Raw genomic sequence first — 72,089 nt, 5'->3', positions numbered from 1 at the left:
AAAAGGACTATGCGTGGCTTATTGCCAACCAGGCTAACCTAACCTAACCTACCTGCACACTACGCCGGGTCAATTTGTGGGGAGGCACGAGTCGCCCTACTGCACACCCAAGAGATTTGATCGCCTCCTTACAGAAGTTGACTAATTTAGATTTGCGCCATAGCATCGTTAGGAGCCTGATCCATAAAAATGTTAATATCTCCCTCTCTCCTACATTTCCTGAGCATTTTGCATACCTGCAGGATCACCAAGACTTCTGTCTGAAAAACACTATCAGTATGCGGCAGTTTTAAGGAAATAAATAAATTGGCTGCTTTAAAGAAAACCATGTTTTTTTCTGTAATTTGACCTGTTTTCTGAACTTTCGAAAATCCAGTTATTTTTCCGACTGCAAAATTCCAAGTTCATGTAAAGTAGGAAAATTAAGCAGCGGTTATCATCCATGCGTTCAAATTGGCTTCATAAAAAAATGGCTAAACACGTCTGCTCTTTAAAGAAAGCAAAGTCTTACGCATACATACAAACATAAAACGACATTTTCATAGAAGCATTCATTTTGTACGCAGCGGGCTATTAAATGGAAGTCGCTAAAGTAAATGTTTTCGCAAATTAAAAGCTTAGCATTGAAGTAAATTGGTTGAGAATACACACAGACACAGTGAGGCACTTGCACTTAGGTGCGGGTGTGTGTGTGTAAAAAGGAACAGCACCCCACAAATTTTGAACGTATATGTAACTCTGTGCATACAGCTAATTCTACATGCCATACATTTCTAAACCGCTTCTGAGTGCTTGAGTGTTTTTCGCTGTTTTGGAAATGTTTGGAAATGTTTCGGCATATTTACCACGAGGCTGGCGCATAATTCATTTTTAAATGATTCGCTAACAGTTTTCAGTTAATACGCAAATTAAAATCTATGTTTTTTCTATTTATCCTAATAAAAACGAGCAAAGTTACGCCCATTCAGTGGCGGCGGCAGTTTTTCCATTTAATGAATAAATTCAGTTCAACCCCAGCGACATCGCGCGATAATGGAGACATTTGAGGACTGAATGTATGGCTATAGATGTATGAATGTGTGTATGGGTATATGTGTATGTGTATATATGAATGGATGTATGTAAGTATGTACGCGCTGTTAATTGGTAGGAAAAGCATGGTTATATACAGTTACACACAGGTATAAGCGAAGCTTTGGAAATTGGCCCAAGGTCAACATAATTAGCGTCTTATTGAAGTGTCTCCATTATGAGAGTTTTCCACAAAAATTCGCATTTAATCCTTAAATTGAGCATAAAAGTTAAGGTATCTAAAATTTGCATGCGAGTTCTTCAGACTAGAAAGGAGCAACAATTATGATAATGCAACAACAAAACTACTTGAACAAAATATGTATTTAACCCTTTCGGCCCGACATTCGCACAGCAATCCTGGCATAAAATTGTTTATCGAAGTTGGTTAATTGGGTGATGTATAATTTAAAAATTATTAAAAATCTGAGATGCAATAATAGGGTGGCGCGGTGGGTGGTGGTAAGCCGTTGTACCAGTTGGGATGTTATGTGGTACAAATAAGTACCAGCCGTCCTGTTAAACACACTTAAGAAATAAGACACAATATACACAAAAATTTATATTTTATTTATTTGTTTTTTTTTTTTATTTATTTTTTTTAGTTGTTATATAATATTATTCAAGAAAATTTTAGTGAAAAATATCTTTATACATAAAATTCACGTATGGACGTTTTGCAATGCGGTACTTCGCACTCTTTACATATCGTCTCAGTGCGAGTCTGAATTTTTTGAGAACTGCTATTGGTACAACGACGCTGTGTAGTCCCTTCAACAGGAAGGTGTATTGCCTTGCGTTTGGCAATTTGTGTTGTACTTTGTAAGCCGTGCTGTATCAATGCCTCAGCTAAACCAACTAAAAACGATTTGAATGGTACCTTTTTCCAGTTGAGGTCGTTATAAATAACCAAGCCTTCACTGCTGTCATCATTATAAGACGGTGAAACACTTTCTTCCGCCACTTATCCGATTTCCTATCGTATTCATAAAGCCCAGACATCTGATCAGCCAAGTCGACTGCTCCCATGATCTCCCTATAAAATTTAGTTTGACTTGGACATTGCACTAGAATTTTTTCCTGGGTTCGAAGCGACATCTTCAATGTCGCTTTCAGTATCATCGTTAACTCTGTTAGAGCTCAAGACACCACTAGATAAGAATCTCTCGTCAACATCCTCATTCCCCTCGTCTATTGAATCTTCGCTATCACTGGAAGTAGTGTAATCACTTCTTCACGTCTTCTGAGTCGCTGGTTGTATCAGCTTCGTCTTCCAGGAGATTTCGGATATCTTCAGGGTCCATTTTCTAAGGATAATACAAATTTTGATCAAAACGAAGAGTCACATTATGTAGTATTTATAAGACTAGTGGTGCACATATCTACCCCTATACCGGACGAAGGGTACACATAACTACCATATGCCAAAATAAATGCAAAACTATATTTTTTTTATAAATACTTATCTTCTGCTCAAATATGAACGAGACGGTATCAATAAAACGGTCCGCGGATGACATATGGCAAAAATAAATTTTTTGTGTTTTGGTAGGACTGTTATAAGCTTACATGGCAAATTTCAGCGTGATATGTCGCATAGTTTGTTTTCTGTGCTACTGCAAACAAGTCAAGCTCGAGTGTGCTCTTCGAATTCTCTTTTATTTCAATTGTCTCAAAATGTTTTCCACGGAGCAGCAACTTGAGCTTGGGAAACAGGAAAAAGTCACATGAAGCCATATCAGGCGAATACGGTGCTTGCGGAACGATATTAACATTATTTTTGTTCAAATAATCGCGAACAAGACGTGATGTGTGAGCTGGTGCATTATCGTGATGCAAGAACAATGACTTGTTGTCCCACAATTCCTTCCTTTTAAGGCGAATGTTCTCGCGCAAACGCTTTAAAACGTCTAAATAATATTCAGCGTAAACCCATCGGCCTTGCGGAAGGAACTCCGAGTGCACCACACCTTCGTAATCGAAAAAAAACAGTCAGCATAACTTTAATTTTTGAGCTACTTTGGCGTGGTTTTTTGGGTTGATGTACGGCCCTCTTTGAACGATTTGTACCACTGGAAAACACGTGCACGCGATAGAGCAGAGTCCCCATAGGTTGTCTGCAACATTTTTAAGGCGTCTGAAGCCGAAATTTTGTTGGAATAACAAAATTTCAAACAAATTCTTTTTCCATCGTTAAATTCGAAGAACACACTCGAGCTTGACTTGTTTACAGTAGCACAGAAAACAAACTATGTGACATATCACGCTGAAATTTGCCATGTAAGCTTATAACAGTCCTACCAAAAAACAAAAAATGTATTTTTGCTATATGTCATCCGCGAATCGTTTTATTGATACCGTATCGTTCATATTTGAGTAGAAGGTACGTGCAGAAATTGTAAACACTTTTAAAAACCTTTATTTTATTCTATATTAATTTCTAAATTTTTGGCACCTTAGGACTGAATGTCTTAGAAAAACTCCACGAAAACCAATCGCAATTTTAATTTTCACTGCTTGTCAATGCAAAAAAAAACAGACTCCGTTAGTACAGACAACAAAAATTGTAACGGATTGTATTTAGAAAAGAGTAGAGATGATCAGGTGAATAGCATAAACCAGCAGAAATTCATTGAGTCATTATTGTGACATTTAATCTTTAACACATGTGTACCATTGGTCGAAAGTGTTAAAATACAGGAAAAAGTATTTTATATCCTAAAAGAGTTTTTAAAATGACTTATGTAAAGAGGGAGCGAGAGACCTGGAATTAAGCCTATTTTTTGTAATTTTTCTCTATGACAAATAAAAGTTTCAAAATACATATGCATCAGGAATCAATTTTCATGTGACAAACGCTCAACTTTTCTTTACATGAAATTGTCAGAAACCAACGAAATTTCGAGCCAATAAATAAATAATAATGGTCTATAAAATTGCGTACCCTCTTTTTTTAATTCTAAATAAAAAGCGCGAAATTTCATTGAAAATATTGCTGGAAATTTTAAATTTTGGTTTATATGGTATTTGTTTTCCAAAAATATAGTTCTTTAAAAAAAATTAATAAACATAATAAAAATTAAAAATACGCAACAAAAGTAGTCAAAAATACTATTTAGTGTTCTGTTAGGAGTTTGGCCGAACTCCTCCTCCTACAGTTTTAAGCCGACTCCGAACGGCAAATGGTTTTTTATGAGGAGCTTTTTCATGGCAAAAGTATACTCGGCAGTTTCCCCTGGCTGCCGAAGAGCGACCACCATTAAAAAAACTTGTTCTGCTTTTTGATGTTCATGCACGGAGATTCGAAACTGCCCTGCGCATACGCGAATGGTAGTCACGCACCACTCCATTCGGCTACGGCGGCCTCTAAATTTGTCAAACCTCATCAATATATCGTGGTTCTATTATTTGGTTCAGGAGTGTAATAATTTACCCTTCTAGAACTTGTCGTCAACCAAACACAATTCTTCTACTTCTCCCACTCCTTATTCTTTTTCATGCAATAAGAAACCCCAAGTGTTTGTCTACTTAGTTTGCTCAAATCCCAAGAGCTCTTTTCTCGTTTGTAAGATAGCAACTCGCCAGTGAAGTAGTTGGATCTTTATTCAATGCATTTTCTTCTCGACCCTCATACAGCCTTCCATTATTTGCTAAAGTGAGTGCGGAATGATCCATAAATATCCCACAATAGGCTTCTCTCGAATGCTATGATGACTGTCTAATCATCTATCACTTACAAAGCATGATTTTTTTTTACTCCAGAGGATTTACTCTTCAATTGCTTACTCAGACCAGAGTACAACATAAGTAGTGAATCGAAAACGTTCAGGGTTGCATCGTTTGTATCCATTCGTAAGATTGAAAGTAACCAGTAGAGCAGCTGGAAATTAATATCGCTGTTACCGTCAAATAAACACAGTCGTCTACTACATACCGCAAATGCGTGCTTGATGACAGAAGATGTTCTTCTCGCCCTCCTTCATCACCAAATCAATTAACTTCTCTTCTTTATCTCCTTCAGAAAAGTTTGTAATATTGGTTATTCTGATGTATATCAATAAATTTTCCAGCAAAACACTAAAGAAGTCATAAGTTAGGGAGTCGCTTCAGCTGAAAACCTCGTTTGGTATCAAATGTCTCCGAGGGAATCTTCCCAAATTCTAAAATCTCTAGCGAATTATCTTAATTTCGTCTTACCAAGCTATGCTGGCTTTCAGGCACACCTTACCCACACATAACGGCATATACTTGTTTTTGTGCTGGGGAAAGCGGCTTAAAAATCAACTAAGCATCAATTGCGTGGGCTCTTTTTTCGGGCTTTCTGCGATGCTAGATGATAGAAGTCGCACCAAGTCTTATCGGTTCATTGAAGGTGGTCATTCGTATTTCATACAAAACGCTCAAAAGAACCTTAAATGAATCAATAGGAAAGGAAGAGGTTTCTTGTGGATTGAGGAAAACACAAATTTTCCTCTTCTTCTTCTTGATTGGAACGGTAACCGCTTACGCGCTTTTGGCCGAATTCAACAAAGCGCGCCAGTCGTTTCTTACTCATACTAACCGGCGCCAGATGGACACAGCAAGTGAAACCAAGTCTCTCTCCACCTGGAAGCCTTCCTCTTTCTCTGTTTTGTCAGCTGGCATCGCATCGAATACTTGCAGTGCCGGAACGTTTGTATCCATTCGGACGACATGAGCCAGCTAACGAAGCCGCTGAATCGTTATTCGCTATGTCTATGATGTCTTAAAGCTCATACAGCTCTTTGTTCCATATCCTGCGATATTCGCCGTCACCAACGTGCAAAAGTCCAAAAATCTTCCGCAGAATGTCTTAAAGCTCATACAGCTCTTTGTTCCATATCCTGCGATATTCGCCGTCACCAACGTGCAAAAGTCCAAAAATCTTCCGCAGAATCCGTTTTTTAAACACTTCAAGACACGCCTCATTGGATATTGTCATCGTCCAAGTTTTTACCCCAAACGATAGCACAGGCGTGATGAGTGACTTATAAAGTATTGGTGTTGTTCGTACAGAGAAGACTTTACTACTCAATTACCTACTTAGTCCACAGTAACACTTGCTGGCAAGAGATTATCTCAATTGTATTTCAAAGCTGACATTGTTATCGGTATTAATGCTGGTTGCTAGGTAAATGAAGTCTCTTACAAGCTTGAAATCATAACTACCGACTGTGACGTGAATACGCCGGCTGTTTGTTTGATGACAGGAGACCCATTCGCTTTGCCACTCTAATAGGAGAAGGCAGAACTAACAGCGCGGTTGTTAAGGCCGATGATGTCAATATCATCGGCATACGCCAACAATTGTACGCTCTTATAAAATATTGTGCCTGAGCGATTAAGTTCTGCGGCTCGCACGATCGAAAGCACAACTTAGTTCAAATTATTATGTTACCCAATAGGGGCTGTCTTAACCGAATGGGCTTGTCCATGCCTATCACACAGTGGTGTCTGGAATAAAAACTCACTGTGGGTACGAGACCCTGAAATGGTTCAAGATGGACTTTTAACAGTGGTCGCCTCTGCACAAGCAGTGACAAACTTCTAAATGTATTTCTGTCTTCAAAGAGCTCCTCAATAATAACCATTTGTCGTTCGGAGGCGGCACAACACTGTAGATTCCTCTATTCATCAAGACACGCACATCAGGAATAGAAGAAAGAACTAGACCAAGCAATCAACAAAGGATGCAAGCGCATTTAAAACTACTTGAAGCTGTATTAAGTAATTAACGAAGCACGGATTTATTAAAAATATGGTGAGCCACTAGGTTTGGAACCTTCTCTGATTACTCTAGGAGCTTTAGAGATGAGTATGAAGTAAATTCCATTGCGCACTTCATTTTCGAATGCCCTCCCATTCAAGATATGAGCTTCCGTTTTATTGGAGGCATTTCTTTGGGGATTTGAGAAGCTCGCACAGTCTCGCTGAATGAGCTGATTTGACTTACAAAAACATCCTGTTCTTTTTTGACGTGTGAGGACATGTAGTAATACGACAGGCGAAATAATTGCTTGACAAGAAAATAGAGCTCTATGGCCACTAGGTCAATACCTTCGAAAAGCAAGCATAAAATCTAACGTTTACAAAATGGATTGGATAATTAAGGATTTTGAAAATTTTCTAATTTCGGAGTTTTCCCAGAAAAGAATCTGACAGATGCCGCGTTGCCGCTTTTCACGTGACCTCGGTTGCGGGCTAAGACTTGTTCTGAAACGGCAAGTGTTACTTGCACCTAAACCTCTTTAATCGCTTTACAGGACTAACAAATAGCGAATAGTTCGTTCATTCAACTCAAATTCAAAGGCCAGACACTTAAATGCAACAAACGAAAGAAGATAAAAAATAATCGAATAAAAGCTAGTGGAAAAGTAATAGCTTAAAAAATTGAGCACCCGAACAAAAAGCGAAGCGTACATAAATCTAAAGCAACGGCATCCGTTCGCCAGCTTGTAGCATTCTTCATTGCGCCCTTGCATCACTCTAACAATGTCTTGGCGCAACACGCACACACACACACACATTCACAATCAAGCATATGAATTATTTCTTATTCGCTGATAGTCCTGCAGGTGTTGTTATTGCTACTGTGTGTTGCTATTCCTTTGTTGTCTGCGATAAATCAGCAATTCATCATACTTCATATTGTTCGCAAACCAAATGCGCGGGTGTGAGATAGCGAGCGGGTGCGGGTGTCTCAGGACTCAGCAATGTGGTACATTCAGGCCATCGGCAGATCAGTAGAAACAGCAACAAATACACAGATATGTAGCACATGCAATAAATGTGTGTGTGTGTGTGTGTATATAATACATAATCATATGTGTTTATGCATTTGTGTGTATGTGTGCACATAGAAGTAAAACTAACACCCTCTGGCAGATTGAATCACATTTCATCAGTAGCACCTGTCATTTCCATATTTTCCGACAATAAAACTTGGAATTCAGCGCTTATTTATCCAACACAGCAGTAGAAGCAGCAACAACAATAATAAAAAGAACAATGAAGACGACGAAAGCAATGACACCATTACAAGTGCATGGACAGACAGTCAATCGATATAGCGGCACCTGCAGCAGCATTGCTTAGGAATTTCTGTAAGCTTGAAGACAATAAAAGGGATTTGGATTGGATAAAAAGAAAATAAATTCAAGTAAAGCAGCATTAGCTGAGTAGAATGTTACGGATTGAGTTTGGAAATGAATCGAAAAAGAAACAAATCAAAATAAAAACTAAGCTCAAATGTGGATGAATTTACGAGCATTCTTTTATTTTGTACATCCATTTCAATCAATATCGTTCATCACGTTTTAAAATCGTATAACTAATTTTTTTCTACTTGACTTGAAGGTATTTTAAGTGTAGATTTCGTTTTTGTAACTTAATATTTACCTCAAATACTTCTAGCTTTACTTCGCTTGAGTAGAAAACCACTGAACTTCAACTTGCGCTTCGGCCAAGTTTGGCCATGAAATTCCAGTTCGATTTACAGGGTCCAGCATTCGAAATGCAACCAATTAAAAAGGCCATAAATTTAGTTTGAAAAATTACTTTTATTCAGTTCAAAGTAAAAAATATGTGAAAATAACGCAAAATTAAGAATCAATCTGCTTTTCCTCAATATGACCACCTTTTGCCTTGACTATGGCCTTGAGACGGTCCAGAAACGAATCGCAAGCTACCCGAATATGACTTGCAAGTATTTTGATCCACTCGCGGACAATGGATTTTTTCCGCGCCACGTGTCTGGTGAATCTTTCGTTCGGATCTTGATCTGCAAAATGGCCCAAAGAGAATAAACCATCGGATTCGCGTCTGGTGAATGTGAGAGCCATTGTGTGGGCGTTACGAAGTTCGGAACGTTGTTTTCTAGCCAGCTTTGAGAAACGGTAACGTGTGCTATTGAGACGTACATGGTTTGCCACTGAAATATTTGTCTGCCCATGGTTTCAAAGCAACATTCAGAATACTTTCCCGATAATATTTCGCAGTTACCTTGTGCCAGGCTCGATGAAAACGATTGGAGAGCCTATCTGCGGTTACAGCGACCCAAACCAATATCTGTGGCGGGTGCTGCCTCCTGGTAGCCAATCGATGACTCAAATTCTCGTATGAATGATTGGTTAAATTAACGCTATCGTTTTGGAAGTTTATGAATTGCTCAATTGGACAGTTTTTTTTCGTCAGAAAACACAATGTTTGGAAATTGACCGCTTTCTGTCAAGCGAAGCAACTCCTTTGCTCTCTCAAGTCTGACTTGTTGTTGCTTTGGTGTGATATCATGCACCTTTTGGATCTTATAAGGCTTGACTTTGAGATCATTTTTCAGTATGCGGCAGTTGCTATGGTCACATATTTTCAGTTCTTTCGCTCCTTCACTTTTTGAACCATTTCACGTGACGTTGCAGTCTTTTGATGACCACCTCCATGACGTTTCGCGATGCTACCAGGATAATTGTAGCGGGTAATGGTGCTATAAACTATTATTTTATTTACTTCAAGGTGCTTCGAGTGCCGTACCCTGTAATGCTCGCGTACTTCAGTCATATTTGACACTTGTGAACTGGACAGCTGGAGAAAAAAAACAATGGAGCGCGTAAAAGTCAAAATAAAGATTTCCATCACCCAACATCATTTTTTTGTTTAGTAAAAAAATATTATTCAGAACTAATTTCATACAATGATTTTAGAAAAACGGTATTAATAATTATGAAAGAAAAAAAATTAGCAACATTTTTTTTGCTATACACTTCTCTGTAGGTATTGGAAAAATTCATACACATTTTCATTCAGAATACAATTGTGAATACCCTGTCATACCTTCAAGCCAATCGATTCACATTTGTTCGAGTTATGGTATAGTAAAACTACGTCCATTATTCTTCCAGGACATTGAAGGTTTTGTTTGAATTTTGAACGTGCATCGATTATGCCTCTTTCATAGAAAAAAAAAAACTTTCATCATTGATTTTCACAAATTTCTCTTGACGCACAAATTTCTCTTGAGACACTCGCAAAATTATTCGCAAAGACCGGAAGATATATTATTCACTGGTCTCCAGACTATAAGAATCCATGTACTATATAAGAATATTTCAACTGCCGGGCTGTTTGAGGCAAGTCACTATCAATCACTGAAGCCTGCCACAATTTCTTTCCAGATGTCTAAAGCTGGCAGCTTCTGGGTGATACGTTTCTTCATATCGAACAATTATTAAAAGTGCTTGTTGGAATTAAAAGCTGAACCATAGGGGAGCAGTTCATAATAACTATTTGTAGACGATTATCTGCCATTCCCACAAACCACAAAAGAAAATCTGAATGCTTCTCCATTCGCCATCTTTTGCGACATTGCATTTCGACTATTACTGTTTTCATTTTACATCATCTACAAGTGATCTACTTTCTATCACCAGAAGGAAATTCAGACCAAGGTAGTATATTATGTTAAGTAGTGTAGTACCCACACGGCTGTCAGAGTATGAGGACGCTGATCGTGATGAAATCATCGCTTACGATATCAATGGGCACGGATCATCGCACAACTTACGCAATATATTGCAGAGCTTATGATATGATGTGATGATGATATGATGATATGATGATATGATATGATATGATCATCGCATGCAATGAACTGCTACTTTGGTGCTTTGACATTTTTACATATTTTCATTTACGTGGCAATTTTTCACATTAAAAAGTTAAATTAAAAAACCAAAACAGCTGGAAATTATTGACCTGCAATACTTGGTCAACCTAATAAAACACTTTTGTTTTTCTTTTTTCTGAAATCTTATAAATGCTTAAATACTTATACATTTCTTTCAATTACACCTCGTTACAGCTATAAAGTTATATTTTTCTATTAATAAGAATCCGACAGTATTTATAGAAAATGCATAAGCCACCGCCGCCACTCTTTAAAATTTTTAGAACAAGTTTTTTCCGTTCGAGTCTCCGACATTCCTCATCTGGGTTGGCAAGTATCAGATGAAACTGTACCGCGATTTAAAGGTGGATGGATGGAGACTTCTCCTTAGCCATCTGCGTATGATACTCGTATATCGGCACCACCTATATGCCATTATTGCAATTTCAAAACATTATTCATAGATCGCAAATTAAGAACATGTAAATTAGGCAGACATCATTCAATAATACCAACCTTACAGAATAACTCAAATCAGTAAATGGAGAAATTAAAAAAAATTGATTTTGTAAACAAAATTAATTTATTAAGTTGTACTATATTTAAATGAATAATGAGCTGAAGGCCCAGACAGAGTGTCCAATAAATATAATTAAAAAAAAAAAAAATAAATAAATAAACAAATAAATAAACAAAAGTTGAGATTCTCAGCTGAACTCTTAATTAATATCAAACCCAAATATTTAATGTGTGTTAGTTATGCTACGAGCAAAAACTACAACTGCCAGGTGACGCTCTTAGTCAATCAATTAGAATTCTGTTTTTTTTTCTTTCTTTTATCAGGCTGTCACATTTGTGATTCACACTCCTAAGTATAAAATAGGAAATAAATAATAAATTTAAATTTTAGCGCCACTGCTTCACATTTGTAAATTTTAAGGCATCTTGAGCAATCTACCTCTGCACGTATAGTATTTCTTACAATTTTACAAATGGATTTGAATTTGCAAACAACGAGTTTGCATTAAATTTTGCGTTAAAAATGGATTCAATGCCTCAAAAGCCTTAAAAATGGTAATGGCATAAGACTCTAAAAAAAACCAGCGGTAAAGAAGTGGCATGAACGCTTCAGAAGAGATCGTTAGTCCATCGAGGACAGTGGCAGGCCGTCGTCATCCAAAACTGATGAAAATATCAATAAAGTGAAAGAAAAGCTGATCAATAATCGCAAATTAATGATAAGAGAGCTTGAACATTGCTTACAGATCCGTTCAGAATCCATTGTATTATAATTAATTAATTAATTAGTTTTGAAAATTTTACTCAAGTATATATACCTATATGTACATATTTCTATATTAAATGAGACTTTTTTTTCAATTTCAAACGTTTATTAACAAAAAATGGTTACAAATTTAATCTAATAGCCATCCCTAGCGACACATTTTTCCCATCTCTCAGGCAATTTGTGGATGCCGCGTCTTTGGCCGGAAAGCAATCATCGATCCATATTTTGGCTTCTTCGTGAGAATTGAAGCACTGCTCGGAAAGTGCGTGGCCCATCGATGCAAACAAATGATAATCGGAAGGCGCCAAGTCTGGTGAGAAAGCCGCATGCACCAGCGGTTCCCAATCGTACGTCTCCACCAATTCCCGGGTCGCTCTTGTTCGATGTGGCGGTGCATCAAGAAAAATTACTTTGTGACGCGGATCGGCATATTCTGGGTGTTTTCGGTGTATAACGCTGTTCAAATCAGCCAATTGTCGTTGGTAACGTGCACCGTCAACTGTTTCACCTGATGTTAATAGCTCGTACCAAATCATACCACGCTGATCCCAGAAAACACACAGCATTGCCTTGCGGCTGGAGCGATTTGGTTTGGCCGTGGTTTTTGGCTTGTGGCCGGGCGGACCATACGATCGTTTACGCTTGGGATTGGAGAAATACACCCATTTTTCATCACCCGTAACGATTCGATGCAAAAAAGTCTTCCTTTCGAATCGGGAGAGCAGCATTTCATAAGTGGTTTTTCGATGTCCGCAAATCATAGTTCGAAGGCATGAAATTCGACATTTTTAAGAGCGAGAAAAATGCATTGTTGTATGAAACGTAACAAAGAATGTACTGAATATTGTTGACAGATGGCAGACGAAAAAACAAGACATTTGGGAAGGTTTAAAAATACTCCTAGCGACATCTATGAACTAATAGCTGAAAGTCTCATTTCATATTCTATTCTATTCTATCTATATACATATATACCTACATATATATCTACTTATTCTTACAACCGTACTCAACCTTTTAACTGTTGGTGCACAAATTGAAAAACTCAAAAGATATGAATACTAAATACTGCTGAGGGGATTATCATTGAATAATTCGAATCATTGAGCAGGACGCAAGGTCAAAAATGTGTAATGTGCCCGCATAAGCACTTTCCAGCAACAAAGTAGTCAGTAAAAATGAAGCGTATGAAAATATTTATGCTGTGCATGCTGCTCTCTAATATCATTAAGTTATCGAGATCGTCATATCCTCTTTAACGGTTATAAGCGCATTTATATTTAAGCTAATAACAGTTGATGGGCTTGCCCGAATGGAGGTGGTTAGGACTTTGCATTAGCTTCATGCGCGTGTACACACACACATACATACAAATATATATGTGAAAATGGATGCATGTGTTAGTATGTGCACACATTTACAGTCACATTTCTATTTATGAAAATCACTTTCTTTCCAAGGCTTAATTAATTAATCCTTGTGCCGTGTGAGCTCGTCAGTGCGCATTTTTGTTTATTATTGAAATAAATATGACAATGGCTGAAACGTGCAAACAAAAAATGTCAAAAGTGAATAAACGTGCTTTGTAATGGTATAATGAGAGGATATACAAAATGTGATTACACAAAGCGCTGGTCACTTAATGCGACTGGCTGCTGTTTTTATTTTCGGAATGAATATCAGCTTACAGGCACAGTTGGGTTACATAAGAACACTAAGGACGCTCGCCGGAAAAAAGGTGATGTTCGAAGCGAATAATACAATTTTGTCTTTTATATGACTTTGTTCAAAATATTTTGGCTCCACACAGACTTCTGCATTAGCTGGATCGCATTGGAAAGAGATCTGAAAATTTTATAGACATTTCTTTATTTTCAACATGGGCGCAGATTTTTTAAAACATTTCAAATAGACCCGATAAATTTATATTTTTGAAAGCATCTGACCATTTACTGTTAAGAAAAATATTTTTAATATAATTTTCTTTCATGATAAACTCTTTCAGAGTTGTTTTAGCACTTGTGTTACGTCACACAATTTTTGTTGCTAGTCTTAAGATATAAAGAATTTAATGATTCGCTTGTAAAAGTAGTAACATTGTATTTATATGATGGATGAGTCAGCTTAATGTATAAAACAATATGATATACGAGATAATAAATATTTAGAAGGGGTCATTACAGTTCGTGCTTCTATTTCAGTTCTATTTATTTTTATTTATTAGGCCTTAACCCTAGCTGCTAGTGACTTCCGTAATGCAATACGATTATTCATCATCCAATTGCAATAAATTATTTTTAAATGATATTGCCCCAATGTCAACCGCCCATAGACCTGCTGATTTTCTTTCGGTGAAACTTCCGGTGACAAGTAGCCTTTTCTGAGACTCTGTAATTCTCTCTCTGTCTCTCTTAGCTTCACAGTCTGTGACATAGCTTCAACAACAATCCTCCTCCAATTCAGTATTTCTCTTGCCTCATTTCTCCAATTACGAACGTTCATCGCTTTTAAATCTGCCTCGACGTAATCAAGCCATCTCTTTCTTGTTCGGCCTCTCTTTCATCCTCCAATTGGACGCAAAGTAAACACCCTTTTTTGGATTCTTTCGTTGGGCATTCTTATGTTGTGGCCAATCCATCTAATCCGCTGCGCTCTAATAAAACGTATAACTTTTTTACGATCAATAAAGTTTTGAATTTCGTTGTTGTAACGGCTGCGATACGTGTCGTTTTCAAGCCGAGTAGCACCGCTGATGTTTCTCATTTTGGTTCTTTCAAACTCTGTAACGCTGAATGCTATTTTTCAGAGCTGCAATTGCTTCAGGCTTAACCACATAAACTCAAGCTTTAAAAAACCATCAGAGAAAATTGTCGAAATGTCGTGGAATTATTCATCCTGGTTTGGCCAATCTGCCGTGGTGAAAAATAAAATTGAATGAGTAAGGTCGGCTACCAACAACGATGAGAGATTTGCCAGGTTTGGCATATGACTGGGGTGAAAAATGAAATTATTCAATCAGCTTTGCCTTCCACGTCACTGAGGATTCGATAGCCAAGTACTGCACGATCCTTTCACAAGTATTCACACACTCGTCTAATTATTCGTTGTACAGTCGGTAACGAAGTAATATGAGTGGAGCCTGTATGGATAATTTTTCATATATCACTAACACAATCTTAGTTTTTTCGTAAGCAACCCGCTGTCATGACCCCGGTCACGTCAACCAATCAGCGGACTCTTTCAAATCAGCTGAGAGCCGGTTAATGGGCTGATATTGACCACACCCTCAGAAGTTTTCACGAAGCATATAGGAAACTTCATTTGTGACCATCTTGATTGTTCTGTTGGCTATGTGGCATGCTGCACTGTCTTCTGGAACTAAACATCGCAAACATCTGTCGTTAGGAGGCCAAATAAACGTTTTCGCAGTTATCGATATGCCTTGAACGGCATTTAATTGACAATTTTTGACCTCTTTCTAAGTTTTCCTACACAGCGGAGATATTTTCAATTGAATGATCAAGACGAATGTGAACACTGGTGTATTTAATATTCCTTGTAACGATCGAGTCGACCAAAAATGTTAAATATACTTCCAGTCTCTTTTGCACGATAAGGCAGACCAAAAACGTTTAAAATTATTTCTAGAATGAATACCAACCCATTTTAGTGCATAAATTGTGAATTTTCTACTTAACATCTCTCAAAATTTCAAGCCCTAAGAGCTGACAAAGCCAAATGTTTGATAAAAAAAATAATTGAACTTCGCTGACCCTGTGTAAGGACGCTCCAAACTGCCCGCAATTAATTTTGAGTGTCTGACCAAATAGCGTCAGCGGCCAAACGGCGGCAAATACATACAAATGTAAACAAATATGAGCAAATATACTTTCGTACAAATATAAATTACGTACGTATAAATTTAATAAGTAAAAATTGGAGTACTCCCCTAAGCTAATAAATGCGCACATGAGATATAATACATCCTATTCCATAAGCACTCTCGCCTCTACTCATTACTTTTATTTGCTGCATGCATTTGTTTGTATGTATGTATGTATGTGTGTATGCATATGATAAATTATAATTCATACCGAAGCGCCATACCCAAACATTAGTGCATATCACGCACACTCCCACACTAAAAGTGAAAGCAACCCTGCAGAGAAAGCAAATACCTTTTTGGAACAGAACTGGCACGATTTCACCAGTTGTGAACCACTTCGCATTTATGTCGTGTAATAGAGTCAAGGCAAAAAAAACTATACGAGCGATCGTCCTTCTGCCGTCATATGATGATTATGGTAATTTACTGTTGTTGGTTCTGGTCGTGCTTGAAGAAAACCTGGTGTAAAAAAAATAATTTTCTTTTGCCTCTACCAGCAAAGGTTCACAAAGATCTTTCGAACCTAACACTAGTTCGAAACTATCAAAAATTATGCAGCGGGCGGCTATTGATACTTCAGCAGATATACCAGTTGGCTGTGCGCTTACTACGTAGGCCATGCACTCCACCGCCACCAAGACCAAGCATGTAGAATTTCTTCTAAATCCTTTTGCAATAGATTCACTTAAAAGGCAAACTTCAGGCCAATAGCTGGCCTGATTGTGGTTCAAACTGATTGTGATTCAATTCTGGTCGTTTTCTGGCAGACTTCGGAGAGTTAGATAAGGGTACGCTACGTTTTTCTTTTAAACCACACGTTCACCACACGAATCTCCGAGGTTCAGCATTCAGCCCGTTTATTTATAATATTGCTATAGATCATCTGACAGCCAAAGTTCAATACAAACCACCATGAAATATCCCTTATGCGGACGATTTTGTCTTAATCAATGAGAACCTTCGTTTGCCTAGAGAAAAAACCCGCCTACCTGCACATATCATTTGGCGAAGAGGAAAAGACCAAGGAGAGACCCCCTGTGCTAACGGCCAGTCAATTTCAGTAACAACAAGTTTCAAGTCCCTAGAATCAATGCAGAAAGCGAAAATGGCTATGTTTCCATTTTCGAAGATTGACACACACAGTTAAAGCGGCGTGGTTCAAGTGGCGCAACGTCTTATGTGACAGGAAATTGCCATTAGCGATGGGTGGTAAAGGTGTAAAAAACATGTATGAGACCAGTAGTGTCGGCGCCAGGTCGGAATGTTGGACAACGCAGGCTAAGCACAACCAGAAGATGCACGTGGCGAAAATGAAAACACTTCACTGGACGAGAGGCATAACGCGGGTGGACAAAGTGAAGAACCTCAAGGTACGATAAAATATAAAAATTGCACCAATCTCGGATGCGTAAAGCCGAAAACTATATCGCCAAATTCGCCATGAACATAACTGAGCCAACAAGAAATAGAGGAAGACCACAATCGAACTGGTTAAATACGATACAAAGGGGCATAAGAAAGCATCACCTTGATGATGATAACGCAGAATGAAGGAAACCTGGCACACAAGGACAAGGAGGGCCGACCCCAAATTCGGACAAGTCAAAGAGAAAGAGAGGGAATACACAAATTCCCTAGAAAAGAAAGTGGCAAAGTCTCCCAAACTTTTATTCAATGTCTATGGCTATCTTCGCCTATAACTCAAAGCTGGACGATATGATTGGCAATAGGGTCTACTCAAAAGCACTTTATTTGCACTCCAGCTGATGTTTCTTGAGCCACAGCCTTTTTTTCTCAGGGTGAGTTAACAGTTAAAAAGAAAAGCAGTTTTCTGGAACGCAGGTATCTCTGTATCTATTATTATTAGGCTACTGCGTACTAGAACCAAAGAGATCTATTGTGCAAAGCCTACTAAGGTACTCTATATTCAGGGCCGTAGAGAGCATATCCGGGCCCCGCGGGAAAATTGCAAATACGAGCCCTGTTTTCAGTTTTCATAAAACTTTTCGGAATTACTCTCGAGTCCGGGCCCCCGTGAGAACTTCGCGCCAGGAGTAAAAAGTTCCCGATGCCCCCTCTCTCGTCGGGCCTGCCTATATTTTAAGGCTTCTTAAAAAAGTTAGCCCATTCTGGTGTTTATACAATACTTCCCCAATTTATATGCATGCACGGCAATACAACCAAGATGATTTACCCTTTTTCTGCCTAGCGCAGCACATTTACAAAGAATGTGTTGTGAATTTTCAGTTTCCATTTCACAAAATGGATGGATGGTGGTCTCAGGGATACCAATTTTGTTTAAGAGATATCTCAAACCACAGTGGCCTGTCAAGTAACCAGTTAAAAGCTTTAAGTCTACTCTGCTGAGCGAAAGTTGATTATCAGATATTCTCCTGCTCAGCGTAAGAAATTCTTTCGCTTGTCGCTAGAACTGATAGAACTCCGTCAGTGTTCAGCGAATTTCTTCTCCTCACACTTTCTGAGAAGATCGTTAATATAGCGCTTGGTAAAGGACTACAGAAAGGCTCAGGGCCACTAGAGAATTGCTTGCCCTTTTTTCAGCTAAATGATCAACCATTTCATTTCCCTCATATCGCTGATGTTCAGGAATCCAACCTAGTACAACTTGTGTAAATATTAATGTCGTGTTAAGAAGCTTCATTGATGTCATTATAGTTGATAGAGGGGCATTCAAAGCCAGCTAACTATCTGAAGGTATGTAAATATGGGTTCCTTTCGCTTTTATTCCTCATCTCTATACCTATAGAACCACACTATGAGTATAATGGAGATACCTGACCAAGAAAACGCCCCTGGGAACAGTGCTACAAAAGAAATGAGAAGGAATTTTCAGTATGATCTGTCCTTTTTCTTGTATGAACTGATTGCATTTTATTTAGCAGACAAATAACAAGTATGTAAAGGAACTCACGAGCGTAGTGGCAAGGCACATTGGGCAAGGGTTCGATGAAAGAAGATTTCAAGCGCTAGTCCCTTCGACTGTTTCTTCATTAGTGCGGTAATGGATGCCATTACGAGAGACTGTCTTGAGAGGACCCACCAACTCCGTATAAGCTTTCCTCAAACGGCTCTTTCCGCAGCTGTAGAGATAAGGAGATGGTGAATAGCTCTGAACACTCCCTCTACTACTGCTTGTCTCTGAAAAAACGCAAAATTTTTATTTTATCAAGCATTTCTTTAACCCACCGTTGGAAACCTTTTTAAAACCTTCTGTTGGGCACCCGGATCTGGTGTTTTTTCTTGCTGTTCGAGGATCCTTTTCAAAAGATTATATCCATAAATCAATAGAAAATTAAATTTTAGGAAGCTACCTGGAAGCTCAAATCGTTAGCTATAATAGAAGTATGTTAAGTTTAATTCAGAAATATGTTAAAAATGAAAAAAACCAGTCTGCAAAGACCCGTGGGCGCAACGGAGGGTTAAATATCCAGCAGACTAAATTGAGAGTCAGATCACATGGCCACAGAACTGGTAATTTGGTTCATACATGCCTCTTTGAACACTCGAAAGAGCGCCAGTCACTGAAAATCAAAGTAATTGTTTATGAGGAAGAGGAGAGAAGCCAACTAGTCATGACTCAAAGTACATAAGAAATGGACTAAGGCGGTATTAGTAAGTAAATTTTGAGGCAGGGAACAGGCGAACACACACATTCACACATACATTTATAACAAAAGTCATACATGCACACATTCAACCGCATGCTCCCCACCACTTCATAATGAATATATGAAATTAAGAAAAATGTGTACACAAATTAGAAAGGATACTCAAAGGACTCATATGTCGGCATGATGTACTCTCTTACGAGTATGCACATTAAGCACTAGACAGTAATCTCATGCAATTAATCGAAAACAACACTCGTGGCTGCACATATACGAGCACTCAACCATTGAATTTGTGCCAGCGCAGATAATATAATGAATATGAGTACACTTGTGAATGTATGATATTACACACACATACATATAGGTATTGTACCTGTGTACATATTTAAATTCTTGTCTCTGCATACATGTCCGAGCAGCCACACAACTTCAACACTCATTCAATTTACACGTTTTCATGCAAAACAATTTGTTATCTCTGTGCAGGCGGTAGAAAAAGAGTGACGAGGGTATGCGAGTACTTCAAATTTATACGGAAAATTGAAGAGCTGCTTTGCGGGTATAGGAAGGGAGGGATTCTTAGTGCAGGATGGAAACCTTTTAGAGAGTGGGGGTGGTTTAAACAATCGCCCACTTCATTGGTATTTAGTAGTTCGTTGTAAAGAAAATTAATGACCGAGCATTTTTGTGAGATATAATAGGTATCAATATAGATATATATATATATATATATATCCTATATATATATATACATCTATGTCTGTAAGTAAATATATATATTGCTAGCCGTAATAGTAGTATTTATTGCAAATAAAAGTAAACTATACCAAATTTTGATAATTACTATGGCATGAGCGATCTGCCGATCTATTTTTCATGCAAAACAATTATCTGGTTTTTAAAACCAGTTAAACTCCTTTACTAAATAGTCTTTGGATCTAACGACATATCAAATAAAACGCGCACGTTTATCCGAATGATCATTTTCTTCTTTGAAAATCTCAATCAGTTGTGAGTTATTTAATGTAAATTTTCCGAAAAAAACTTTTCTAAAGGGTGATTAAGTTTCAAGGCCCGGTGTTGATTTTGAATAAAATAGAATTTTTTTAGGAAATTATTGTCATTTCTCTTTATTATGATAATACTGGTATGGCTCAATTACGCATGGAACAAAATATCGGCCAAATGGCAGCCGCGGCCCCGGCGGCATACCTCCATCCGATGGTCCAAATTTTCGATGACGCTGAGGCATAATTAAGGTTCTATGCCGTTAATGTGCCGAATTATCTCATCCTTTACCTCTTGAATTGTTGCTGGCTTATCGATGTACACCTTTTCTTTCAAATAACCCGAAAGAAAGAAGTCCAACGGTGTCAAATCCCATGATCTTGGCGGCCAATTGACATCGCCGCGACGTGAGATTATTTGGCCATCAAATTTTTCGCGCAAAAGAGCCATTGTTTCGTTAGCTGTGTGACAAGTGGCACCGTCCTGTTGAAACCACATATCGTCCACGTCCATATCTTTCAATTCGGGCCACAAAACGTTCGTTATCAACTCACGATAGCGAACACTATTCACAGTAACTGCCTGACCGTCCTCATTTTGGAAAAAATACGGCCCAATGTTGCCGTCGACCCATAAACTGTACCAGGCAATCACTCTTTATGGGTGCATTGGTTTTTCGGCAATCACTCTTGGATTATCATTCCCCCAAATGCGGCAATTCTGCTTATTGACGAATCCACTGAGGTGAAAATGTGCCTCATCACTGAAGATGATTTTCTTCACGAAGTGCGTGATATGCATTTTGATTTTTTCATAATAAGCCTGAATAGCTTTAACGCGTTGTTCGATTGTGTATCTTTCTGAAATTAAAAAATGTCAAATGAAATGCACAAAAAAGCTTAACGTTTAGGCGTGGTTTACATTTAACATCGGCCTTTAAAATTTAACCACCCTTTATATTCTCTGAACTAAAATAGAAACGACAGAAGCTTTGTTCTGATAGCTCCGATTTGATATATTCAGAATATTTCCCTTTGGTCTCGATACACTGTTTTACACGATCCTAAAGCCTTTCAAAAAAGTGTTTCCGGTCATTGACCGGAGTCCGGAATGTCCTTCAAGAGAGTCGGTACAAGGCTTTTGGATGGTCTATGTCGACTCAAAACGTTTTCCTTTCATGGCCAAATGCAATTTTTCGAATAGGTAGAAGTTACAGGGAGCCATTTCAGGCGAATATGTTGAGTGGTTGATGGTTGAAATGCGATTTCCAGTCACAAGAGTAGATCGATGAGATGGTGCATTATCATGCAATAAGCGCCAGTTTCCTCTTTCGCGGTATTCAGAGCGAATTCGCCGAATGTCATGCAACAAATGCTTCAAAACGCCAAGATAGAAAATTGCATGGATGGTTTGGCCCGTTGGCACGAACTCCTTGTAGACAATTCCCTTGGAATCGTAAAAACAAATGAGCATCGACTTGATTTCTAACTTCGACAAACGCGATTTTTTGTGTGGTTGCTCGGCCTTCCATTCGGCAGTGTGACTCTTAGTTTCAGGTTCATGTTCGAAACACCACGTTTTATCACCAGTTACAATGTTGTAAAGGAAGTTCTCGTCTTTTCTCGCCTCTTCAATGAGGCCTTTCGTATATTGAATTATGAGCAATTTTTGGTCCTCAGTTAACTTGTGCGGAATGAAACGTGCGCATACCTTTCGTAAGCCCAATTGATCAGTTCTTCTTCTTCTTAATTGGCGCGATAACCGCTTACGCGATTTTGGCCGAGTTTTACAAAGGATGCCCGTCGTTTCTTTCTCGTGCTAACCGGCGACAGTGGGACACACCAAGTGAAGTCAAGTCCTTCTCCACCTGATCTTTCCAACGCAGAGGAAGCCTTCCTCTTCCTCTGCTACCGCCAGCTGGTACCGCATCGAATACTTTCAGAGCCGGAGCGTTTGTATCCATTCGGACGACATGACCCAGCTAACGTAGCCACTGGATCTTTATTCGATGCGCTATGTCTATGTCGTCGAAAAGCTCATACAGCTCATCGTTCTATTGCCTGCGATATTCGCCGTTGCCAACGTGCAAAGGTCCAAAAACTTGCGCAGAATCTTTCTCTTAAACACTCCAAGTGTCGCTTCATCGGATGTTGTCATCGTCCACGCTTTTGCGCTATAAGTTAGGAAAGACATGATGAGAGCGAGTCACCCTGTCTGAAACCTCGTTTGGTATCAAACGGCTCGGAGAGGTCCTTCCCAATTCTGACGGCGCTGCTGGTGTTGAGCAACGTCATCTTGCAAAGCCGTATTAGTTTTGTGGGGATACCAAATTCAGACATCGCGGCATACAGAAAACTCCTTTTCGTACTGTCGAATGCAGCTTTGAAGTCGACGAAAAGATGGTGTGTCTCGATTCTCCTTTCATGGGTCTTTTCCAAGATTTGGCGTATTGTGAATATTTCGTCGATGGTAGACTTTCCAGGTCTAAAGCCACACTGATAAGGTCCAATCAGTCGGTTGACGGTGGGCTTCAGCCTTTTAATTCACAGTTAAAATGCTATAAATCGACATATTGGAGGCATTCAACTCCGATTCCATGAATTTTAGCAATGATTTAGGTTCTTTTTTGATAAATTTACGAATGATTTCGATACAGTCTATGGACGTGATTACTGACTTTGGACGGCCCGTATATCCATTGTCATTTATGTCCCCATGTCCTCACAACCATTTCCGAAACATGTAAACCACTCATGAGCTCCGTCACGAGATAGACAATCGCCATAATTTATTATATATTATATTAGCTTTTTGTTCGAAACTCATTTTTGTACCGATGACATAAACATACTGACACTTTAGACGCAATAACTTCGCTTCCACTGAACCGAGTGTCACCAAGCTTTCGCTGGAAGTCAGATAAAAATGTATCTTCCCACGTGCTTATTAAAATATGGGGCCATCAAAAACATTTTTATGACGCCAGTTTTGTTTATTTTGGACTTCACTTTGTATATCTCAGTAGTATACTTAAGGCTTTTTGGACGTACACATTCACTCTTGCCTGGTTGTGGTTTATTAAAAGGAATTTTGCATCTTCTGTCCAGCTTTTGGATTGGATGTTATCTATTCACCAGATGACATCATTTGTACTAAACAAGTTCTTTAAATCTTTAATTTAAGACTTTTTTGTGTTACAAGTTTAACTCTTCGTCCAACTTTCCCCACTAAATTGATCTGAGAAATCTATTGAGAGATAAAGAATGTACATACATAGTTAATTAAATCTCAATTCATCTATACCAAGACTCATACCATACCACTCTCCATAGTCTCTCTCTGTAAGACAAACGTAAAAACAGAGAAAATGCTCTTTATTGTCATTCCCATCATGAGCTGTGCTTTGCGATAAACTCAATCAGTTTTTCATTCTCAGATGAATCAATTATTCTGCTACAGACCTCTTCAACTTTTTCACGCAGCAGCTATTGTGTTGGGAATAAATGTAGCTGTGGGCTTTGTATATTCAGGTCCAGAATCAAACCGAATAGTTTCTGCAAAATCTGCACCGATCCCTATGGACGAGCCGTATATCTATAGTTTGTTAATTCAACAGTCGGTTTATTACCTTGAATACCGCGTAGTTCTTGTACCTACAAAAATTCAAGTTTGTTGCTTTTCATGTTGGAGACTAGCTTCAAATTATATTGGTATAACCATTAGCCACTTTCTTTAGGATACCCTGTCTGTCACTATAGATTCTGACCTGGTATCTGCCGTACCTGAGTATTGTAAAAACTTCCCATTTAAAATCCGCCAACCGAATACACTGATCTGAATAATCTAAAGTTTCCTTTCATAGAAGCTGGGCCTATCAGATCACAGAGATCGTCTTTAGTAACGATTTCGGCGCTCAATTCCCCACCAAATACACGTCTGTTTTTCTGAAACCATTCTAAGCGCCGAAAAGATTCCGATCTTTACAAATAGTTCAAAAATAGTTGATGGAACCATAGCTAGCATCTTCTCCATGTGACTCTATACGAAAGGAGATTACAGATTTCCATGCCATTGTAGCCTTTCAGAGCTGAGCTCTATTTATTGGGCATGGCGACAAAGGTGACTTCTTTTGTAGAAAGCTAGGCTGCATCCAAATCGCTAGGGCCGGCTGGCCTAACTGGCTAACTCGAAATATTCTCTATCTCTTCTTAGCTCTTAGGGTGCTTAGCCGAGCTCTTCCTGCTATTTATGGCGCGCGTCTTGTTGTTGTTCCCCTGAAGGGACTTAAAGTTTTAAGCCGACTCTGAATGGCAGATATTTTTTTATGAGGAGCTTTTTCATGGCAAAAATACACTTAGAGGATTTCCATTGCCTGCCGAGGGACGATCGCTGTTAGAAAAAATGTGTTCTATCATTTTGGTGTTTCATGCATGGCGGTTCCAACCTACGCTGTTCCGAACGGTAATCACTCACCAACCTATTCGGCTACGGTGGCTGATAGTAATCTCTGCAGTAGCAAAGCGCCAATCTGTCGTGAGAATACAAACTTTTAGGCAAAGATCACATTCTATAAAGTTTGGAGAGCAACTTTGGTTGTTACGTCATCGGGATTTTGTTACACTCTTCGAATCAGTCGTTGTTCAAACGGTAACGAAGTACCATTAAAAGTAACTGCCATGCTTTTTTCGTATATCACCAACACAGTCTCAGTTTTTGCCGCCCAAACCGCTATCATATGCAGATCAGCTGTTTTTCAGCGAATTTAAAGGAATCAGCTGATTTGCTGGTAGGCTTCTTGAAATTCGCTGAAAACCAGCTAACTGCTTGATAGTGGCCACACTTTTGAATTCTCTCTACCTTTTGAACCTTACACCCAAATATCAAACTGAGTGTGCACTCAGACATACTTACAAGGTTATTACAGACTGTAAAGTCATCAGTACGAACTCGGGATAAAGTCAAGAGCCGCAGCAATAGAAGCATCTATGATCGGGACATCTACGTCAATGTACGGGAAGAAGAAGATAATACCATTGCTCAGTGTGGCCAAAAGAAGAACGTATATATTCACTACTATCTCATACTTTCTTAATATTCACAAGCGCATAATTCATAAGGATCCGGAGGAAGTATTATAAAGAGAGGTGAGCGCAATCGATGCTGTGGTCAAAGCAGCGCACCTCATATCAGAATATCTATCTTTTTAAAGGTTGGCAAAATCTTTTCACAGTGGGGCTCTGCAGGCACCGTGTGAATGCTATTGCAGAGTAGCTGGTCCAACCTAAAATAAAATATTGTTAATATTTATTCGTAAAACTTGTGCGAAAATATTGTCATTTATAAGTTTTGATAAATTCTTATCATGTTTTATGGATGAAAATATCTCAGATATCTCAATTAAGAATGAAAATATAATATCAAATAATAAATTATGCAGCACAAAATTTAAGTCAGTTAAAACACACGCACACAACAACACCCGTACGTATTATTTATAGTGGCATCCCCAAATCAGTTTTCCCACTAGCTAAAAAATATAAGTGCGTAATTAAGGATTGCCACCAAAACATAAAGCCAAGCGATAATTTCGATGCCCGCGTGAATGCGCGTACCCCCATCCAAATACAAATTTAGTGCAGCTTAACGCGTACAAACTTCTTCTACAATTTAAATGATACTTGAAAAGTTTTTCTTTTGTATTTTTATTTTTATTTTTTGTTTTTCTGCTTTGTTCCGTTGCATCATTACGACTTCTGCTTTTGTGTTGCTTTGCAACTGCAATTTAAGTCTGTCTGCAGTTAAGTCTATTTGATGATAGAAGCTTTGGAACTTACGCACACATATACTTATATACCCTCTATTCCAAAAAAAGCGGATATTTTTCTATAAATAAGCATAAATTGTTTAAGCGAGTTGCTTTTAACTTTATTCGCGCCAGTAAATATGCAACAAGAAGGTGTCTTTTTTATCACTGTATTTGACTAGGAATTTGCTCGCATTTCTCATAATTAATTTATTTATTCCATTTTGAGTTGTATTTCATTTGTTTGCTTTGGAAAGTTTTTTTTTGTTGTCTTATTGGTATTTTTCTTTTTTATTATGATATATTGAGAGAACTTTATGCGAAAACCTGCCTGACTCGAGCCAGGGTTATCACACTCGAACAAATCAACAAAACTCGAACATTTCAATTACATTTCAATATAAGCAATAAATAACTTTGTTTTATTAAATTTTTAGGAATTTTGCTTAACCAATTTTTGAATTATATATTCAAATTCCATTTGAGAGAAGTGATGTGTTAGACATATTGATTTTCCCCATAGATAATGGCAACAAGATTGCGCCCATCAGACGTCTTACTAGTCTAGTTGGGCAGTGTTGTCAACCCTTTGCTCTTTGCAATAAATTTAGTGATTTTATATTGTATGTCCATGCCAGTAGACTGGGAGCACCCTTGAACGACTATTGCAGAAGCTGTTACGACATGGAAAAAGAAGAGACTATAGAACACTTTCTGGGCGGGTGCAAGGCTCTCGATAGAAGAAGGTTCAATATTTTAGGTAAAAGTTCCCTGAATAACTTGGCAGAAGTAGCCAATACAAAAATATCCAAGCCACAGGTTGGTTCCATGAGGACAATGTAGAGTGAGGAGAGGGGACAGCCCTGGTGGTATCACAATGGGCCTACAGCAAGCCTAGGTGTGCCAGCCGTCAACCACTATACCTACCTACCTACCTACCTATCTATGTATGTCCAGAATAGGCAACACTGCAGTTGCGGAGAGAGATTTGACTGTCGGAGGAGAGGAACAAATTTGGAAAAAAGCAAATAAATGTCACAAACAAAAATGGCACACACACAAATACCACACGAATAATCACCAACGGTGAGTCTAGCGTAAGTGCACTAGCCTGCCATCCCAGAGGTTGTGGTTTCGAGTCCCACGTAAAGCACGGTTCTCGCACTTTCCCAAACTTACCTACTTTCCTAGTTTCTATACCAAAAAAAAAAAAAAAAAAAACAAATTAATTCCTCAACCCCAACAACCTTATCCTTTTATGCTTCCAATCCTTACTCCCGCACAAAAAGTCAGCGCATAACATGCACTGTGGTTGCTAAAAAAAGCACAAAAACCAAGGAAAAGACACAGTTACACCAAACTTAGCGAAGTCCTCAACTATATGTGTGAAAAATGCCATCTGGCAAAAAAATGTAAAATACAGATGGCGCTCTAAACAGTTAGAAGACGTTGTTCCTAAACAACGACAGGTGGGCACTCCCACTATATAGGACTGGGAATAGCAGGCTAATCACCTACCCTGTCAGAAAGCAAAAGCGATTAAGGGAACCAACGCAAGACTGAGTCTTGTCGAGGACCTATGCTCCCGAGTGGAGTGAACAAGGAAAAGAAAAAAAAATCACCAACACCAACAATGATCGCAACCGCCGATAATGTGACCAGATGGTACAAAAAGTAAAGCTAAATAGAACTCAGTGAATTATTCAACAAGTTTTTATAAAAATTCAGGTTAGAAAATTTTCTGGGAGAAAAAATTAAACCCTGTGGCTAGAGAACAGAAAAAATGCTGAATCAAGTTACAAAAATGGTAATCTGGTCACATAGACCACCAATTCGGCTTGAGTGACGTCATGAAAATCAGCTGATATTGTCGGCGATGGGTCCAATTAAAGGTACTACAATAAGCGCCACCTCACTTATCTCTCTATCGAGGCTTTTATCTAACTTTTTTATCTTCTATTATTTTTCTATTCAAATTAATATATATTTCCCTGGAAGTAGTCCCTGCTTACTTCCGATGCAGGAGATGTGTTCAAAAAATATTTATTCACTCACTAATTTCTATTTTATCCCTTTAAAAGTAGTCCCCCTCAGATATTATAATCGTATACTTGTGTCAGCGTTTTTTGCCAACTCTCGAAGCAGTTCTGATATGCACTTTTTGGTATGTCCTTGAACTCTCTACGCGATTCGGATTTTATCTCCTCAATCGTCGCAAAACGCCGTCCTTTCATGGGTCTCTTCAATCTTGGGAACAGGAAAAAGTCGCACGAGTGGGCTTTGGTTTCCTCAACAGTTGTGACCCTGTTAAACAATTCCTGCGCGATGCTCATGCGATGTTGTTTTTAGTCAAAATTCAGAAATTATGTAACAAACTTCGCCGCCACACATTTTGCCCAAATTTTCCAAAAAGATTGCATGGCAAGAGCCAACCGATATGTCGATATGCCAGCATCCTCAGCAACTTGTCTTAATGTGATTGGACGATTCTCCATAACAATTTTCTTCACTTTATCAACATTTTCATCGGTTGTTGATGTGCGAGGGCGTCCAGAGCGAGCGTCGTCATTCTCGACCTTCTGGGAAAAGCTTGTACCACTTGTAAACATTTTTCTGAGTCAGAGTACTCTCACTGTATGCCATTGTCAACATAACTGTTTTTGAGTACTTAATTCCATTTTTTACACAAAATTTGAATCAACTTCTTTGATAGCAGAAAATCGCCAAACTCTCAAAACGCTTGTCTTATTTATTCCTCTCACAAACACACTAAACAATTTTTCTAAAGCTTTAAACATATCTTCAAGACCAGTGTACCAACACAAAAAAAAATTAAAATCGAAAATCGAGTGTACGTAGCCCGCGAAATTTGAAAATTCACCTTATTTTTTGAACACACGTCGTATGACATGGCTTTTTTATAAAATATTTGTTTTTTTAATTATTTATTTAATTAAAATTATAAAATTATTATATAATAGAAATTGGGATTAAAAAGTTTACTCCTACGGGCTACGTTCCAGAAAATATTCGTTTATATTTAAAGTGTGGTTAAGTTTCAAGGGCCAGTATTGATTTTGAATAAAGTAGAATTTTTTTAGGAAATTATTGTCATTTCTCTTTATTATGCCAATATTGGTATGATTCAATTGCGTACGGAATAAAATATTGGCCAAATGGCCGCCGCGGCTTCGACGGCACACCTCCATCCGATGGTTCAAATTTTCGATGGCGCTGAGGCATAATTGAGGTTCTATGGCGTTAATGTGCCGAATTATCTCATCCTTTAGCTCTTGAATTGTTGCTGGCTTATCGACGTACATCTTTTCTTTCAAATAACCCCAAAAAAAGAAGTCCAACGGTATCATTGACGTTTAGGTACGGTTCACATTCAACATCGGCCCTTGAAAAAAAATGTATAAAAATTTAGAAATATGGCCTTCTTCAGAATCTTGATGTTCTTTCACAAGTGGAGAGACCTACAGTTTTATTCCCACAATGGGTTTCGAACCCGTGCTCTACCGACTGGTAGTCATACGCACAGCCTTTTATCTACGTCGGCCGCCACTCATACTTATTAAAGGAGTATTTGTTATTTCTTGTTTTAATTATGGAGTTATAGACGATATTTCGTAATTTAGTTTTTAAAAGGGTGCCACCAAAGAAATGGTCACCCTGAAAGGGTCACTCGAAAAAGTCGGAATTGAAGGTTATGCTCATATTTTTTGTAAGACTATTCTGAGTGAATTGTGTATGCAACATTTTGACTAGAGTCACTTATTTCGAAATTTTTGGGGACCAGAGTACGTTGCATTATTGTGGCGATAATTGCTTCAGCGATTTTGTCCGAGTTTAACAAAGCGCGCCAGTCAATTCTTTCGCGCGCTAACTAGCGCCCAACCAAAGAACACACCAAAGCATATCTACCCACTGTGACACGAGTACTGATATGCGAGAGTACCGACTGTTTGTTTGACGACAGAAGGTACTTCGTTTTGTCCTCCTTCAGCCCCAGGCCCATTCGCTTTGCTTCTTTATTCAGGCAGAATGAACAGGCGCGATTGTTAAGGCTCACTTTTTCATTAGTAAGCAAAACTTCATCACTAAAGAGTTCACATTTTCCCCTCTTTTGATGCAATGCGCTTATTATTGAATCGATTTCCGAAACTGCATTTGGTAATGGAAACAAACCGTCGTTGTAAGCAATAATTCTAATACACAGAGATCTCCTTTTATAACTTGGAATCCCATACAAAATTTAGTGTCTAGCGCTAGTCAAATACATTGACTAACAAAACGATTTATACTAAATTATAAAATTTGTGTTTCTATTTTTATTTTATTTTTTTTCGAGTAGAGGGTATAAGTGTTTGCCTTATCACGTGCTATGCTTTCGTGAATGAACTCTTTTAACGCCAACTTTTTGGGCGCATTTGAAAGATATAGCCAAACGTAGTAAAAATGAGAAAAACTTTGCACTTAATCTATTCAAAAGTTGGCTTGTTTCATAAACTTCAGCGCGCGAATATTTCCGCCAACTCTTTCAATCGCATTTATTTCGCTTTCCATCTGCATTTGGGCATTGCCAACACCAGCGCTTGTCGCCAAACTGACTTAAGCTACGTCACTTTTGTGCTTAGCAAAACCAATGATCAGCGGTGAATGGCAGATATGCAGCGGGTGTGGCAATACATTTGCTGTTGTTGCTGTTATTTGCTGCAATGAGCAACACCATCAACCCAGCAAAAAATAAAAGTACAATAACAACAATAACATTACACAAAAGCATCAACTGCGTACAATCATTTCGCCTTCTTTCACTGCCATTCACCCATACACAGCCTTAAAGTGGTAGTTTTGGGTAAAAGAGGCATGAAGGGGGGTAGTTAAAGGTTTGCTTTGCACCACAAACTTTCTTTCAAGTTGGCGCACAGCAAATGACAAATCAAAAATGCATTCAAATGTGACGCAACCGACAATTGCATAGCTTTCACGTTCCAAACGAACACATATTGCACAGGGGCCATGAGTGACAACGAGAGAGGTGGCGGTGTGACTTGAGGGCGCGAAAAACTTTATGCTTTAATGTAGATCGCTTTCTCCACTACCTTTGCTCCATGGCTGTTCAAGCGACACGCTGCGTCTGCTGCCACTTTCAATTGTACAAATGCTGCCTTAAGTGTGTGCTAGTGTGTGTGAGTGTGTAGGTGTTTGTGCGCGTCTTAAAGTGTGAAAAATGAGACCGGCACGTTTTGTCACGCCCACTAAATGCGTTCATTCGCTTAACCACCCAAAATTGCTAAAGATTTTCACCCGCATTCGGCGTTAGAGGTGGAGATGTTGGTGTTGGTGTAATTTGTGGTTTACTCAACTTTTCGACGTGCCTTCACTAAGCAAACACACCTACACATGCGCACACATACATGCATGCAAATTTGTATGAAAAAACTCGAAGCTGCTAAAAGTGTTGGAAAAGTTGCTCATATTTGAATTGTTGTTGCCACTACTCATGTTGTTGTTCTATTTAATGGGAAAAGTGCCAAGAGAAACTACATTAAGAACTCCATGCCGCAAGCAGCGCGCCGGGAAGAAATGCAATCAAGTGCGCGAAAATTTTCACGGTAGCTATTGAATGACACTGAAATGGTATTCTTCATAATGCCAGAATACTTTTTTTTGCATATTTCTGCTTTTTTGGCAGTTAAAAAATTTTCTTTGGCAGCAACTTTATGCAGACGCTTATCTGTATATATGTATGTATGTATGTCGGTAAGTACTTGAAGGGTTTTAAATGATTTTTAATAGTTTGCTGGCATGAGATTAAATTTTTATAGGATTTCACATCTAAGCGGAAAATTTTTGGTTTTTAATGAAGGTATTTCTGGTATTTAGTGAATAGTGAATTTTCTACCGGATTTTCTCTTTGCTGACTTCTATTGTTGACACCCTGTAACTCACAACTGAATGAAACTAACAAAAAACTGAAAAAGAATTTGTTTAGTGTAAAATGTCACCTTGACAACGGGCTTAAACTTCAAGTTGTTTGATCAATACTTTACGAGATATCGACCACTCAGCCATCTAACGGGAAAATAAAGGATTTCTTCTCCCCAAGCTAATATTAACTAAATTATCCGATTGACGTAGACATCCCTATGATCTGAAAGTACCGGAAATGTTTAAATAAAACAAAACAGATTTAAATTTCAGGCAAATTTATTTGATCTCCTTCAAAATATGAGCCGTGTGAAGCAACACACATGTGCCAACGTTTAACTCAGTCCTCCCAGCACCCCTAGTAGGCCGACGAAGGGATGGTCTTCAGCTCCTTCGTCGCATTCTCTTTGATCTCTTCTATCGACTGAAATCTACTTCCACGAAGTGGAAAGAAGTCACATGGGGCCTTATCAGGTGAATACGGTGCTTGCACGATGGTATTTACTTGGTGTTTGGTCAAATAATCCAGCACATTTTGCGCTCGGTGCGATGGCGTATTATCATCATGCAAAATCCAATAATTGTTTGCCCACATTTCCGTCCGGCCAGGCAGACACTAATTATCCGTTGACGCTAAAAAGTGAAAAAAATATGGACCGGTTCCCACGTGCGCAGTTCGTTTAAATTTAACATTCCCGGCACTTTCTGATCACAGGGTAGGTACTAATTTAGGACATAGCTAGAGCAAAGCACCAACTTACCAATTAATATAGGTTTTCCAAGTGATAATGAATCCATTTGATGAAAAGGTGAATGTATGTACTTATTTCAATGTAATTCTAGTTTGTAAAGCATAGCAATTTTTTATTATTTATTTATTCTTTTATTTATTCAGATAATAATCCATTAAATATAAATTCAAATTTCTCTGCAGTTCACTGAATGAATTGCTTAAGGGGTTAGGGGTAGTCAGAGGCCCGATGATGATTTTCACGAATTTTTTTTTGATACTTAATTAATTTATTTAACAAAAATAAAAACATAGCATAAAAATATCATGTTTTAACTTGACTTCACCAAAATTTCAAAAAAAAAAAAAATTAATAATTGCAAAAGTTATCGCTGTTTGTGTGAAGCCCGTTTCTCCAGAAGTCCCTTGCGGTGAACATCACAAGTCCTTGCAGATTCATCTAAAACCAATCGGGCAAGAAAAATTAGTTTTATTAATAGATAATCTTCTGCCTGATCGAAGCTTTTTTTTTTTCAAAATGAACAAAATGGCGGCCTCAGAAAATTTTTTCCAGATTTTAGAAAAAAAAACCAACAGTTAAAAAAATCGAAATTTTTGAAAAAAAAAATCCTTCGATCAGGCACAAGTTTTTTATGTTTTTCAAAAGCTGTATAAATTTTATTGAAATCTACGTAGCGGTTTTTAAGTTACAGTGTTCACCAGTTTGAAAAACATAGTTTTGAGAAAAACGCATTTAAAGTTTTGCTATCGGCCCTTTGTTAATTGTTGAATAACTTGAAAAGTATTTGTCGGATTCACTTCAAATTTTTACTCAATATTTTTAAAACATTATACTTTAAGAAAATGCAAAAAAAAAATCGATTTTTTGAAAATTCTGACTACCCCTAACCCCTTAAAAATAAATGTTTGGCAGAGCAACATCTGTGTCAGAAGAATTTGGGAGGATTGGATTTCTTTATAGCTCGACCAATTTGTGTTCAATATTTACTCAATAAAACATTCAAGGCGATTATTTATGTCTATTATGGGTATTCGCTTGTATTGAAAAATTTTTTCTTTTCCTTACTGACCCTAGCTCAACGGATATTTTCGTAGAGCATTTTAATCACCAAAATTTTAACTTATTCATTTTATTAAAAAGGAATTTTATGACTTTGATATGAAGACAAGCAATGGCGCTTAAGTGTGCTAGCAAGGTAAGGTGAGGTATTATTGTTGATATATAGGGTTTTCCAAACAGAGGTGATCTTTTGATATTCAAAGAAAAATACTATTTTTTAATATAAATTATCGGTTGTTTGTTTTATTATAAAGAGGAAGGTATGCCATTAATAGTGGAGAATAAAATCAGGCAAATGACCACCACGACCACGTTTCCAAGGCAATATCTTTTTCATAAACTTTTCCATAACCGAATTACAAAGTGGCTGCCCTATGTCCTCGATAGCCACAAAAATTCCATCTTTGAAGTCTTGAATCGACCCTGGGCTGTTTGCGTAGACCTACTCTTTTACGAGGCCTCAAAGAAAAAAGTCACAAGGTGTTAAATCACAAGATCTCGGTAGCCAATTGTGATCACATCTTCGAGAGATAAGAGGTGCGGAAACTTTTCCCGTAAAATATCAATGGTTTCGTTGCTTGTGTGGCACGTAGCGCCATCTTGTTGAAAATAAACGTTGTCCAAATCAATACCATCCAATTCCTAAAAAATCGTTAGTCATCTCTCGATAGCGCAATGCATTTACCAAAACACCTGTTATTCGAAAACCCTTTATATTCAAGATGACGCAAAATTAATTATTCTATATTATATATTATAATTTTTGCAAATGCAATAATGCGAGATGTGCGTTCTTCGAATTTAACGATGGAAATTCAAGTTGAACAAAGAATTTGTTTGAAATTTTGTTATTCCAACAAAATTTCGGCTTCAGACGCCTTAAAAATGTTGCAGACAACCTATGGGGACTCTGCTCTATCGCGTGCACGTGTTTTCCAGTGGTACAAATAGTTCAAAGAGGGCCGAACATCGGTTGAAAACTTGGCTCATGAACGTCGTCCAGCAACATAAGTAAACGACGAAAACTTCGGAAAAGTAAAGGAAATTGTGCTTGAAAATCGCACAAATCGCAAAATCGGTTAACGCTGAATATTATTTAGATGTTTTAAAGCGTTTGCGCGAGAACATTCGTCTTAAAAGGAAGGAATTGTGGGACAACAAGTCATGGTTCTTGCATCACGATAATGCACCAGCTCACACATCACGTCTTGTTCGCGATTATTTGAACAAAAATAATTTTAATATCGTTCCGCAAGCACCGTATTCGCCTGATATGGCTCCATGTGACTTTTTCCTGTTTCCCAAGCTCAAGTTGCCGCTCCGCGGAAAACATTTTGAGACAATTGGAGTCATGAAAGATAATTCGAAGAACACACTCGAGCTTGACTTGTTTACAGTAGCACAGAAAACAAACTATGCGACATATCACGCTGAAATTTGCCATGTGAGCTTATAACAGTCCTATCATAAAACAAAAAATTTATTTTTGCCATATGTCATCCGCGGACCGTTTTATTGATAACGTCTCGTTCATATTTGAGCAGAACGTAAGTTGAAGATTTCAAATTTCAGGGGCTACGTACATTCCACTTCTCGAAGATATGTTCACGGTTTGTCAGAGGCATAAATAAGACAAGTGTTTTTCGTATTCGGCGATTTTCTGCTATAAAAGAAGTTCATTTAAATTTTGTGTAAAAAATGGATCAAGTACTCAAAAACACTTGAAATGTTGACAGTGGCGTACGGTGAGAATACACTGAGTCAAAAAAATGTTGCAGCATACAAACAGACAAGCAATGGGGTGCGTAAAGGGCAACATAAAGACTTCAATTAGTCAAAATCAGTTTTCTTTTTATTTAGTAAAAAATTTATTCAAAAACAATAATTCGATAACTACTGTAGCGCCACTTCGTATTTGCCTATTTCGGTAAATTCGCTCTTACATATACTTTAGGTTTTTATCAGACACATTCGCTTGAAACAAAGCAAGACCCACAGAAGCCTCCGTCATAGGTATAGCGAAAATTCGATCATTTGAATTTGGCTGAGTGTTGTTGTGTGTGATTACTTTATATTTTGTATAAAAACAAAAATATTTTCATGCACTTAGAGCAACATAAATAATAAAACGGTGGTCTTGTTTTTTCGCCTTTGCACAAAAAAACCGCTAATTTTGATCTAAAGTAGGTGTTTACTGCTAAATTTATTTTTGTACCTTTATTGGCAATAAGAATAATAATAATAACTGACAAAGAATGGAGCATTTAAAGATGAAAATAGCGTCTTCCATCACACAAAAGAATGTTTTCTTTTTGTTTAGTAGAAAATTATTCAAAAAACAAAAAACAAAAAAAAATATTTATGATAAATTTTGCGGCACTTTGTATATTTAAAAATTTTTATAAATACTAAAATGAAAAATGCAGTGCCATTACTACAGTAACTTCCTCTATAAAAAGGAGAAATCCACTTATTACCGCATCCTGGACAAATTAATCAACACGGCCATGGATCGTGGCCGTTGAAGTGAATGCTTGCATATGGGAATAGAGTATAGAACCCTTTGCTTCCTCGCATAATATTAGGAAATTATATAAAGACCGCCCAAAAGGAGAAAAGGTATGGCAGAATATAGCAGGGAAGTTTCCAAAGCAGGTGAAAAGAAATATAAAACAAAGTTCGGCCAGGTAGCAGAGTCCAACCAACCTCATTCGCCATCTTGAAAAGTCATTAGTATAAATTTTTGATGTATGGTGCGATTAATACAACTAATTTTTTTAAAGTCAGCTTACATGATTTAAGAAAAAAAACCAAAAAAAATGAAAGAAATTCTCCTATGCTTTGTTTCGTGATCGTTATTTATTTATTAGGTGCGCAACTAAATTCTCGCTGGTTGTCAATAAATGCCGCCAGCAGTGTGTGCTAGTCGATTCTAACATAACTTAAACATCATAAACTAAACTTAGACATATGGAAAACAAACTACTTCGACACATTAGTGATTTTGTTTTGGTATCATATACCTTTGGTTCGTCATTTGCGGGAAGGTTTGATTTTCCTCTTTCATTCGAAAAAAACGGCAGCTGAAGCGCATCGAGAGCTACAAGAAGTTCACGGAGATGTTGTTTTAAGTGAAAAAATGTGCTAAGATTCGTTCCGTCACTTCAAAGACGGTGATTTTAATGTTGATGACCGTCCGTGTGAAGGAAGGCCAAGAACCTTCGAAGACGCTGAATTGGAGGCATTGCTCAATGAGGATCCGTGTCAAACGCAAAAAGAGATTGCTTCAGTATTAGGAGTTCCCCGCCAACCCATTTCCAATCCATTTCCAAGCGATTGCATGCTTTCGGAATGATTCAGAAACAAGGGACTTGAGTTCCTTATGAGTTCATGTTGAACGTCGTTTTTTCGCCTGTGAATAACTGCTGCAGCGCCAAAAAAGAAAGGGGTTTCTTCATCGCATCGTGACGAGTGATGAAAAATAGATTCATTACAGCAATCCAAAGAAAAGAAAGTCATGGGGACTACCCGGTCAAGCGTTCTATGTCGGCGCCTCGGCCGAATATTCACGCTGCTAAGGTTATGCTATGTATTTGGTGGAACCCAGTAGGTGTTAATTATTATGAACTGTTAAACCCAAGCGAAACCATCACTGGGAATCGGAGCCGAGCACTGCGCGAGAAACTGCCGCAATACGCGGAGAGGCATGGAAAAGTGCTCGGCCTCACGTTGCCAAACGCGTTAACACTTACCTGAAAACACTGAAATGGGAAATCCTACCCCACCCGCCATAATCTCCAGCTTATTGCATCGTCCGATTATCACCTTTTCCGATCTATGGCATATGGTCTAGCTGACCAGCAGTTCCATTCATATGAAGACATCAAAAAATGGTTTGATATGGCAGTTTTACCGCGATGCACTATGGGATGGCATCAAGAAAGGTGGCCAAAAGTCGGTTTTGGAACTGGGACCAATGGAGTATATTTTTGATATCTATACACTTTAGAGCAGCTATGAGCAAAATTTCAGAGAATTTCGTTTAGTAGTTTTGCCATTAAAGGGCGATAACCATTCATACTTCGGCTTTTTTTGCACTTGGTCATATAGTTAAAAACAGTGCGAAATTCGAATATCGCTCAAAATATTTTTGGTAAATTTTACGTTTTTGTATTCAGTTAGAATATTCCAACACAGATTATACTGAAAAAGCTTTGAAATAAAGGAACTTGACGAAAAAAAATTAATTTTATTCTTAAAATGTTGTTTTTTACCAAAAAGTTTTAGCCGTCGAATGCTGGCAACTTTTGGCACTCCATGATATTAACAAAATTTCAATATGAAAATATTCTTTGAAGTATCTATTATTACCTATTAATGCGCAAATGTGCGCTTTTTAGTATTTTCAGAGATAACGGTAAAAACGTATGTGCGCTCTGAACAGCTTTTGTACTGTGTCTATGTTCAAATGCCCATAACGTTTTACTGAATTGACAGATTTGAGTCATTTTTGATATATTAAAAATATTTTTAAAAAATCGTTACACAGCCAATAGAAATGTTTTTTTTGTTTACATTACAAAAGTAACAAAGTAGCCATGATAAATTAAAAAAATCGTTGGGAGAACGTAATTCTGATTGGGGGAAGGTTTTTTTAAATGTCTAGAATTTTGATTCTAACAACATAGTAGGCATTAAATCAAAAATAAATTTCAGAAAATTCGAAACTTAGTTGGTCGGCTCATTGTTAAATGCAATTTAATCAAAGCTGTTTCATTATAATGGCGACATTCACGAAGAAGGAAATTTTAGATGCCAATGATGCTGAAAAAGGAAGCGGTGTAAAATATATTTTAAATAAATTACTAATTGAAGAAAATAAGGTACATTCTGAGGATCTTAAGCGTTTAGTTAAGATGGTTGCGTCTCTTATTTCTAAAAGAAAGGTTAAATACAAAAAAACCAAAAAAAATAATAAATCATTTACAGAGAAAAATGTCGAATGGATTAATTCACAGTTTCTCATTCCAGAATTAAGAATAAAGTCTAGTTCCGATTCTTCTTCCTTGAAACGTGGTCGCCCATGTGTTGAATTTGAAAAAATGTCAGATCGATCGAAGCGGCGGGCAATTGCAAAAATAAGCCAGCAATGTGAAAACGATCCTCTAAAAATATTATTGGCGGCACGACAAGCTGCAATAAAGTCTCAGGAGTGCGAATTAAGTTCGGTTTTGAAGAAAATCATAGAAAACCCAGAGTATTGCGTGAAAATAAAGCAATCCAGTAAAGCCACGCTTTCACTTATTGTGAAATCTCCTGAAGAAGCTCTGGCTTTTTTGATCGATAATGGGCTTTCAAAATCAGTTTATACAAATATAAGGTTAGCAACAAAATTAAGCGGAGCTGATGTTTGGCCTCCTTACGATCGATTAAAGGAAGCTAAAGAGCAATGTAGACCTCTAAAAGAATTCATTCAAATAAATGAGAATGAAGCTAAGTGCGATCTTCAAGCGCTTTTAAATCATACTGCCAGAAGAATTGCCGAGTTGCAGCAAGAAGTAGTACTTTTATATGCACAGAAGTCTAATTTTTGCGACATTGAAGCTGTTTTTATTTTTTCTTGGGGGTTTGATGGAACCAGTGGATTTCCATCATTCAAACAACCTTATTCTGAATCAAGTGTAGAAAAAGTTGATACAAATTTACTTGCTTGTACATGCATTCCTTTAAGATTAGTAACGTCAAATGGGACCATTTTGTGGAACAACGCTATTTCTCAATCTGAAAAATTTTGTCGCCCAATTTCACTTAAATGGATAAAAGAAACTACTGAAATTATTAAATCACAAAAGCAAATAATGGACGAACAAATTAATAAGCTCGAGTGCTTGGAAATTGAGGTACAACATTTTCGTATACGTTTACATTTTTCTTTGCATATGACTCTAATAGATGGTAAAGTTTTAAATGCACTTACTGACACAACATCATCACAGTCATGCCCAATTTGCCACGCGACACCAAAACAATTCAATGATCTTTCCAATATTGCGACAGATGTTTTCTTACCAATTACTGGCTCCCTGCAGCATGGCATAAGTCCATTGCACGCTTGGATTAAAATTTTGGAATGCTGTTTAAATATTTCATACAGGAAAAATATAAGAAAGTGGAGAGTCTCAAACGAAGTTGATAAAAAAGAATATTCGCGCAGAAAAGCAGAAATACAAGATATTTTGTGGAAGAAATTGGGATTGAAAGTGGACATGCCCAAGGATAGAGGTTGCGGAAACAGTAATGATGGCAATTCAGCTCGTCGGGCTTTTCAAAATTCAGAAGTCTTTGCAAATTGTTTAGAGTTGAATACAGAATTAGTAACCAACTTTTCAATAATATTAATGGCTTTATCCTGCCATCTGCCGATAGATCCTAATAAATTCAATATACTGTGCCATCAGACTGCAAGAATTTATGTTGCGAACTGCAATTGGTATTTTATGCCTGCGACGGTTCATAAAATATTAATTCACGGCTCTGCGATTATAGAAAATAGTATTTTACCTGTAGGAATGTTTGCAGAAGAAGCTTCTGAAGCCCGCAATAAAAATTATAAGTGTTACCGTGAGCGGCACAGTCGGAAATGTAGTCGAGAAGCTACAATGCAAGATATGTTCTTGCGTTCTATGGATTCCTCAGATCCACTAATAGCGTCTCATAGCTTGAGTTCACGACTACAAAAACGAAAAAAATTGCCTCTTCCATCTGCAGTAATTGCATTACTCGCATTACCAGAGGTTCCGCAAAGTGAAGAGTAACGGCCACTCCTCAAAAGAGATAAAAAAAAAGTAAATCATAAAAAAAATATAAAAATATAAAAAAATTAAAAAAAAAAAATCTTAAAAAAGCAAAAAAAAATATTTTCAGTTGAAATCAATTTTATTTTCCTAAAATATCTTTAATTTTCAAATTAAGAAAAATATAAAATAAAAAAATCTTAAAAAAAATCGTTTTAATAAAAAAAAACCAAAAAACCGTAAAAAAAAATTTAAAAAATAAAGAAAAAATAAAAAAAAAAAAAAAATAAAAAAAAAATAAAAGTGGAGTCTTCTAAACCTGTAACCTCCTCGTGGTAGGCTCTGGAAACTGCAAATGTTCACCAAACTTTGCAGGCTAATAACAGGCTTATGAAAGTGCTGGAATTTTCAACTTAGGCGCTTGGTATAAAGATTTTTCAAATTCTGAGTCCAGATTCGAAATCAGCGACCTCGAAAACCCCTGTATGCAAATATTTGTATAAAAAAAATTGATTTTTTAAAATTTCGGTCGCCATATTGGATCCGCCATATTGAATTTTTAAATCCTGAGTCCAGATTCGAAATCAGCGACCTCGAAAACCCATGTATGCAAATATTTGTATAAAAATATGGATTTTTTAAATTTTCGGTCGCCATATTGGATCCGCCATATTGAATTTCTAAAATCTGATTTCAGATTCGACATCAGCGACCCCAAAAACATTTATATACCAAGTTTCACGAAAAAATGTTTTGATTTCGATTTATGGCCGCTTTTCCTTGATGCCAGCCCATAGTGCGATGGTATGTGAGATCTACCAAAAAGATGGGAAGAAGTAGTAGCCAGCGATGGGCAATACTTTTAATGATTCATTTGTAACCATTTTTTTAGAATAAAGTTGTATTTTCATCAAAAAAACAGTGAGAACTTAGTTGCGCACCTAATATTTTTTTTTTTGGTTATGCGTGTTTTTAATTCATGAGGAGACAATGTTAATGGCTACAGCGATCTTCTGTTGGGTTAAGTTATCTATTTTCTGTGAAAGAAAGAATAATCGTAGTTAGTTTGAGTGATGATAAAGGGACCACTCAAAAAGTTGGTTGGCTCGATTGGTTTAAGTGGTGATTCACCAAGAATCCAATTAACGCTTCCGCATAATTTTGTTGCCACATCCTCGCTATCAACAAATTGTAGGGGTTATTTCTACACGACTATAAGCAGTCTGTGCGATTGAGAAGACTTATAAGGTGGTTTATATCTGCACCAGCCAGCCCTTCCAGATTTTCAAAAGGTGGTTCACAAAGGGTCAACAACCTCGCCTTCCATACGACAGAATATTCATAGAAGAAGTGGTCAAGCAGAGCATTCACAACTTAAAAAGTAGTTCTACAAATTTTTGAAATGTTTACCTACCAAGCACGATGAAAATCGGTACATATTGTGCTATTTTGGCCGATAGTGGGATCTCAGCTTTATACATTTTTTTTTTTTTTTTTACTTTTTATTGACACACTTTTCTTCGTCAAGCAGCAACTTACTGCTTAATTGGCCATATCAAAAAAGTTACACCGGATGCACATTTCCTTGAACCTTATCCTTCTGCTGCTATGCCACCACTAACCAAATTGCAGCCAGGAAGACGCAATGAAGTTCCAACTAATCATTTGTGCATATCAAATGCAAACTTGTTAACTGAAAATTCGAGTAATTTCCGCTTTCAACAAATGCAATTCACAACAAAACGCAATGCAATCAGCTACTCTACGTATGCATACTACTGAGTCGTCCATGCAACAAAATGCATGCCCCCCAGCCTACATGAGCATGCATGTGGCACACACAAAACGAACAGCACCCGAGTAGCTATTTAGACTGAAAATAAAAGTAAAAACAAGTCAAAAATGGGAAAATCAAATTACGACACTAAAACAAGACAAACTAGTCCAAAAACGAATTCAAGAAATAAACTCCTAAAATAAATGAAAAGTAAAAAAAAAAACGAAAATAAATAAAAACAACAACGGCAGTTAAGCAACAATAAGCACAATTTGAACAACAACTTTGCTGCGCTACTAACGACAGCCAATGTAGTAAATGTTGGCCATTAGTGGCAGGAAAAAGCAAACCGAAACCGGCAGCAATGCAACGATAACAACAGCAACAACAATGCACACCTGTACGGCAATACTAGAGCCGATGAAAGAATCCCAGAAATATGCTAGCCAAAGAAAATCACCAAAGAAATATTCGTAAAAGCAAGACATAATCGAGGAGAACTAAGTTTTGAGGTTGCCGCCTTGCCACTTTCACTCCCCCAGCAGTGAACTGAAGAAGGTTGTCGAGTGCGACGTAGGCAGTGTAGGTGTTGCTTGTGGCTGCAGCGGAAATGCACACAATAGCCACAAAGTGTGGGCAGCAGCAACAGCAGCAAAAACAAATTTTCTAAGTCAACTTCAGAGCCCAACAATGTGCAACAGTAAATAACGAACCTGTTGACCAAAAATTGTCGGCAACAATTGCATATTTCCCAAAGGTAGCGAATAAACTAACAAAGGGAGAAATAAGGGTATGAAAGTTTCATAGCAAAAATAAAAAAAACAGCATGGAAAAGCATGTTGTTGGCACAGGCAGCAGTCAAAGTTACAAGCAGCAAGCCAAAACCAAAAAACAAAAAAAAACGAAAATAATGATAATAAAAAAATAAAAAGTCAGCTAAAATACGTAAGAAATTTCGACGAGCATTTCTCAAGGAAAACAACAAATTGCTCTTATTGCCAAAACACACACACACACACACACTCCCATGTACATATATGTATATAGAACACACACATGCATGGATGATACGATTCTGCTGTGCTCAGTATTGCTGGCACGCTGTGGCACCCACATAATGTGGCACGTGCACCGGAAAAATGTCAAGCGATAGGATATCGCATGGTGATCGCGTGCGAATGCAATTTTTCCACAATTGCTTGCAATGTAAGCAAAAATAAAAATAAAAAAAATGCAAAAAAAGTGCAAAACAAAAAAAAAGAAAACAAAAATATAAAAATATACAAAATAAGAGCAACAATGGCAGCTGTAGCAATTGCAACAACCAAAGTTTCGATGATTGCAACACAAACAATGTAATGAATTGGCAGGTATGGCTGGTAATGGTTGTGGCAACACCAGCACTTGCTGAAATCTACTAACTGACAACACTTCCCTTTGTGTATTCCATGTGCTTCCCCTGCTTCCACCTCGCATTGTTATTGAGTTTTTCCTTCTCTTCACTACCGTATGTTGCTGCACCCCTTTGTTGTTGCTATTGCCTGTAACTTATATTGCTAATGTGAGGGTGCGTGTGCCTGTGCTTGTGCCTTGGTGACAAGGTCGTGCACTCGTGTCCTTGCTGCTTTCACTGGGGTTTTCTTTATTTCAACAGCAATTATTTTTCTTTTTTTTTTTTTGTTTTTGTTGCTGCTTAGCTACTTATTTATTGCATTTTGCTGTGTTATTTCCCCCTCGGTTCTGTTTGCTTTGATTTTGAAATGTCTACTTTTGGCTGCTTTGCGTGCTGAGCGAATTCATTCGGAATTGAGTTAGGTAATTTTTGGAAAAAATATGCAACCCCGAAATCAGCAAATGAGTAGAACACGTATTGGTGTGAAAAATGGAATAGAAGTAATTTAGCTAATATAGTAATTTGACCTACTTGAGCCGCTCGAATATGCTGTAAACATGCAAACAGTAGCAGGTCTCTCAAATGATATTTGATAATATTTATGATTTTAACCCTTTCAGAAACTTCAATGAGATCTCGAGTTCTATTCCGCTTGACTTTTCGGTTTCAAAGAATGAATTTTATAAATTTCTAAACTCTTTTTTTAATTTATTTAATAATGATAGTAATATAACTAGTAGTAATTTAAGTTTCTATTAGATCCAAGTGGTCTGTAAAAACAATAACTATGTTTAAGACTTATAATAAACGAATTACTTTCTTCAACTTATACTTTTTTTGTTTTTTTGAAAGGTATTTTAGTGATATTTAAGCTTATTTTAAATATCAGCCAAATCGATTAACCCTTTCGAAAGCCATTAATTGTTTTCGACTCTTTCTAAAATTACAGTTTATAAGAATCAATTTTTATTAGTTTTAACTTGGCAGATCTTGAATTGATACCTAAGCAATTACAAGAAAAAGTCGTCACTATCCATGCGTAAGCATCCTTCCCATGCTTGTCACACTATAAATAGTCATTCATGTCCTTCCTAGCATTCATTCAAAAGTGCTTTGCTTTGAAGCATTAAAAGTGAACCTCCAGATTCCAGCAATACCTGGTTTTACTGAGCAAAAAGAAGGCCTTAAATTTTGCTTAAGGAATGAAATTAGAGTATTAGGGAAGGCCTACGGTGACCACCTTATGTTACATGAAAACGTCATCATCATCATCACGCATAACACTACAGCTTGGTGTGAACGTTAGCTTCTTCCACAATTTGTGCTCCATGCAGCTCGGTCAATATAGCATCTCGAGATATAGCCAAGTCACACTTCTCTCAGGAGACGAAGCTGGCTCTTCAGATTGGGGGTTGTGCATAAGGGTGATAACCTTTTTACTCAAAAAAAAAAAACCAAAAAAAAAGGACAAAATAAAAACATGGACCCTACAAAAGGCCCCCAATAAACGAAACATGAAAATGTGGCTATACGAAAAATTTCAAAGAAGCTAGAGAAAGTGCTGCAGATGAAGGTCATTCTAGATGACCAGCAACATTAACAATGAACTACACATTCGCAATTGGATGCTTCGATGATACTGCGCACATTTGATTTGGATTATGGCAAACAGTTTTGAAAGATGTTTTGTGTTTGCAAAAAGCTAAATAATTTTTTGGGTTTGTTGCACCTCATAACAATTGCCGTAGAAGCTGTAAAGATGAGGAAGAAATAGATTTCAACCAACATTTCCTGTAGGATCAACCAGCACTTCAAAGAATGCGCCTTAAATGTCTGGGGAGCTGCGAACTTCGAGGATCTGGATAAATTAAGTAGATTTTTAACAGAAAAACTGACTGGATTTATCAAAATATGGTCAAGTATTATGGAAATCATGTCTGGGTATCATTGTGACCAACGAGTGACTCCCTTTGTCCGACCCGACTGCTTTGTTGCAAGCTTCAAACATTTTTTAACTACACCACCGTCTCAAATTCATTAATTGCTTGCCACTAACTTTCACAGGCGACACATTAATGCCAGAACATCTGTTATTTTATGAGTATGCAATTTGTCGTGCTTACAACATACTTTTGTACGTACAGTACACATACACTTGTGTGCAATTGCAAGTCGCAATCAAAAGTCTACACTTTCTTACGTCTCTATCTACAACTGCCTTTCGTCTCCACGCCTGTTAGTCTACTCCGCCTCCGCCTTCTTCTAACTACATTTCCACGCTGTCAGTGTCATTTTGCTTTGCTTCATTTTTCGGCTAGCTGTCACAGCGCGCTGCACTGAAACGGGAAGAAGAACTTTGCGAAAGTACATGCACTTCAAAGTTTACCGGATATCCGCAGTGGCACTTGAAGGTGGTGGTGCACTCGCGACAAGGTAAAGGCCGTCTGCGTTGCTTTTTTTTCCTTATGATTTTTTCAGTTGTACTACCTACACTAGGCAGTGTGATTGTTAGCCGAGATTGCCAATGAAATGTTTAGATAGTTGCTTTCTAGTTACCTCCAGCCACTATTCCGTTATGAAAACGATTTTCCATATGCCGTTGTGCGCTTGTCACCAACTTTGAACTCTGTTTGGACATGCATTTTTAGGTACGTATTTTTCCTTTTGCTCACTACTATCTTGGTCAAGCGTCTATCTGATATACTATTTTTTTTTTCATTGGCCATGAAGAAGGTAGACAGTGAACGTAAATGCCTCAACAATGGGTTTTGGTGAGCGAAAGTTGGAGAAAATAAAGAAAGGCGATGTGAGTCTTGTTTTTCTTCACGAAGAAAATTGCCAGTGAATGTTTCTATGTTTTTGTCGCTGCTGGTGGCTCAGTGAACGCCACTATTTCAAAGCTTGCGTTTATCATGAAAATTCTGGCCTATTGGTGTTTGTTGTTATGTCACGAGCAAACTTTTTTCAGTGATTTCGGTTCAGCAACTAAACGATTGTTTTGAGTTTTTTTTTTTTTTTTTTTTTTTTTTGCTTCTGTTTGTGGTATTTTTTGGAAAGTTCACTTGTAGTGTTGTGTTAATACTTTACCTCTTAAACTTTGCGGCCTCAGCTGAGTCGTAAAGTGTAATTGTGAATTGTGTCCTTTTTGCGTTCCATATGCGTACATACATATTTCGCTTATTTCTTCACCTACTTTTGCTGCCTTTTTCATCATTGTTGTTTGGTCCTTTTGTTCATTTTTTAAGTTTTTCTCGCTATCAGCTTGACACACCGGACATTGACATAACCATTTTTCATAAGATTTACTGTTGTCCGCCATAGCATTCGGGACTTACGTATGTTGTGAGTGTTGGATGATGAGTTGTTCGTTTTTTCTTCTAACATGCAGCTTATCTAGCTGGTACTCATTTAAGCCATTCATTGACCCATTTTTTTCCCCTTTTTTTTTGTTTAACATTTTTCCATTTTATCTCTCAGTTTTGCTGAAGCATATGACATTTTTTATTCAACACTTGAACCCCAAAAGATGGCAGATATTATATTTGAGGGCATCGCTGTCAATTAGTTTGCACTTTTGTTAGATTATGGAATTTGGTGTGTCAAGAGATCAAGAAAATCAAAGCAGGGAGACTCTCTAGAAGCTCACTTAGGATACAATACCGACTAGCAGCGACTGAGGTAAATTTTTAAATTGGTAATATTTAAGAATTTTTGTTTTATGAAGATAAATTATGAATAGATGTGTGCCATTATTTGTCGAATATGACTTTTTTAAATGTACATCACAGCTTTGCCTGGTGGCGGGTCCGGAAACGCGGAAAATCTAATTTTCTATGAGTGATATTTGGACACGGCTAAATTTAAGCAATAACTGGCTTATGTCCTTTGTCTTTTGGAAGTCACACGTTGAAGCAATGACATCTGCCGGACGGTCTTCTGGCAATGCAAAGGTGTCTTTGGAAAAACGTGGGGTCTTTCTGCTAGAAAGAACCTATGGATCTACACAGCTATTATAATCTATTATCACCTACACATCAGTGGTCTCGATGACTAGTCCCTCCCTTGTGAGAGTCAGAAGCAGCTTATCAAGACTACAACGCACTGTGGCCATCTGTTACGCCGGAGATTTTCCGACTACTTCAGGCCGGCATTAGATGCTCTGATGGGTCTATCACCACTTGATGTTTTCATCCGAGGAGAGGCCTTGGAGGTCATCTTAAGGCTGAAATACAATAGGAATGGGTACGGCCCCTGTTCGGCATTAGATAATAGAGAAAGCGTGGACCTCGATCCAACGATCTTGCATTTCTTGAAATAAGGTACAGTGTGGCGCTGCCAGAGGCTTGGTTGTGGTCAAATTGTTTACGCATTTTTATGGATAGCATCAAGACCGAGCACGATTTCGGCTCCAATGTTTATGTGGAATCCAGCGGAAGAAAATTACACTTTGCTCTTAGAATGTACGCATCTCTTTTTCAAGCGGAAATGTATGCTATTCAAGAAGCAATACACTTTGTCCTGGAAAACAGATGAAGGGGCAGATCTGTATGTGTCTGCAACGACAGCAAAGCTGCGCTCATGACCTTAGACAGCCCTCCACCAACTTCAAGGGTTGTTGAGTCCTGTATGTCCAGGCTGAACCATGTCGGTGGATACAATATCTTGATGCTAACATGGGTTGCGGGATATTGCGGGTATAGCGGGTAACGAGACGTCTGACTCTTTAGCTAAGGTGGGCTCTAAGGCCAACTTCTTTGGCCCGGATCCCGTTCTGCTACTCCCTTATGCAGCCCTCATAGCCACGGTTAGCAAACGGGTTACTCCAACCCACAAGCGATCTTGGCAGGCTGAAAGAGGCAGCAGATGGACAAAACTAATGTTACGTGTCATGTACGAGCGACTGTCGCAGATCCTCCTGTCATTAAATAGAAGGGACTGTTGGCAGCTGGTTGGAAAAGGTAGGCAGGGATGAGACGGCGGCCCACTTTTTGTGCCCGACCTTCGCTCGAATCAGGGTTGGTACTGATGTGTTAAGAAGCGACCAGCTTGGCTCTTTGGCACCGAAAGATCTGCTTAGATTTCTTCGGAGGTCGGGTAAATTTATAGAAATTTTAAAAGGAAACCCGAGTGCAGTACAATGGACTTAATGTTGTCTGAGTGCTGTACATGCTGATTTGCTCCTACAAAAAAAAAAAAAAAAACAAAAAAAAAACCAATAACAGTAATAAATTGTTCATTAATTTTAATAAGAAATATGATAAATAATTTGTTCTTCTTTTAACATTTAGCAACACTAAAAAATGTAAATATTCGATACAAAATTATGGTAAATGTGTCTGTTTCAACCAACTGTCCAATAGTCCTCAATCCTGCCCACTCTGCTATGTTGCATAGCCAATACTCTTTCATTCATTTATATTTGAATCGGTGATTTGTTGAGAGTTTTTTGAAACAATCATTGATTTGATTTTTTGGGGGTTAACACTTGGGCAGACGTTTTTCTCCGAGATGTTGCGGGCCATTAACATTGTCAGCCAATATTGTGGTATCATCGGCAAATCGTACATTATTTATTATTTTGCCGTTGATTTTTATTCCTAAGTTGACTGATGCCAAAACTTCTTCAAATATGTAATCCGAGTATAAATTGAGGGGCATTGGTTATAAAACACATTCTAGGTAAGCTCCCCTCTTGATTGCAACATCACTTGTCACATTCTATTATAGACCCACAATCGCAGCTTGGCCCCAATATAAAGTTGAAATGCATCTTATTTCTTTTTCATCAATGTCCATTTGTCTTAAAATGTCACATAGTTTTGTGGGCAGTACCCCATCAAAAGCCTTTTCATAGTAAATCAAGCATATAAAAATGTCTTTCTGGACGGTAAGTAATTGTTGCTACTACTGATTCATTGTTTCAATAGTTCGCGTCGCTAGAGCGATATTTTTCATTGATTCGCTTTGTCTATAAGATTATATTTCCAAATTCCATGTTATGGGAGTCTCACTATGAAACTTGCAGGGATTACTGAGCATTGACCAAGCAATTATTAAAAAAAACTAAGGAAATCAGAGGTGGGTTCTTTTAAAAATGGTTAAAAAAAATTTCGTTTTCTAAAAATTTAAAGAAAAAAAAATGTTCCAATAACGAATGTTATAAATTTTTTAGAATTTGATAAATTTTTTAAAATCTTATAAATATTTTAGAAAAAAATTTTTATCAATTTTTTCGACAATTTTTTTGAAAAAACAATTTTATACATTTTTTTTCGAAAACAAATTTTATACATTTTTTCGAAAATTTTTTTAGATAATGGGAATCGGGATACAAAAACTTATTTTTGTTAAATTTTTTTTCGAAAACAAATTTTATAAATTTTTTCGAAAATTTTTTTAGAAAATGTGAATCGGGATATAAAATTTTTTTTTTGCTAAATCTTTTTTTCGAAAAATTTAAAAAGTTTTTTTTTTGTTAAAATTTTTTAGAAAAATTTATAAAGTTTTTTTTGTTCAAAACTATCTCCAGACTTGGCTCCCTCGGATCCATCGGACAACTTTAATATTTGAAGAAATGGCTGGTGAGAAGAGGATTTTATTCAAGTGAGGAGGTTATTGCAAAAACGAATCTCCATTTTTTAGACCTGAACAACTCCTATTATTCGAAATTGATCAACGAACTATGTCGAAAGTAGTTTTTATTATTCCATGAACTTTTCAAAAGACCCTCGTAGGTATGAATAGAGCAAATGCTATACTTATATACATATGTATGTGTATATGCATATTTATATGTCCGCATAAATATCTGAATGCGCTGTATTCGGATAATCGGCAGCTTATTGCCATCAATCGCCGAGTAAGGAATCAACTGAAGGCATACAAATAAGCAAGAAAATAATAACAAGCGAAATTGTTATGTATTTATGTATTACATACATACTTACATGTATGTGTGTGCATGCTTATTCATCATATTAAAATACTTTATCTTTTATTTTGGACACATTGACACACGTGCAAGCTGAAACATTGAATTATTTATCGTTACTTATTTTCATCTTACGCCTAAGTAACGAAAGCCACATATCAATAATCATTTAACGCTAAGAAATATTTACACTGGTGGTATCGGTGGAGGGATGAATGAAAATAGTAGAGCATTTGTCAATAATTGGAGCATGTGACTCCTTTCGATTTGATTTGATAGAGCGATTGAGAGCTTGCCTTTTTGGACACTACTTAGGAGCTATCAACTACATACTACAGTGGGCAAAAAGTAAGGTGAATTTATTTGTCAAACTTCGCGGGATTAAAATTACGCTCTTGTTATTTTTTTCATGAGTTGGCAGTACTGTAAATAACATCTGAGCAAACTTTCATGTGAATGTCATTATCAGTAATATATTTACGCTTGTGTTTACCAAACGACCAAGAGTGCATTTTTCGATTTTTACAATGTCTGATTTGATTGAGCAGAGATGTGCCATCAAATTTTGTTTGCGGAATGAAATTTCGGCTGCGGAAACGTTTAGCATGTTGCAGAAGGCATTTGGTGATTCGACCATGTGGCAGAAAAATGTTTATAAGTGGTACAAAGACTTCAAAGAGGGTCGAGAACGTGTTGATGACTTGGAGCGCTCCGGACGACCATCGACGTCAACAAATGACCAACACGTCAATAAAGTAAAGGAGTTAGTGCTCAAAAAACGTCGGTTGACTGTTAAAGACCTTACTGATATGATCGGAATATCAGTGGGATCTGTGAAAACCATTTTGAAAGACCATTTGGGCCTACAAAAAGTCAAATCTCGTTTGGTACCGAAAACTCTCAATTTCTTGGAAAAAAGTCGTCGCGTTGATGTGTGTGAAACAATGCTTTCAGACTATCAGGACAAGCTCAAATGCATCATTACGGGAGATGAGACTTGGATTTATGCTTACGACCCTGAAACAACCGACCAATCAAGCGAATATCATGCTAAAGGCCAGGCCAGACCGAAAAGAGCACGTCAAATTCGTTCAAAAATAAAGGTCATGATGACAGTTTTTTTCGATTTTTGTGGTGTGGTGCACTATGAATTCCTTCCACCTGGCCAAACTGTTAATAAGGAATATTATTTGAGCGTTATGTGTTGTTTACGTGAAGCAATTCGTCTAAAAAGACCAGAATTATGGGCCAACAACTCTTGGTTTTTGCATCACGATAATGCACCGTCTCACACTGCACTCGTTCTTCGTGACTATTTCGCCAAAAATTCCACGCACATCGTTCCGCAACCACCGTGTTCGCTTGATTTGGCTCCGTGTGACTTTTGGCTATTCCCAAAACTCAAGAGACCAGTCCGGGGAACGCGTTTCGAGTCGATTGAGGAGATAAAAGCTGAATCGAAGGAGGTGCTGATGGCTATACCGGAAATGGACTATTTGGCATGTTTCGGCAATTGGAAAAATCGTTGGCATAAGTGTATTTCATCGAGAGGGGATTATTTTTGAAGGGGATGAAATTGATTTACTAGAATAAATAAAGATTTTTCATTTTACGACCAAATTCACCTTACTTTTTGCCCACAGAGAGAGAGTCGAAAAAGGCTGATTACTGCAGCAAAAATCTATATTATAATAATAATAAGTGGCACCCTCAGCTTTTGTTGGGTGTATGGCCTAGCTCTTACTCCTATTTGCTGTGTGTGTCTTGCTGTTTTTCATAAAGGAAGGGGGCTACAGTTTCAAATCACCTCCGAATGACAGACGCTTTCTTATGAGAAACTTTTTCATGGCAAAAATACACTCGAAAATTTGACATTGCCAACAGCAAAGCGACCGCTACCTGCTCAACTAAATGGCAGCCTCCACTAGATGGCAGCCGAGGTATCCAGGTTGAAGTACTCGGGCTGTTAAGAAGTGAAGCGTCATTGAAGTTGAGCAAAAAGTGGATAGAACTTTTTACTTCATTAAAAAATAAATCACACTGGTTCTTGCTTTTCATTTCCCAACTATAAATTGTATGCCGACGATCAGATTCAGTCGTTAAGAATACTGGTGCTTGGAATCACATCTTTTTTTACATATTAAAAAAATGCGTCCGTGTTTCTTTTTCTAAATGACGCAGTTTGTTAAAAACCTAGTACAACTTCTCTGAAGGAATCTTGCAATTCCATCAATAATTTAAGAATTTTGCCATTTTTGATATTAAATTTTCAATCATCAGCCATAATAATTTTTTGCGTTTCAAAGGCTTTCGCTATGCTTAGGTTTGTACGGCGTAATAGCGCTGAATTTACCGATCCATACACCATAAAAATTGCTGTGTACCACTTTTATTCGCTTGCATTTGGAGCTGTAATAATAAATGCCGCCTTTCCACCAGCCTCACACTGAAGAGGTAGAGCGCATGCAGAAAGTGTTTCCAAACTTTGCCTTACATTCATCGGGTTTCTCCGATCCTACGCCTTCGTATATTGCACATTTAGCACTGCTCAGTTGGAAATCGCTCTATAAGAGAAGGTCAATATTATGTTTAACTTTTTTTTTTGCATTATACAAGGAGCTTATGAATGTCAGTCACCTTTAGAAAGAATGTTCCGAGTAGGTATCTTCGTGCTTGGTTGCCTTTCTATGCAGTTAATGCTGGAAAGAATTATGCCCGCAATTCGCCCATTGGAGGGGTTATTTGCGAATGTAACCAAATCTCAACATCTATCGATATTGATTTTTCTTTGCCTGAAACAATTTTTACTGACCTTCTGAATGCGCCCTAATTTAGGTATTATTGTTAATTAGTCTGTAAGAAATTATTGTCTCATAGACTATAGATGCAAATAAAGCAATAAAAAAATAAATAAATATTACTTAAATTGAGAGACTTTCAATTATTTTTGTTATCGACTATCAGTTGGTTTTCCTTTGCTAAAATACACTGCATATGAAACTTGAAATCCTACGAAAAGTTTTTTGTAACACAGTCGCCCTTTGGCAGCTTATTGCATGCCCAGTAAAGCTACATATAACATAAAAAAGCTACTCATGAAAAACGCTTGCCTTTAGTAGTGGATATTGCACCACAGATTGGAGCATACATTCAACCAAACACTTCACAAAATAAATTTCATTACTCTGCCTTTCAACTTATGAAACTTACACAACTTTTCAATACTTCAAACTGTCGGGTGGGTGTGTTGGCCCCTTTTCCTCTAAGTGAGTGCGCACATGCCTCCACACATGCGCACTTATGCATATTCAATAGAGTCAATAATTCTGCACGCATCACTCAACTATAGGCACGTATCGATGACGCCTCATTTATAAAATGTGTGACGAACTTTATTTGTCATTCCCACGCTCGGACGCGTTCAAATAGCAGCACGTGCGCAGTCCATATTAGTAGCCTGGCTAAGTGGTTTCGAGTAATTTATTCGCACAAAAATGTATACATTCGAAAGCGCACAAAAACTGAAGGAATGTTTGAGTAAATACATAAAATCATATAAGTAAAATATATGGATAGCAACGTCTATGGATATCTCTATTATTTATGTATTTTCTGGTACACGAAGGTACTGAAAGAAGTTCGGTAGGTCGATGGTATTTTTTGATTTTTTGAAGAAAATGTGTAAAGTGCAATTAGTTTTGTTATAATCTTACGATGTTTTATTTAAAATTTCCGTTTGAATCGTAACATTCTAACTTGGTTTGAATAGAGACGAGACGAACGTAAAAAGAGTGATGGAAAGTCAGTAGAAACTCCAACAGCGACGCAGCTAGAAATTCGTTACTCAATATTTTACGATTTTCAATGTGAACTCAAGCCTGTGGAAATTTTCAATGAGCTCCAAACTGCATATAAAATAGGCACTCCATCTCTTAGAACTATTTGTAAGTGGTGTCAAAAACTCCACACTGGGCATTTTTCTGTGGAGCACAAGCCTCGAAAAGGACGGCCAAAATCGACGACGGTCGAGATAAATGTGGCCCTTGCCGGAGACCCGCAAATGTCACAGAAAATGATATGTAGTTAATTAGGCTTGAATACTCTGGCAGTATTATGAATATTGCATAGTGATTTGCAATACACAAAGAAATCTGCAGTGATGGGCTCCACGAATTTTGAATCTGCGCCAAGAAGAAGCTAGAAAAAATTGTGTTCTGTATTTTTTAAGATAATACGAAAACAGAGAGTCTAGCAATTTTGATATGATGGTAACAGATCCCAAAGCTGGGATTTTTAAGTGTAATCCCGAAACTAAATAGCAGTCCACGGTGTGGAGCCCGAAATGAGCAAATCCACCTGTGAAATCCAGCAGAAAAGGTCAACACCAAAGTGATGTGCCCGATTTGGTTCACCAGAGCAAAAATAGTTGCTCCTATTCAATTAGATGCTTCTCACGCAGTAACTACCAAATCATATACTTAGAACTGCTTACAAAAGGTGTTCAAAATTTCAGTTGAAAATAGAAAAAATGAGGAACTGCGTTGCTACTCCTTACACCACGATAATGCGCCAGCTTACACTGCTGAAATGATAAATGACTTCATTGCGCTTTTTGGCATTAAAGAAATTCCCCAATCGCCATATGCTCCAGATCTGGTGCCGTGTAATTTCTAGATTTATATTTCCAAAAATTAAGACAAAGGAAGAAACTGCAAAAACGCGGTTTTGATGGCTGTGGACTTACAGAAAAGAAATGTATTGCAATTAATGGTGATTATGTGGAGAAGATAAAAAATATTGAAGAAAATGCTTCGCTTCAATTTACCGAACTTTTGTTAGTCCCCTCGGAGATATGTTGAAATCATCAATTATATTACCAGCCGCCAGCAAAGAAAAGCGAACTGCCTTTTTATTAAACTCATATTTACTTAGGACTTTTCAACTAACGTTTCCTTTACACATACACACTCACTAATACAAAGATATTTAGTTGTAAGCGCAAAGATGTATTTATTTTATTCATGAAATTTAAATATCAAGTCAATATTGCCATCGTGCATGGCATATATCAAGACAAGCATTTGTGTGAATGTGTGTTGACATACTCGTAAATGGACGTACCTAAAACTATGTGGTATTCGTTACAAATTTCTAACTGTTAAATATTTTTATTTATTTTTTATTTTGCATGAAAAAGCACCATAGTTAATTTAAGAAGCTTCACAGGAGTATAAAGATTTAATTTATTAACATCTGTAATGCATCGCTGACCACACAGTAGTGGCTGTGTTAGTGAATCAAGAATTTGGATTCCATTTAACAAAGGCAAACAAAAATACGTACTCATGTATATGGGCTTACTGTCCTGCAGGAAAAAGGCAAATAAGTAAGGAAGCAGTCTAATGCCGATACTGGTATTTAAAAGAAGAGTTAGTAGATTTCACGATTGACTAGAAAAGCTCTAGTGATCAAATGACACATTTTCCTGCAAATTATAATTGTTTTTTTTTTTTTTTAGATAAGAAAATTGAGGATTCGCCTATGGATGCCTAAGTATATACTGAAGAGTAAATTTATTTCATAGACTCCATATCCAAGTTTATTAGCAGAAGGCAACAACTAATTCAAAAACAGTCTTTCGAAAGTGATGCCTAAATGTCAGTACTGAATATTTCCTAGACGGTACCTCCTTTTAAATCCGCTTTGACATTTGTTAAGTAGAAAAATGTACAATTTTATACGATTGAAAAAAGCGCACTAAAATTATTAAAAATTATTATAAAAATGGTCGAGATTTAAGAGCCATATATTATATTCAAAAATTCTGCTTGATTGGCGCAGTAACCGCTAAAGGGATTTTGGCCGAGTTTAACAAATGTGCCAGCCGTTTCTTTCTCCTGCTAACCGGCGCGAGTTGAACACACCCAATGAAGCGAAGTTCTTCTCCACCTGATATTTCCGACGCCAAGGAGGTCTTCCTCTTCCTCTGCTACCACCAGCTGGTGCTGCATCGAATACTCTCAGAGTCGGAATTCTGTATCCATTCGGATGACAACGAAACCGCTGGATCTTCATTAGCTGCGTTGTGTCTATGTCATTGTTAAGCTCATATAGCTCATTGTTCTATTTCCTGGGATACCCACCATCACCAACGTGCAAAAGTCCAAAAATCTTCCGCATAATCTTTCTCTCAATCGCCAAAAGGGACGTTTCATCCGATGTTGTCATCGTCCATACGATAGAACGGACATGATGAGAGCCTTATAAATGCTAAACGCACAGAACTTCTACTAAGAAGAGATAAGCACAGTCTTAAGGTACTTGACCACCTTATAAGTTTCAAAAAATTAAATTTTTTTTTTTTACATTTTTTCAATCCTTATACTTTTAAAAATCATCACCTGAAACTGTTTTTTTAAATTCGAATTCTAACAAAGTGAAATCAGTGAAAATGTGCAGGCGCATCCTGCACTCATTACTTGCTGACTCAGCGGAAAGAAAATAGCAAGTTTTAACTTTAAACGCGTTTTTCCAGAAATTACTTTTTTTCGAATGGCGGACACTTTATCTCCGAAACTGCTTAGCCGATTTTAATGATTTTGGTCTTGTTTTATTTGTTAAGATGTTTTGTATGCCAATTTACCACATTTTACAAAAAAAAAGTTAATAAAGTATTGCTTTTTAAGCATAACATTGTGAAAAACAGGGGTGTTTTCTTAACTTTTTTTCAAACATCCGCCATTTTTTTATTATTTTTTTTTTTTGTCAGTTTGTGGTAAATTTGTTGTTTCTCTCTTTTGTTTTAGAATTACCATTTCTAAGATTAACTGTCCGCCGCAAGACATGATTTTCTTCAGGCCTCGACTTTGGCGCCTCCTGGATATATGTTAAAAAAAGAAATTTTAATAAATCAATTTTTTTTTTGTATTATATAAGCTCTAAATAAAAATTAAAAAAAAAATTTATTTTAATATATTATACAGAACATGAAAAAAAAATTATTGAATATGTTGTACTTTTTAGCTTTCCAAGGTGGTCAAGTACCTTAACACACTGATTTTAGTTATTACAGGGTACTGCCTTATCAGTAGGCACGCCCGGAGAATGAGTGTGCAAACACATGACTTCTGCAGAAGTTGTCTAGACGAGAAAGAAACGATACCGCACCTTCTGTCTCACTGTCCTACTCTATCCAGCAGTAGACTCGCATTTAATAAATTGGAAGTTCTCGGCTCTGTCGAAATAAAGGCTCTTACACAATTTTTGAAAAGTACACATTGGTTTTAAGAGGGATAAGGGCTAGTTCCTCACGCGGCATCACAATGGGCCATGAGCCTGAGTGTGTCCCACAGTGGACAACCGCTTCAATATAACCTCACCTAACCTCGTCGGGAGAGAATTTTACTACTCAAATGCCTACTTATTCCAAAGTAGCACTTGTTGGCAAGAGAGATTCCCTGGCTTTCCAGGCTCACATTATTATCGATGTCAATGCTGGTTCCTAGATAAACGAAGTCGTTTACAACCCCGAAATCATAACTGTCTGAAATGATGTGGATGCCGATTCGCGAGTGCGCCGACTATTTGTTTGATAACAGGAGCTACTTCGTCTTGTCCTCGTTTACCGCCACACCCATTCGCTTTGCTTCTTTATCCAGTTTGGAGAAGGCAGAACTAACAGCGCGGTTGTTAAGGCTAACTTCGTTTTTTTTGGCGATGAGATTGAGTTAAACATGCCTTCGTACCATATAGTAAGCGTCGCTACTACGTGTGTGGTGACTGCCCTAAAAATATCCTTCCTCTCCTCTTGGATTTTCCCCTCCACACCACGACTGCTTTCGCATTGCCTCGAGGTAGAGGGACAATGACGGCGTCCTAAGAAGAATACTTACTTGCACACCTTGCGTCCAGGGTAGCTTGTTTTGAGAAGCTTATGCTCAATGATCTTCAGCATAAGTTTCCATTGCTCGTCTCTTTTTTCGGATTATATCCTGTACCAAATTTGCAGCGACATTCCATTTTTCATGGCATATCACCATTTGCTCGATTATTTTTTCAGGTGTAAATATACAATACTAACAGCTCATTGCGGAGCTATTCTCTCTGTATTCCACCTCTCGCATTTAAGCAAGGTGTGCTCCGCATCATCATACTCAGCGTCTCAATATATGCAGTTTGGAAGGTTCACTTTTCCCATTTGCCACAAATACTGGCGAAAGGACCCATGGCCGGACAAAAACTGTATGAGATAATAGTTAACCTCACAGTGCTTTCTTTCCACCCACTTTTTTAGATCAGGTATTAGTCTCGCTGTCCATCTACCGTACCGTTCAGAGTTCTATCTTGCCTACCAAAGTGTGGGCGTTTGAATTCTAATGTCGGAGCAGCATGGCACTGGAATTCCTGAGATTTTTGCCTTCCATCTCCATTTGCGTCCTTGTGCTAGAATATCTATAGAGATGCTTATGCTGATAACTAAAACCGCTGCTTCTGCTACTGTTCTGTTTGAAGAAATCACTCTGAGAGCGCAGTTACGTTGCACCGATTGCAAAGTTTTTCGCCGATATTGCATCCTTAGCGAATCTGCCCGTTATATATGGGCGTCCATATAGAAGAATCGAAATCGTCGTGTTTCTTAAGACCGATGATGTCAGTGTCATCGGCCTACGCTAACAATTGTATACTCATATAAAGTGTGATCTGCACGACAGCAGGGAAAGGAGTTGCTTATATGACGCAATGTCTGAATTTGGTTCCCACGCAAAACTAATACGGCTGGGCAAAAATGACGCTGGTCAATACCAGTAGCGCTGTGAGAATTGGGAAGGACCCCTCCGGATCGTTTGATATCAAACGAGGCTTCAGAGAGTGTGAGTTCTTTAACCTGCTGGTAGAAAAGATCGTGCGAGCCGCAGAACCTAATCGCTCACTTTACCTATTTACAATAAAATTTTTTTCTTAAATTTTTTTTTTAAATAAAAATATGATGTATAACAAAAATCTCATAAATTAAAATTCCAAAATTTTAGGCGAAATTCAATAAAATTAAAAAAAATGTCAAGAAAATTTTCAACGTTTTAATAAGAAGAACTTTTAATTAGAATCTTTAGAAAATTACAGTGAATGCAGTTTTATAGGGTTTTCATTTTCATTATAATAAAAATAAAAGGTCAAAGTCTTCCAAAACCGCATTGAGAGTTGAGAATATTTTCCGCATTTGATGTAGAGAATATGCTTCCATATGAAGCAGACTTTTATATGGAAAGCCCCACTTTCTTACCAAAACTAATAGTGCGGCTTTGGAGTAAACCCTTATATATATGTTTCAGTGTTGGAGAACAACCAATCAATATTTTAACTTAAATGAAATTCTCTTGTAATTAACCCGGCGAGCGTAAGGTTGGGTGAAATTCACCCAGCCTGTAATAAACCGTTTGATATTTTCTATTCCGTACGTCAAAATAAGTTGTGCGTCTGAGTAGCTGCGCGGGGGGAGGTAGGCATTCGTTGTGTTTCATGCCGCAGTTGACCGCCGACTGGCGAGGTGTTTAGATGTTGTCAAAGTTGCGGCCGGGTAAGTTTCACCCACCTTACGCTTCGTGTTACAAATTCGAGTAAATACTTTTTGTTTTATATTCGTTATATTTTAGTTTTTATTTTTTTTTTTTCAGCTAAATAATTAATATGCCATACGAAGAAACCCAAAGAAGATTATTGAGGGTTTTCGAAGCAGCTGATCAGGATGATTCTTGTGATGATTCTGGTAGTGACTTCGAAATTGATAATGTTGGCCAAAGAAGCTCTGAAAGTGATTCGGAACAAGAGGTAGGATTACCGAATGAGGAAGAAAACGAAGCTGAGGGATCTGAAGAACGTGAAAGCAATGATAACAGACCATATTTTACTGGAAAGAATGGTACAAAGTGGTTTAGTGTACCAGAAAGGTCTAACGTGCGTACGAGATCAGAAAACATTATAAGGGAAAGGCAGGGCGTAAAAGATATTGGCAAAAATGCAAAGACAGCTGTTGAATGTTGGAAACTCTTTCTTACTGATGAGATTTTGCAAGAAATATTGTTACATACAAATAGTCAAATAAATCTGAAGAGAACTGCTTGTGAAAATAGTCACGTAAAGAAATATATCATGGCAGACTTGTCATCGTCAGAATTAAAGGCTTTTATCGGTCTCTTGTATCTTGCAGGACAGTTCAAAGCAAATAAGCTGAATTTGAAGGATCTGTGGATAAGTGATGGATCAGGGGTTGAGATTTTTAGGACAACGATGACTTTGAAGAGATTTCAATTTATTCAAAACTGTTTACGGTTTGATGATAAGAATACTCGGAGCGAAAGAAAAGCTACTGATAATTTGGCTGCCATTCGTTCTTTTTTCGAGAAGTTCGTAGCAAATTGCCAAATTGTTTATACACCATCTGAGTATACAACTATAGATGAACAACTTCCATCGTTTCGAGGCCGTTGCAGTTTTCGCCAGTATATGCCCAATAAGCCAAACAAATATGGCTTGAAAATATATGCCTTGGTTGATGCAAAGTCGTTTTACGTCATCAATCTTGAAATTTACCCAGGAAAACAACCAACAGGCCCTTACGCTCTCAGTAACAAAGCTTATGATGTTGTGGACAGACTTGTGGCTCCAATTTCCAAAACCAATCGCAATGTCACCTTTGATAACTGGTTTACCAGTTATCCGTTGATGTTACACTTATTGAAAGAACATCGTTTGACAAGCACAGGCACTGTTCGAAAAAATAAGCCCGAGATTCCAAGTCAGATGCTCCAAACGCGTAACCGAGAGATCCCCAGCACAGTGTTTGGATTTCAAAAGGATATATCTTTATTGTCCCATGTGCCAAAAAAAAACAAGGTTGTTTTGTTGATGTCAACATTACATCACGATGATAGCGTTGTTGCTGATACTAATGGCACACAAAAACCAGAAATGATTATTTTTTATAATCAGACCAAGGGAGGCGTTGATGTTGTAGATGAGCTGTGCACCAACTACGATGTTTCGCGAAATACAAAGCGCTGGCCAATGGTGATTTTCTATGCAGTTTTGAACATGGCTGGTATAAATAGCATAATAGTTTACAAGTCCAATAATAGTAGCAATTTGTCACGCCGAAATTTTCTTAGAGACCTGGGTATTGGATTGGTTTCAGAACATTTACAAAACAGAAAGGAAAATCAGCATTTACCCCGAGAGCTTCGCAAACGAATTCTGGACCAAGTGGATGAACCCTCACACTCACAACGACCTCCAAATAAAGTTCCTAAGCCTATCAGGAGATGTCAAATATGCCCTACTAAAAAAGATCGCAAGACTAAACACACTTGTTATAAATGCAATCGCTATTTATGTATGGAACATGCTGTTTTCACGTGTCAAGATTGCGCTCAAACTGAAGATGATTACGAGAACTCTGAATAACTATATAGTAAAAGTTTTGATCTCATATGTTTCCTAATTTTATAAGCTAGAAGTAAAAGCTATTCGTTTTGTTTTTTTTTAGTTTCTTTTTTTTATAAAATTATAATACTAAGTGTTACACTTTGTTTAAATGAAAGAAAATATTTTTGTTAATTTCATAAATAAAGATTTAAAAATATTTGTTTGCTTTATTTTTCCTTCCCAATCAGTTCTTGGGTTATTACATAATTGTACTAGTAAATAAAAACATATAAAAATATTATGAACACATTAAAATATCTAGCTCAATAAATGGGTTTGTTACACCCAGCTTACGCTCAATGTAATAAATATTAACCTTACGCTCGCCGGGTTAAGTATATTTTAAATACTGCGAAGTACAGAGTAGGAACTTAGAATCAAAACTCCTTCACTACGTGCTTCGTTTTCATTGTATTTGGAAGCATGTAAGTTATATCATTTTTAGTACTTACTTTTTTTTGTTGCCCACACGTAGGCTGCATGCCAAGTGTAATAAGTCGAATGTTGCCAAATTATGTCATCAATGCGCCCACAACTCCTTTTCTATACGCCCTTGTATGCGAATTAATTACACTTTCTCTGGACTCAACTTAGCATCGATGGTCGCACTGTGGTTACATTTCCTTTATATCATTCAGATTTCAGTATATCGAAATACATACATACATACACCTAATTATTTTACTTATCATAACTTTGATTGCACCCTATACACGAGGTGTGTTCAAAACCTAAGGTGAATTCTCATTTTTCTCAAAAAATATTTATCTATACATCAATTTCTATTTTATCTCTTTAAAAGTAGTCCCCCTCACATATAATAGTTGTACACTTGTGCCAGCGTTTTTTCCAATCCTTGAAACAGTTTTGATATGCAATTTTTGGTATGTTCTTAAGCTCTCTCGGCGATTCGGTTTTTATCTCCTCAATCGTCGCAAAACGCCGTCCTTTCATGGGTCTCTTCAATTTGAGAACAGGAAAAAGTCGAAGGGTGAAGGACCAAATCTGGTGAATATGGTGGCTGAGGCATGATAACTTTGTTGTTTTTGGTCAAATAATCTCCCACAAGCAAAGATGAGTGAGCAGTTGCATTATCATAATGCAAAAACCATGATTTTTTCCCCACAATTCCGGGAGTTTTTTTCGTATTACTTCACGTAAACGGCGCATAACTCAAGTAAGTATTCCCGGTGGTCTAGAGCTCCAAAAGTCACAAAGTTTTTTACAATAAAAAATTAAAAAAATATTTTTAAATATTTTAGGCTTTTTATTTATTTCCTTTTACATAGCAAAATGAAAAAAAAAAATTTAATTTTAATAATCTAAAAAATGGGGCTGAAGTTACCCTCTCGAAAAATTGGATCTGCACAGTGCTGACCATTTTGGCTCTTCTATTTATCTGAAACACAAAAACCAAAAAATTATTAATCAATATGACCGTAGCTATGTCCCCTACCAGAATGAGAAAAAAGAAAAAAAATTTACAAAACGGCGCGGTTTTCAATTTCACACTCTAAATATCGGATTTTTTCAGTTTTTTAATAAAAAAATACGAAATAATTGAAATAATAACATGATTTAAGTACGGCCGAGAGCCTTTATTGTTGTGAATAACATATACAATTTCGGACGACTTGGTTGAATAGAAAAACTTTCATTTTCCTTGTGGATTCTTTTTATTTGGTCTTTTAATTTTTTTTACATCAAGTCGAGAATATGATGTCATGTAAATGGCCGCCGCCACAGTTGATTGCCATTTGAGCCCTTTTTATGGCATTTTCCATCACTTTGGCCAAAACTTCCGGCGATAGGTCCTCACATTCTTGACGGATATTGTCTTTAAGAGCTGCAAGAGTCTGAGGCTTGTTGACATAAACCCGCGACTTCAAAAAGCCCGACAAAAAGAAGTCTGGAGCGGTCAAATCAGGCGATCTTGCTGGCCAGCGCAAATCGCCAAAACGGGAGATTAGGCGCTCGGGAAATGCATTCTTCAGCTTATCGGCTGTGGCACGTGCAGTGTGTGCCGTTACACCGTCCCGTTGGAACCACATGTTTTCCAATCCCAATTCATCAAGTTGCGGCAAAAAGAACTCGTTGATCATTGCTCTGTAGCGCTCACCATTCACAGTAACCGTTTGGCCCGCGACGCCTTCGAAGAAAAAAGGTCTGATGACTCCTCCAGCGAAAACAGCACACCATACAGTGACTTTGAGCGGGTGTAATGGCTCTTCGTGGGTTGCACGCGGATTTTCAGTGCCCCAGAAGTGTAAATTTTGCTTATTTACGTACCCGCTAAGATGGAAATGGGCCTCATCACTCATGATTATTTTTGATGAAAAATCATCTTCCTCTTGGTGGTGATTAGCGAGCAGCAGCTAACAGCTGATGCATCGTCTGGACTTTGTACGGAAACATCTTCAAATCGTGTACCAAAATTCGCTGTAAAGACCGTCGACTGATACCCATTTGCGTGGCACGTCGTCTGGTCGATGTCGACGGCGCTTCCATGACCTCCTCGGCTACAGCAGCAATATTCTCTGCAGAACGGCTACTCCGGGGTCTGCCACGCCTGGCAGCATCTCGTGTTGTGCCAGTCTCTTCGAGGCGAGCGGCTAAACGTCGCAGTGTTTCACCAGTAGGCGTTGGACGGCGAGGAAATCTGCGACGAAATTCACGTTGTGCCAAAGTCACCGACCGATTATTGGTCAAATAAATAGTCAGCAATATTCCGCGTTCTGGAGCAGTGTAGTGTAACATTATTTATTAACGTGTATTTCGCATGTGTTTACTACACAAATGTCAAAACAGAACTGACATTTGGGGCCAATCGCAAAATTTATAGCATTTTCTGATAGGAGGATTACTTTAGCGCCACCTGTTATATACCCATGATTCATCACCAGTAAGGACCCTTTTAAGCAAAGCTGTTTCATCGTTAACGTCATTCAACAATTTCTGAGCAATCCTCATGTGACGTTGTTTTTGGTCAAAATTCAGCAATGTTGGAACGAACTCCGTCGCCACACGGTTCATGACCAAAATTTCCGAAACGATTGTATGGCATGAGCCAACCGATGTGCCATTATGCCGGCATCCTTAGCAGCTGATCTAATTCTGATTCGACGATTCTACGCAACAATTTTCTTCACTTTTTCAACATTTTCATCGGTACTTCGCGAACTTTTACAATTCTTCTTATTTTTTTAGCAAACCTCGTATACGTATATTTTGACATGTATGTGTGTGAACATACTTAAATGCCAATAAACACATGAACGAATTTTTGTCCGAAATTTTTCTTATCTCCATTGCGAAAACTCATCAGCAGCGTCAACCGAAGTACATATCTTTCAACTTATTTGCTTAATTGCTACAATTGCGAACACGAAAATATGTGGCCCTGCGTTGATTCCATTATAATGATCAAACAGTATTTGTCGCGCATACAAATTGAGCTGTTCCGAATGAAAATATTGAACGTCAAAGAACGCAATGCAAAAGTAATTTTAATGCGGAAATGCGTAAATGAACTTCGCTGGCATATAAATACCGTATTATTTATTAACCCTATAGTCAAACCTACTAGTTATGAATAATCCGATAGTACCCTGGTATATAACATGCGGCCAGTTTACTTTGCAGCTGAAGTGGTTCACATTTTAAAATATTTGAATGCTGGCGACGATTGATGTTCTACGGAATTCCGCTTTTCATTTCAGGAGAAAAATTGGCACTTTGTGTGGGAAAATGTGTAAACCTTTTACTGGAATTCGTTGACGGGACGTTAGACGGACCCAGAGATACGCAATTTCGTGGCCCGTCATCTGGTTGATGCTTCTACTGTCTTAGTAAAATAGACAGCCAAAGCCGCTATGGCGTTGGTGGTAATGGTGGAAGTGTTGTCTGAATGACACAGTCCAGTCCACAGACCCAATTAGCACAAAAAATAGGATTTTGATACACCACTTGTAGAACGACTACTTTTTATTTGTAGAACCATCTTGATTTGTATGTGAATCTGCCTATGTCGTCTATTTTTTTTCTGTAATTCCTTTCAAGTTACGCATCGATGATTCCTCCAGCATTCTGTGTCGTAAAGCAACCAGACTTGGATACTCGCACAGATAGTGAAAAACTTTTTCTTTAGATTCTTCTTGATTGCAGCTTCTACATCTATCGTTGTATGGCCACTCCATCTCCCTGCATGGTGTTCCGAAGGCCAGTGTCCGGTTATTGTTGGCGTAACTCCAAATATGTCTGTTAGTGACTTTCTTAACAAATCGTCAGCTCAGGATTTATTAAAATTGAGCAACGTTTGCTTAGTTATTTTGCTGTCAACGACCTGCTTCTGGAATAGCGAGAAGATCTCCCTTTTGCGCACTCCTTAGCCACAGCCTATTTCTACCGCTTCGAATGCTTACAAGATGCCCTCTGTCTTGCCAATTCATTGGCTTTCTCATTTCCTTCTATGTCCCTATGGCCAGGTACCCAGACGAGTGTTATGCCAGTTCTGCGCGCTAAAATAATGAGTTCTTCTTTGCATTTTCTAACGACGCCGCTATTGCAGCCTATTACGAAGTATGGCATTCCACAGCTTATATGTTTTTATAATGCAGCTGTCTTGTACTCAAGTGTCAAATATGTTTGACGTGCTAGAATTATAACAGATTCTGCTAGGGTGATTAATTCTCCGTATTACAAAATAACGGGTTTTATCTTAAATTTGTTTTTCGACTTTTAATGATTATAATTTTAAAAACTAGATATTTTAATATTTTATTCATTATATTTTAATTATTATTATTATATTTATTTATTAGCTTCAATTATACTCACCTCTAATTGAACATTTTCCAACTAGTACAATTATAGTCACACTCGAAGTAGTACGATTTCCACCTCCAAAAACCAGTTCATGAACTACTGCATAGAGCAAACATATAAATACACTTATATATATACATACATATGTCATGCCATTCTATTTACGTATGCGCTTGTAAATGCACTTAATTTGCTCTCTTTCTGGCAAATTGTTGGTTAAGAAATATTGAATAAAAGTATTCACATCATATCATGAAAAGCCACCTCCCATCTCGCACAGAAGGCGTTCGAGCTTCAGCTTGAATTGCAGCGCTGGTTTATGTATGAAGATATGTATACTTATCCATACACACGCGCATACATACATACAAACATGCATGATAGTAATCAGCGGAAATGAAAAAATCACTCGTTTGCATTTTTCTTCAATATTTTCTTATTGAATTGACTAAAAAGATGGAAAAAAGCTCCTGTTCAGCTATTTGCTGACTTTATACTTTTTGTTATCTTTGCTCTTCTTAATTAAATATTGTACAGAATACGTTTTAAGTAATGAACTGTCAATATATGTATATGAGCAACATAAACGGAAATGAACTCTATAGAATTTCTTTTTTAGTGGCAGCGAAAAAATTGTATTTTAATTCAATACCAGAAATGATGTCATATGCAAAAATGGCAAACTAATTAAATATCTGAACCAATTGAAACGTACTGACTTGAAATATAAGAAAAATTTAAGTAATGGTTTATAAAAAAATTTAATAATAATATTTTTGATATTAACTGTGAAGGTGCCTGGATTTTATATCAAAAAGTTCGTGCCTGTATTTTGTATATATGAAAGAAAAGGCGTGACGCGTCAAGGAAAAAAAATTGCCAAAAATCAACGGGATTTTGTATTAACTTAAAAGTTTCAGTTTCTCTCACAAAAGTTGAATTAGCTATAAAACGGCATGCCTAGAAAAACTCTAAAAATTCTATTTGATAGTTGAAAGTTTTAATGAAATTGTGACAAATTTCAAAAAATTGCATACAAAATTAGAAACTCTGCGTTACAAAAGCATGCGGCATACAAAAAAGGAAGTTGGCTACTTTTTTCCATCAAGAGGCGAGTGGCAAACTCAAAGAACATGGAGAAGAGCCGTATTGGATGGATCCAAACTAGAAAATTAAAGAGCCTATAGAGTTTTTTCAAAAGAATTAGGACTAGAAATCTAGACAATCTGTCCGACTTCCGGACTAACATATGTCAACTAAGCATTGAGACTAACTTCAGACATATACTTGACTTCATAAAGAAACACACACATGTAGCTCCATGCACTTGTCATGCCCAAGTGTGCTTACACTTAACTGTCAAACTCATATTATGCGAAAGTTTCAATTCAAAATGCCACACAAACTGGATTTACGTAAATCTGTCGCCAATTTGTTTGGACGACTCAGTACAAGTGATATTCTGAAGGTGTTTGAAGATAAACGAATCTCCCATGCGACTATATTTCATGTTTTGAATGATTGCCCGAATGGAAAAGAACCGGAAAATAAGGTTATACCAGGTCGCCCACCCAAAGTAAGTGCCGCAACAACGAAAAAACTGCTGTCAAGTGCCAAAAGCAAGGTTGGTCAATCAACACGCAAATTAGCACGAAAATTTGGCATTTCAAAGTCTGGCGTTCACAAGATTTTGAAGAAAATCTATGTAATTTAGCGTAAACGTAAGAGAGCACCAAAATCTACAGCGAAATAACTCGAAAAAATACCAATTTGCTGCCGTGCACACGACGCTTTTTACACTGACAACATCGACACAACACCAAACTAGGTTAAATATGCCAGCAAATCAAAATTTGTGCTGAAGGTGCTAGTGTGGGTGGCCATTTCTTCGAAGGGTGTTTCAGAACCATTGATTCGCCAAAACAAATCCAAAGCGATCAATGCAGACGTTTATATCGGTCAATGCTTGCCAAAACTGAAGAAATTCATCTATAAATATCACAATAGTGATATACTCATGTTTTAGTCAGACCTTGCAAGCTGTCATTATGCAAAAAAAACATTGAATTGGTTAACTGAGCAAAAAATACTATTTGTGCCAAAAAAGGACAATCCTCCAAAAGTGTCACAGGCACGTCCAATAGAAAATTTCTGGGCACTTCTCAAGCGGATGGTGTACGAAAAGGGCTGGGAGGCACAAAACGAGCAAGAGTTGATTAATCGAATCAAGCGAAAGTTGAAAGAAATCGATATACGCACCGTCCAGAACTTAAATCGGGACCTTCGCTCTACTCTACTAAAAATCCAAGACAATGGCCCATTGAGTGTAAGATAAATGTATTTTTGATATGAAACCAATCGACTGAAGTACCAAATAAAAAAAAAAATTTCAATAAAATTTTAATTTAATTCAATTGTTTATTTTCAAATGGCGTATGCCAGAAGTTAGTCTCAATATTTAGTGGACATATGTCACTGTAGCGTCTACCAAGCAAAAATCTCAGCCATAAAGAAGTTGACTGTGTGCTTTAACACACACGTCGTAACAAAAACTACGATAAATATTTTCTTCGATAGCCAGGGGGCAATCAAATCGCTGAAGGCAGTCATACAAAGATCAAAAGTTGCTCAGGCATGCCTGGCAGCTCTTAATGATATTAGCACCACCTTCAAGATCAACCTCATATGGATTCTGAGACATAGAGGTATTAAAATAACAGATACACAGTGGTACCATAAGGGACCTACATGGTCTAAGTGAGTTGAATATTCTATACCGACTGGCACAAAAATTTAAGCTAACCTATGGCTGCAAGCTCATCAAAAAAGGTCAGATTTGTGGAAAAAGCTTTCGACTTTTACATGCACACCGTTTACATGCATTTAACGTTACTATCGGCTGCCGTAGCCAAATGGATGGTGCGTGACTACTGTTAAAAGGAGTATGTAGGTTCGGATCTCCGTGCATGAGCATCAACTAATTGAAAAAGTTTTTTTTTCTAAGAGCGATCACCACGCGGCAGGCAATGGCAAACCTCCGAGTGTATTTCTGCCATGAAAAAGCTTCTCATAAAAGAACCATCTGCCATTCGCAGTCGGCTGGAAACTCTAGGTATCTCTATTTGTTGCAGAACATCACGGTGCACGCCACAGACATTAGGAAGAGCTCGGCCAAATACCTCACAGAAGTGTACGCACCCTTATTTATTTATTTTTACTTTGAATTAAAAACTAATTTTTTAATATTTTTATCAATTGATTTTTTTTTTTTATTTATAATGAATTCACAAAAAACTTTAAAAATACTGACAGTCTTGGTTTTTATGCCAACTTTTTCACTTCCATCAGCAGTCACACGACCAAAATAAATTCGCAATATTTTTCAAAATATTTTTACGTATTTATACAATATATAAATATGAGATATGAGCAAGCACCATGTAACAAAATTACAAAACGAAATTGAAACTGTCAAAAGCAATATTTAATAATGTAACGCTTTGTAACTTGGCACCCCATACATACTCAAAATGCGTGTGTGTGAATGCGCAATGTGCACACCCTGCAGGGAAAGGAAATAGCTTGTGCTCGTTCCAAAAGCAGTCGGTTCTATGCTAATAGTATTTTTTTTTTTTAATTTTTAGTGTGCCCAATGAGCGCCACTTCGGCCGAAATCGTATTTTACACTTGCCTTCATTCGGCGTTTTGCTTCAAATTTTACGCATCCTTACACTTTGAAGTAACTAATTACTTCATCCGCACTTCCTGTCTTTACTTCAGTGCCATATCACCAGTACCACATCTGTAGGCTTGAACGTATTTGAAAGAAATTTCTTCGTTTTACTCTCATATCTCTGAACCTCTTTGATCCGATTCCTATTTTATAAAGCAAGGTGCGCATTACTAAATTAAAAATCGTTGCAAAGTAGAAGAAGCATACTTTCACTCTGCTTTCTTTTCGATGTTATAAATGGGACAGTTTACTCGCCTTTAGTCTTAGAGCGCATTAATTTTAACAAAACTCGAAAAAATCTTAGGAGTAATGAGTTCTTCTTCCTAGAACGGGTTTAAATTGCTTATGCCTCTAAAGCACCTTTGGTTAGAACATTGAACAAATTTAGCCAGATTTCCAGACCTTTGATTTATCGGTATCTAAATATAGGTTCACTTTATCACTGAATGAATTTTTTAAATTTTTTCATATATATAATTCCTACAAACACTGCGGGTTCTATGTAGTCTACAAGACAGTCTTTGTACTAGATTTTCTAAATGAATCAATGAATTGCGCAAGTGGCTGCTTGTAGTAATAAAAGATGTTTTGTGTGATCCGGTTCTAAAGTGTCCGCCATATAACTTTTCGGAATTAAAAATGCTATAAAAAAGAAACTACTCAATATTTTTCCAAACTGTTTTTTTTTTTATTTTGAAGTACAATCCTTCCGGTTAATGATGGAACACAACTTCATTCATATGGCTGCCTCAGCTAGCCATGCACCATCCCATACGATCGGTCCAATTTTTCAACACAATCAATTGTTGCTGATTTGTTTGCATAACACTGGTCTTTGATGGCACTCCAAAGATAATAATCCAACGGCGTCAAATCGCAGCTCCGAGGCGGCCAACGATATCAGAGTTTCGGCTGATAATGCGATCTTCGAAGACAGTGCGCAAAAGATTGATCGTAGCATTCGCTGTGTGGCAAGTAGCGCCATCTTATTGGAACCAAATGCCACCAATATCCTCCTCTTCAATTTCTCGGAACAAAACTTCGTTC

The 72,089-nt window shown here is 37.5% G+C and overlaps 1 protein-coding gene across 1 annotated transcript; it reads left to right on the top strand.

The window, feature by feature from the left end:
* The first annotated feature begins 61,578 nt into the window (after positions 1–61,578).
* LOC129237607 (uncharacterized) lies at positions 61,579–62,464 on the top strand. The gene has a single exon (XM_054872448.1). The coding sequence runs from the start codon at positions 61,727–61,729 to the stop codon at positions 62,462–62,464; it is 738 nt and encodes a 245-aa protein (XP_054728423.1). The 5' UTR covers positions 61,579–61,726.
* Positions 62,465–72,089: the final 9,625 nt, after the last annotated feature.

This window comes from Anastrepha obliqua, chromosome 1 (genome assembly GCF_027943255.1).
Source record: "Anastrepha obliqua isolate idAnaObli1 chromosome 1, idAnaObli1_1.0, whole genome shotgun sequence".
Lineage (NCBI taxonomy): Eukaryota > Metazoa > Arthropoda > Insecta > Diptera > Tephritidae > Anastrepha > Anastrepha obliqua.
The sequence above is the reverse complement of the archived record's forward strand: the minus strand, read 5'-3'. Positions and strand labels throughout refer to the sequence as shown.

Excerpts from the sequence above, each read along its gene's own strand:
- LOC129237607 (XM_054872448.1), top strand. The coding sequence starts at position 61,727 with ATGTTACACTTATTGAAAGAACATCGTTTGACAAGCACAGGCACTGTT.